We start from the raw sequence: 70,466 nt of genomic DNA, 5'->3' as shown, positions 1-70,466 counted from the left end.
ACACAAAGTTCTCACTGGTTCAAATGACATAAGGTACATAACATAAGATCAAATTCAAATGAGGGAGCTAGAACATCATGTGTTTCAAGGTACATAACATAAGGTACATAAATGATGAGGGTACATGTCATTATAGTCCAAATGACACTAGAACATCATGTGTTTCAACCCCCTCTATTCGTCCATCAACACGACATCTTTGTCGTACGGCCCCGGGTTGCAACAAATGACATCATTTCTTTCATGGACCCAAGCCCAACGAGAAGCCCGACTAGCTATCGGCGAAGATGGTTGCCTAACTAGCCAGTCAATGATCTGGCCGGGGTTTTTCAAGTCCATCTCATGCACTTCATCCCTTGTACCGCACAATGCAATTTGCCTTGCAAGAGCACGTCTATGAAATTTCTCTTCCTTCTTGAGCTTGCTTATGTTTTTCTGTTTAGCTTCATAGAACTTAACTTTGTCGTTGTCACACTCGGTCACATAGTACTTTGAAAAGTCACTACAAGCCGCATTCAACGCATTGACGGCCTCAACCCACAGCTTCATCTTTTCCTCAATGACTTCGCATTCACGCTTTGCCGCCGCCTCCGCGGAAGTCTCAAAGAAGATGATCGGTGCCATCCTACAAGTCGTGGGGTAACTATAACGGTCATCGTAAGCATAACCTTAACCACTAACCCCTATCACAGCCCCACCCCACATTTGGTCTTCTCACACCATAAAACCAAAGACATCATTATTATAGTCAACTTAAGTCATAAGCATAACCTTAACTACTAACCCTAGCACAGCCCCACCCCACATTTGGTATTCTCACACCAAAAAACCAAAGGCATCATTATTATAGTCAACTTAAGCACTAACCCTAAGCATAAGTCATAAGCACAACCCTAAGCACTAACCCTAACCACAACCCTAGTTTCTACTATAAAGTGTTAGATCCACTACTTGGCACTATAGTAAGCACATATATAACCTTATAAATCAACTTGATAGTTGATTTAACACAAAATGACTAAAACTAGGGTTTGCAAGAAAGTGAACAATGCAACCACATGAGATGAATCCAATGAACAATAATGAGAGGGGTGGTAGAGATACCTTCAAAGATGAAAATAGTCCGGATCCACCGGACAAATCTCAAAGAATGAAGATGGATTTGGGAGGGCTTCAATGGGGAGGGAGATGAAAGAGAGAATACCAACTCGGGGAAGAAAGATGTTGACTGGGTGGGTGTGGGGGTGAAGGGGTGGGGGTACCTTATCCTTTTCCAGTGGCTGAGGTGAGGGCAGGACCCTACCGCCATAGTCTTTGGTGCTAGGGTACGCATGCCTACCGCCAGAGACTATGGCGGTAGGGTCCTGCCCTCACCCTGATACGTCTCCAACGTATCTATAATTTTTTATTGTTCCATGCTATTATATTATCTGTTTTGGATGTTTAATGGCCTTTAATATGCTCTTTTATATTATTTTTTTGGGACTAACCTATTAACCAGAGGCCCAGTGCCAGTTTCTGTTTTTTTGCCTATTTTAGAGTTTTGCAGAAAAGGAATACCAAACGGAGTCCAAACGGAATGAAACCTTCGCGATGATCTTCTTTGGACCGAAAGCAAACCAGAAGACTTGGAGATGAAGTCGGGGACGCAACGAGGCGGCCACGAGGCAGGAGGGTGCGCCCCCCACCCTCGTGGGCCCCTCATAGCTCCACCGACGTACTTCTTTCACCTATATATACTCTTATACCCTAGAAACATCAGGGGGAGCCACGAAACCACTTTTCCACCGCCGCAACCTTCTGTACCCGTGAGATCCCATCTTGGGGCCTTTTCCGGCGATCTGCCGGAGGGGGAATCGATCACGAAGGGCTTCTACATCAACACCATAGCCTCTCCGATGAAGCATGAGTAGTTTACCACACACCTTCGGGTCCATAGTTATTATCTAGATGGCTTCTTCTCTCTCTTTCATTCTCAATACAAAGTTCTCCTCGATGTTCTTGGAGATCTATTCGATGTAATACTCTTTTGCGGTGTGTTTGCCGAGATCCGATGAATTGTGGATTTATGAACTTGATTATCTATGAATATTATTTGGTTCTTTTCTGAATTCTTATATGCATGATTTGATATCTTTGCAAGTCTCTTTGAATTATCGGTTTAGTTTGGCCTAGTAGATTGATCTTTCTTGCAATGGGAGAAGTGCTTAGCTTTGGGTTCAATCTTGTGGTGTCCTTTCCCAGTGACAGTAGGGGCAGCAAGGCACGTATTGTATTGTTGCCATCGAGGATAAAAAGATGGGGTTTATATCATATTGCTTGAGTTTATCCCTCTACATCATGTTATCTTGCTTAATGCGTTACTCTGTTCTTATGAACTTAATACTCTAGATGCATGCTGGATAGCGGTCGATGTGTGGAGTAATAGTAGTAGATGCAGAATCGTTTCGGTCTACTTGACACGGACGTGATGCCTATATTCATGACCATTGCCTTAGATATCTTCATAACTATGCACTTTCTTATTATATTGCATCTCTTTTATTTACATCGCATCTCGTTTATTATTTTGCAATCTTTACTTTCCAACCTATACAACAAAAATACCAAAAATATTTACTTTACTATCTTTATCAGATCTCACTTTTGCGAGTGACCGTGAAGGGATTGACAACCCCGTTATCGCGTTGGTTGCAAGGTTCTTGATTGTTTGTGCAGGTACTAGGTGACTTGTGCGTTGTCTCCTACTGGATTGATACCTTGGTTCTCAAAAGCTGAGGGAAATACTTACGCTACTTTGCTGCATCACCCTTTCCTCTTCATGGGAAAACCAATGCATGCTCAAGAGGTAGCACACCCCAGCTACAGAACACATCTGCAGCAGTTTTGACAGTTTTTCAGAGCAAACAATATCATATATGCACCAGTTTTCACAGCAGGATATAAAGTACATAATATGTAATAATTAGAGCACAAATAGAAGAAACAAGTCCAACATAACACTTCAAACATATGTCCTCAAGTCCAACATAACACTTGAAATACAACTCCAAAGCAAACTAAAATCTCATGATAGTTCAACATGGCCAGCCCTAGTTTAACATGCCCAAACACTAGTTGAGCATCACTTTCTTCCTCTCTTAGAGCACCCCTCATTCACGGTCTTCTTACGGCAACGAAGAAGCGGCTTTTGGAACGGTGATGGGCTGTATGGATCGTCATGAGGGTGAGCAAGCCTTTTTGCTTGGGAGCCCGGTGGTGCATCCATCATTTGTGACATATTCATCTCCTCCGGGCCTTCCTCATCCTGCAAGTCCACTTCTTCCTCCTCGGATTCATCGAAGTCGCTGCCATCACCGGCGTGGCTAGAAGAAGCACTGGTGTGGCTAGTAGTAGCACCAGCGTGGCTAGAAGAAGCGGCGGCTCCACTTGCCTGAACCATCGATGTGCTCGGAGCACGCACATCTACGGCAGCCGGGCTTGCGCATCCAAGAATGGTGACTAGCTTCCGGCAACGTTTCATGAAACGCTGCAGCAGCAGCAGCAACAACAACAACAACAACAATAAAGATACAAACATTTTTAATGCAACAGAATAAGGACTTGTGGAGTAAAAAGAGAGTAAGGACTTCGAGTGCTTACTTTCACTGTTTCCCTCAAGGTAGCATCCGACTCCGGAGTCCCGGGGTTATGGATTAGTGCATTCGAGCCTTCGATGATACTTCTATTGAGCTCAAAAGTCTGAAAATTCAACGAAAGCTCAAAAGTTTGCACAATCAAGATAATATGAATCCACTCTCCAAATAGGTTCACAAGACTTACCACTCTATCAGTCAAGGGCGCATACTCTCTGTGAGAACCTTGTGTACTTCTCACTATGGCGTCGTACTCATCGTCTGATTCATTGTTTGCATCATGATCTACGAGATCTGCGTCGGTCCACCTTGGCCTCAAACGCACCCAAAATCGCCTCCCATTGTCATACCACTTTAGATGAGTTTCTTTGTAATCCCTCATGTCCGCCAAAGTCATATCCGTCTCTCTAGAATTGAGCCTCTGAATCCACATCTCGACATACCTAGCATGGTGTTGTCCCCACTCAGGCACATTCTGATTATTCTTTCGGTTCTGACTGCAAAGAACGACAACAACAAAGCATAAGAAACAATTTGAAGCCTTGTTGGTTAACATAGCCTCGGTTAAGTAACTCACTTGTGAAGCTCAAGTCCACCCGTGCTTGTTGGCTCCCGTGGGGTGTGTTGCCTCATACCAAATTGCATGGCCACTCGATGTGGTAGATGCCACTCGACAGCATAAATGCATATGAGAGGGCACCTGATCCGTCAAAGATGGGAGTCCCTAGTGCACATCTAGTTCAATGTGAAACCCCTATTTGCCTCGTAAGGCCTCCAGTTAACCTGTGAAAGGAGCTATTAGTTCGTCCAATCCATTTGATGAAAGCTTAGAGAAAATATTGAATCGGTATACCTGACGATATGTGAGGTTGTCCATCTCGTTGATAAAGTTCTTGTACAAAGACTTGTTCTTGCTTCCAAAAATTCTAACCCGGTCCCAAGAGAATGCCACGGTGGGGAGTCGAAAAACACCATCTTCTTCATTAAGGCCTACCCACACGTGCGATGAAGGATGCTTTTCAGGACGCCCAACCGGCAAACGCTCCCACATCCAGACCGAGAGGCCCCAAATACATCCACCCATGCATGGATTCTGGGTGGTTTTCCTACATGTGACATCGAGCTGCAAACCAACAATCAAACTAGTTAAATGTACTAGCATATAATTCTGGACTTCATGTCTTGTATGATCCTAAAATGACATTTATAAGAGTTGGAGGAGTGCTCTTTGTAGGAATTCATGAAAACATACTACCATGCTTAATGGATATTTTCATAACCTGTTACCTGCCGGTATAAGTAGGAGATCCCAGCAGACCCCCAGCTGTACTTCTCGTCCCAGTCGGCCAAGAAGTCAAGAAACATCCAAGGAGCAACGTCTCCAGAGCAGTCTCCAAAGACCACCTGTGATAGGAGGTGCCACACGTACGCTCGAGCATACTGCTCCATGATCTCCTCATTGGCATCTGCAGGGCATCCCGACCTATGTTGCTGGAGCCAAGGGAATGGGATGTCGTTTGTCCTGTTGTCAGTCCTTCCCTGGGCACTAAGAGAGGCCGACCAGTCACCGATGAGAGCGGTAACCCTCGCACGCCAGTTCTTGTTGTCCATTCGTCCGGTGAGAGCCTTGCCGCCAATGGGAAGCCCGGTGATCCTGGCAAAGTCCTCCAACGTCACCGTCAGCTCACCACAAGGGAGATAGAAGTTGTGTGTCTCCGGCCGCCAACGATCAACGAGGGCAGTGAGAGCTGAATGGCACATCGACGGCGGCACGCACTTGAACTGAAGAACAAACGGTAGGAGCCCAGCACGCTCAAAGTACGGCCCGTAGCGCACGTCATATACCATCGGGTTTGCCGACGTTTGGCTCCTAAATCGCACCACAACAAGTTTTGTACAAAATAAAGAAATATGTCAGAAGCTTCCTTCATTTAAAAAAACAAAAACATGAAAAATGTCAAAAGCAAGTCTATCAAAAATGTTACCTCTCCACGCTCGATAGCACGGGCACGATGATCCTTTTCAAAAGCAAGGTCAAGCCCCGTATACAAACGCCCATTATCCTCATCCTCGGCCATCCTAACATATATAATTTTTTCACTTATTAGACAACATCATCTATACATATGAATAAAAAAAATATCCATACATCTTCAATTATAAACTGCAAGATCTGAAAATACCATACAATTAATATGCATTCTCCATCACAACATTTGCAACTATATGAAATACACAAATTTTCACACTATGCATGAACCACCTAGCAATTTTGCAACAAATTCATCCTCACAATTTTAAAATGCATTAACCATCTATGAATTTTGCAATGCCTTCATCCTCAAAATATTGCATTCACCATATAGGAAAATTTATCATACAATTCTTACATAACAAAAAAAATGGTCCAACATTTTTGCATTCACCAACATATCCTCACATATCTTGCAATGCTTTCACCCACACATTCTTATATAAGCCTACTACTAAATCATATGCTACTAAACAACTAAAACATCATTAAAAAAATCAACATCAAAACATAGGTTGAACCTAGTGCCAAAAAGAACTTCTAAAATACAAAATCATTGCGAAAAGTGATTGGAAGGAATGGAGGAGCTTACCGGCCTCTTCGATTTGCCCCAAAGATCCACCAAAATGGTGGAGGGAAGATGAAGATCGAGGGAGGGGATCGGGAGGAGGAGAGAGGCGCCGCTCCTCTGTTTGTGACGAGGAGAGGAGGAAGAAACGGGCTGGTGGGTGGGTGGGGCCCGCCCGCAGCCACACGCAAGGGAAAGCCTGTTCGGCACCCTACCGCCACCCGATCAGACGGTAGACGCGAACATCTTACCGCCAGAGCCTCTGGCGGTAGCCACTTATCCACGTCAGCGCGACAGACGGTGTCGTCTATGTTGACCCGGTTCCTACCGCCACAGGCTATGGCGGTAGCACGTTCTACCCTACCGTCAGCTCGGGTGGCGGTAGGAAAAGGATCAGATCCGAAAAAATCCGAAGGGGTCAGATGCAGCTAAACAATAGCAAAAGGGTTAAAACAGTGAATTTGGCCGCCAACCCGCCAGCACCGGTCTCTCAGCCGAGGTAATTTATTCCCTACCAACACCCTCAATTTCTGGATCTTTGGGAGCGGAAGCGGCGTGCGGTAGGTTTCGGCGGCCATCCGACGACAGTTGCGGGTGGATTCGAACGTGCGCGACGCGGGGGGTGGCCTCGTTGGCTGGCTGCAGCGACGAGGGGAGCAGCGTTTCGAGAGGCTTCCCGGCGTGTGGTAGCCACGTCGGCCGGTGGCCGTGCCACGACCCGCCTCCACCCTCCGCTCCCTTCGTCGCGCTGGCAATGGCCCGGACATGGTCGCACCGGGGCCAAAATCCATCGCACTTCCTTTTTGTCACGACCCCCTTCCTACCACCAGTGAAAGCAGACAGACCCGGCGTGCTCTAAGATCTATGGCATTCGCAGCAGCAACATTTATTCCACACCCGTACAAATTGGACGACGGACGAGGTTCCATGGCCTTCTTGACTTCTTGTCCTAGCTGCAACCAAGACATTCAGCTTTCTCTCTTTTTCCTCTTTCCTTTTGTCCCTCTGTATGTGTGTGCATGCCCGCGTTTGTGTTCTTATCTGAGCATCTTAGATCTTTCCAATAAGTTTATTCCCAATCAGGAATCAGCTTCAGTACCACAGTAGCATTTTTTTTTCTCATTCTGACTCTCAAACGTATTTTAGAAATCCCATAATCATTTAATTTATGACATAATTGGAGAATCATCAAACAAAAATTGTTGATTTGATGGTTGCAAACCTAGATGTTTCCATTTTTCAAATTCCATGTAATGTTTCTCGTAGGCTCGACATATACATGTTGGTCTAAATCTGCATTTCTGCTTGGCTGTCTTTTTTTTTTTGAAATGATAGGGGTCGCCCCCCTGCCCTAACTTTTTATTAAAAAAGCAAAGGCAACCACACCAGACTGTTAACAACTATCGGCTCCAGCCAGAAAGTAGCTGCAGCGGAATTATTACAAGGAGAGATTAGCTAAAGGTTTCATCATCCCCCTTAGATGAAAAACTTAAAGAAGTCTGAGGCCCAAGGGAAAAGAAGCAACAGAGCTACAAGAAGGATAACTCCATGTGACTAACAGCTCCGCTACCAAACTACCCCGGAGCCATCCACCCGCCAAGCGATTCTAAGCAGTTCCCCGTGATGATGGTCGAGCAGCCTCAAGCATCGGAGGAGTAGCGCAGCTTGGGAATCCACACACAGGATTTTCTGTTGGCGAATATGTTTCCCCACCAAGTCCAGCACACACCTGATACTTCGCCAACTTCGTCCCTGGAAAACAAATTCATTCCGAAGCAACCACAAGGTAGCAGCAGAAACTAAGTTGATCGCATCATAACATTTTATTTTTCTTCCAGAAGGGAATAAAAGAGTTGAAAGACTCAGGTATAGGCATCTCAATACACCCAGATATCACCAGCCAAACTTGTCGGGCAACCACACAGTCAAAGAGCAAATGATGTATACTTTCAAGTTCATTACAGAAAACACAAGTCAAGTCCTCCACATGTTGACATTTTGAAAAATTATCCCTTGTTAAACTCTTGTTGTGCACCATCAACCAGAGAAACACATGGATATTCGAGGGAACTTTTATTTTCTAGATGTAATCCTTCCAAATAGAAGCCACTCCCCCAAAATTGATCATTTTATAAAGAGATTTCACAGAGTATAAACCCCTACTTTCTAAGGTCCAAACAGGCTTATCAGCAGCATTAGAAGGGGAAAACCCTCTGACCAGATTTAGCATTTCTTCCCAACTACGTAAAGTATCTTCATCTACACATCTCCTAAAGGTCAACCGCAAGTTCACTCCATCCCAAACCTGGGCCACAGAAGCATCTTGTTGCTGACAAATAATGAACAGGTCCCAGAACCTGGTTTTAAGTGAAAGTCACCAATCCAGGTGTCATGCCAAAAGGACACACTCCCACCATCCCCAGGGATCCACTTGTAAAAAAAATTGGCAGTAGAGAATGCCCAAGTGATACTCTTCCAGAAAGGAGAGCCCACCCCAGTTCTGGACCAGAGGATGTTTGGTTTATCCACATTGTATTTAAACCTAAGAAGCTTTTTCCAATCACTATCTCTATCATCAAAAAACCGTTTACTCCACGCAGCTAGCAAAGACATATTCAATTCCCTAAGATTAGGTACACCCAAGCCGCCCCATTCCTTCTTTTGAGAAATCATCCTCCAATTGGCCAAATAGTATTTATGACTGTCCCCCATATTACCCCAAAAGAAGTGAGACATCTGGGATGTAATAGCATCAATTGCCCACTTAGGAAATTTCATCATGGACATTAAGTACGTAGGAATGCTAGCAATACATGTAGTAAGAAGAATAAGCTTCCCTCTATATGACAAGTTTCTTCCCAGCCACCCAGCAATGTTCCTGATTATCCTATCAATAATAGGTTGGATGTCCTCCCTTCTGAGTTTCATATAGTGTAATGGGACACCTAAATAATTAAAGGGGAACTCCCCAATTTGATAGCAGAAAATTTGAGCAAACTCCTTAGCGGTCTCCTCATCAATATTGATGGTCTACAGATCACTTTTATGAAAGTTAATGCACAAACTAGAGAGTTTTTCAAAGCAAGCCAAGATCCACTTTAGATTTCTAGCATGTTCAACAGAGGCTTCTAAGAAAAGCAAGGTGTCATCAGCATATTGCAGGCTGACCACACCACCTGGAATTACCTGGGGCAAAAGCCCCCTGATTAAATTATGACTAGCAGCTTTCTTAAGCATTTTGGAAAAAACATCAGCCACCAAATTAAAGAGCAAAGGGGAAGAAGGGTCACCTTGTTTAAGCCCTTTCCCACCCACAAAATGTGGGCTAATGGTATCATTAATCCTAATAGAAAAAGTCCCTTGATGCAGGCAACTACAAACCCACCCAATCCATTTATTACCAAACCCTCTTGATCTAAGCATTTCCACAAGGAAATCCCAATTCACCTTATCATAGGCTTTTTCATAGTCGAGCTTCAAAACCAAACCACTGGTCCCAGTTCTATGGATCTCATGTATTACCTCATGAGACATAACTACACTTTCTAGAATAAATCTCCCTTTTATAAAAGCAGTTTGGTTTTGGGAAATAATCTTGTCACAAATGGGAGAAGCCCTAGTATTCATGGCTTTGGAAAAAAAATAACAGAGCAGTTCCCAAGACTGATAGGTCTGAAATTCTTCATATCTTTAGCATTACTGACTTTAGGGATAAGGGTAATAATAGCAAAATTTAATCTAGAAACATCAAGAATACCATTTTCAATGTATTTAACCAACCACATAAAGTCACTCTTAATCAAATCCCAAAAAGTTTGATAGAAAATAAAGGAGAGGCCATCAGGCCCAGCCCCCCCCCCCCCCCCCCTCATATGAACAACTTGGTTGTCTATCTAAATTCAATTTCTTTCTTCATTTTTGTTGGTTTGATGATGCATTTTTATCAGAGTCTAGGTATATTGTTGTTAGCTGAATTTAATCATAGACTGATCTTCTTTCCATTTCATGCAAAAACAACAACCTTCTCTTCTTTATGTTGTGATTTACAAAATGTTACAGGTATACTGTTCGCTGAATTTAGTTGTTGACTGATCTGATTTCCATGCCATGCAAAACAGCAAACTTCTCTTGTTATATTGTGATTTAAAAAATTGTTATAGCTCTGTTTTGAGTGGAACCACTGAAATTTTTGGTGGCGGATGACCGGAAGCCCGTTTTCCCTTGCTTGCCATGATGCCATGATTCTTGGCCTCCATATGTTCAAATCATGAACCAGGGGCATCAATTAGACGTCCATGCACTTCATCTTTTGTGATGCTGCAGATGATGCTCATTTAATCATTTATAGATGTAGATATTGATTTTACTTACATGCTACTGATAAAACATTGTTCATTGCCTTATGCTCCCTTAGGCCTTGTACCCCCATCTTTTCAATGAAATGAAACGCAAAGGCCTTTTGCGTTTTCTCAAGAGAAAAAAAATATTAGGCTCTGCCAATTTTCATGCTCTGTTTTGCTGCGTACTTGTAGTCCAGACTTGAATTTGAATATGAGCGTGACCTTGAGCACCGTGCCAATGAACTGATCCGTGCAGCTAGATGCTAGATGAGCGTGAACTGGCTGTTGAGCCTGGCCATTGCAAGGTTGTCCGGTGACTTGTGCTAGAAGGTTGTGGCGTTCACTCGCAGCACGCCCAACAACCGAGCAATGCCCACAGTGCCGCCGGATTTATGGGATGGCGGCGACGGGGAGGGCGGCGAAAAAGACATAAGAGAAATATCTAACAGCTCCCGGGTGCTGAAAATCCTGTCTCCAAGACATAAGCCCAGGCGTTGTACTCCCATGGTGTCACTGGTCTGTGGCCTGCGGGCTAGGATAGAGGTCGATCGAGGGCCTCGGCCGGGCTGCGCAGTTGGTTGGTCTCTAATTTTTTTAACACGGATTTTTTTTAATCTAGACCATATATCTTCTAAAAAATTGTGAACTTTCCAAAGAGGGGCGTACTGATGCACAGCTAATAAAATAAATAAATTTAGTAGTATGTAATAGAATTATTTAGCATGCACTAGAAGCTGCATTTGCTTGATTAACCATGATCTAGGATCCTTTTTTAGATATATATAGCAGGCGTCTTTTCATAGGTACTGTGATTTATTACTATTATTTAATTATTGGCTCATCCCAGATCTTATTCTCTCAGTTTTTGAGTAAGAGAAAAATTACTTGGATCAAATATGATTCACATTGCATTATCTTTAGGATAAGATTTGATAATTCTACTAAGAATATAACACAAAGATACTAGAATAGTACAACTTGTCGTGTGATATATGTTGCTGGGTGCTGGACTGCTGGGAAAGAGAGGAATGGTGTAAGGGACTTGAAGATGCAGGGCAATTATCTTTGTTGTGGTTGTGCAAATAAAACATGGCACCGTGTTGGGATATACCTGTAGGTTTCCCCACGTCCATAGGTCTGTGTACGTCATACTCATGGGTAAAACACATTGACATAACTCACCATAAGCTGGATGAACAAATATATCATTTTAATTGGTTTTTGATTCTTGAACCATGCTCACATACGTCTAGCATATATAGTATTTTCATGATTGTGCATGTCACTAACGTTGCCATGTGGTCATGTGAGTATGCAACTGTCCTGGACTTAACTGAATCTAGTAATCAATGCACTGGTAGAAAAAAGGCCTTTAGTCCCGGCTGTGCAACCAGGACTAAATATGCGCGACTAAAGACCCCCCTCCCCCTTTAGTCGCGCCTCTTACGAACCGCGACTAAAGGCTTTAGTCCCGGTTCTCGTGGCTAACCGGGACTAAAGGCCCGTCCTTTAGTTCCGGTTCTCGTGGCTAACCGGGACTAAAGGCTTCCTCCGCAGGTTTAAACCTGGTTTTTTCCGAATTTTTTTAATTTTTTTTTATTTTCAAATTTCTAAATATTTTAACCTCTAATCTCTAATCACCACCCCTCATCACTCCTCAATTTATCCTCTAATCTCTAATCACCCCTCATCATTCCAAATCATCTAACTTCCCGGACGGTCACCCATCCTCTCACTACTCCAGCCTGAGCACGCTTAACTTCCGGGTTCTATTCTCCCTCGTTTCCAAGTCTGCACTTGTTGTTTTCCTGACAATAGTAGGATGTCAATTCTATTAACCCTCAGGAATTTAGCTTGAGCATGAAGTGACACATTTCACTGTTTGAGTTTGAAACTATTGTTTTAAAAAACAATAATTATTTAGTAACACTAATATTTCTGGAATAATTAGTTTGACCATTGTTTGACCACTGTTTGACCACAGTTTGACCAGATTTGACCAAAATTTAAAAAAAAGCTGAAATAATTATTTAGTAACACTAATATTCTAGAATAATTAGTTTGACCATTGTTTGACCACAATTTGAATTTTTTTGCCTCTCCAGATCTTAAAAGCCCCGTATCTTTTTTTCTGTTAGGTTTTTGAGGATTTTGAAAATGTTTAACGGGGTTGCCCCGGTTAAATTCGGATGTAACTTTTCGAGTAGATGATTTTTCATATAAAAAACTTTTTCATCCGAGTTCGTATGCAAAAGTTATGCCCATTTTAAGAAATTCCAGAGAGATTTTGCAAATAAAGTCGAAATTCATATTTGTTAATTTTCCCAACTAGATCACATATCACATGAGAAACTTATTTTATTTTATTTTTTTGACATTTCCATCATTTTCTTTTGGTTTTTCTAAAACTGAAAAGGCGGTCCGGGGGGGGGGGGGGGGGAGTTTGATGGGCCCTTTAGTACCGGTTGGTCTGGCCAACCGCGACTAAAGGACTAACCTTTAGTCCCGGTTGGTCTGGCCAACCGCGACTAAAGGCCTTCGGGCCAGCCTGAGGACCTGGCCAACCGGGACTAAAGCCCCTCCCGTCCGCCAGCTGTCGACCGAGCGCGCTGGGCCCAGATAGTTGGTCGCGGGTCTCCTCCCGAACCGCGACTAAAGACCCCTTTAGTCCCGGTTCAATTATTTTGAGGACTAATGGGGGCGTATGGAAGCCTCTTTTTCTACTAGTGATGGTTATGTGTGACACAATTGTTTTGTACAAGAAATCAAGAATGCAGTCCTGTGATCATATTTTCCTAGGCTGTATTCTTGACGGTCATGGCTGTATGTAGCTGGCAAGGCATGATTGCAACAAATATTTTTGAGAATATTGCATTGATGATTTTTATCATTACTCCAATGCCAAATAAAATTGTTTACTGTTTTCAGAATCAGAAATACTGACGCTGGTTCCCGTGCTCATCAGTGAAATCCTGACGCGGAGTCTATCTAACGTAAGTCAGGCGGCTCCAAAGAAGCACCGGATTTTTCTACTCTGGAAATTATGGTTTCCATTAAAGGGAAATTATGGTTTCCATTAAAGGTAATATACACAGGGGGTCCACAAGTGTTGCATGATTTCCAGATTAAAAAATAGTTGCATCCTGGCGCATGGATCAACCGAATTAAGTCGCCATGTAAATTAACTTCCACGCTGTAAAATTACCCCGCCTGTGTAAATTCACTATGGTCACATGTGCATCGTGAAGTCCAAGCCCGTAAGTTTACGTTTGATGTCATTAGGTGCCATAAGTTTACAGCCTATGAAACAAAAGTGTGGGCGCGTGTGTGATTTGCCTGGCTCGTGAGATGGGTGGGGTGAGGATTAAGAATTCCTTATTCCTCACCCAGGGTGACGAATACACAGAGAGAGAGCGCAAAGCCGGCCAACCACAATTCGTCAAGCATGGGTGCCACCTTCTCGTCACAGTTAACCTCGGTTAGTAGAGAGGACGGAGGTGGAGTTACACTATATAATAATAGTGTTAACAGGGGACATTAGCGCCGCCCCCCCCCCCTCCCCCGCACTTAACCGCGTTTGTATTTATTCAATGGATACTGAGTACTAGATGGTGTACTCCATAATCATGAACTAAGATACTCCATAATACAAACTAATTACGCTGGAGGACATAGCCGACGATGGCTCCCGGCGATCGGAAGGTCGCCCCCATGCCCTCTATGATCGATCTCTCCCTCTATTTATCTATCTATCTTGGTGCAGTGATGATTGGTGTGAACGCACCGACCACGGCACGGGGACGACAGGTAGAGGATGACAAACAGTCCACCCCCCACCCCCCGATTTAGAAGGGGAGGGATTCAGAGTTTGGTGGTCATCCTCACAACTCAACGGTGGTCGCTGGATTTCATTTGATGAAAGCTTAACTATTTTTAAAATGTTCAGCATATATTAGAATAATGTTTCTAATACAGAAAACTACAAAAAAGAAAAAAAGACGGGAAGAAAACCAAAAGAAATAAACCTGAAAGAGAAAAAGAAAAGGGAAAAAATACAAAATGTACTACTGCATACGTTTTTTTTCCTTGAACACAGTACTAAACATACATTATTTTAGGAAGTGCTACTGCATAAATTTTTTTGAGGGAGTACTACTGCATACATCAGGCTACTGAAGGTAGGGATCCCGTAGTCATACATTTAGCGAGCACGGAGGTGCGGTAAGCCTGGCCCATGCGAGCATGCTCTGGGTGGCCCTCTTTTAGTCATGCTGGGTGATTCTCAAAAAACAAAAATTAGGCTGGGCTGGACAACAACAAAAATTGAAAAACAACAAACAAATAAAAAGCAACAAACAAGTGCTAAAAAATTCAAATAAGATGATGTCACGTCAGATGTGCGGTAGACAGACCCTATTTCATTTTATTTCTTCTTCAAGGGTATTAGAGCATTGAACCCTTTTGGACTGTTCAGTGGTAAAACCAAGCAATGCTAAGCAGTGGCACCAAGGAAAAAAAAAAGACACCACTGAAATACGTTCACTCATTATTCAACTAACGAACGCTCGCTAGCGGCGGCGTGTGGTTGCAAGTATTTTGTGAAATGCATTCTTTTGGACACTGCATTCAAGTGTCTCCATGCTCGTGTGCGGGAGCTCGACCGATCCGTTCATCGATCCTCATCGCCATTCTTCCAAGGCAATGAACACTCCATCTCATCAAACGCAGCTTTTGTATCAAGTCCTCTTGTTCCTTCCTTGCTTCCTTCCTTGACCTCTTGTTGAGGAACGCATTGCTCCGACTCTATATATATACTGTATGTATGTATGTATGTATGTATGTACTTCCACCCACATCTCACGCAACACTATATCGAATATTATTTAACTTTCTCTTGGATGTGTGTGCATGTGGTAAAACGTACGGGTGCTGATCACAAGAGTTCGAAATACATAAATATATTGGTCCATAGTATCCAAAATTAAGCCATCACGAAAACTTATACTCCCTCCGTCCAAAAATACTTGTCATCAAAATGAATAAAAAGGGATGTATTAGGTCTAGATACATCCCCTTTTATTTATTTTGATGACAAGTATTTTCGGACGGAGGGAGTACATGATTACTTGTTTGGCACAATACGGTCACGTGAATACAGAAGCTTCAGCCAACAGTGATTGAAAATGTGTGCTTGAGAGCAGATATTGTCTTTGGAGGCCGAGCTCCATGGAGCTCGGTTTTGAAAATTTTGAATTTTGTTGAATTTCATATTTTCTATATTTTTAAAAAAAATCTGAAAAAAAAACACACATATACATGAAGGCATAACATACATGTGTGTAAGTTTTCAGGGAAAAATAAGTTGAAATGAGGGCTGTGCAAAAAAGACAAATCTGGGGGTCTTTAATACATGATACTATTCATCCTCCCAGGCCATGAATTTGTCTTTTTTGTACAAGTCACATTTCAACGTTTTTCATTCTGAAATTTTACACGCATAGACATAACATACTTGTTTACTTGCACAATTTTTTTCAGATTTTTGTGAAACCGAAAAATTTGAATTTTGATTTGTTTTCAAATAAAGGCCTCCATGGCTCCCGGGAGCCAAACGTCCGCTCTCACTTGAGAGCCTTTATAATGAGACACTTGTGGGTGTGTTACAGAGTTACTATAGAATCATGTTGTCTTTACATACCTTTCACTCCTTAATCTATGTTTTCATTGCTCAAAGAAAGAAAAGCTTTTCCGTGCATTACTAGCAAACAAGAGGAAAATCTCATCGACCGCAACTTCTTGTATCAAGTCCTCTTCTTCCTTCCTTCACCTGTTGTTGAGGAACACCGCGCCGCAGGCTATGATGACGATCACGCCGCGTACCCCCTGCATCCCCCATCGCCATTTCGTCAATCAGATTAGCAAGTCAAATCGATGCCAAACAGATAAAGAGGGAAGAGGTCAAACACTCGCCTGGTTGATCAGCCACCCATTTAGCGTTGGGAACCCATCGGATCGCCGCCGCTTAGAGCCCACCGCGTCGTCGTTGCTCGTGCCCTGCCCGCGAGTTCATGATATCAGTCAGTCAGGATGAAGCAAGCACCAACACTTTAACACCACTAACTAATTATCTGAGTGTTTCACACTTGTTCAGTGTCGTCTTCCCTTGCACTCTGCTCTGCATTCTTCATCGAATTCAGGTGCTCAAGCCCGACGAGGTCTTTCAGCTGCCTGCTTGCGGTGGTGATGCAGATGTGGGGGTGGCTGGCCCAGGCGATCCTAGATGTTGCGCCCGAATGCATTGGAGCGATGGAGCGACGATGATGATTTTGCTTTTCTGCACCCTCTCCCATGCTCGTCTTGGCTGCTTTGTCGCGCCTGCTGGAACTCCGTCTTCTGCTCTCCTGAGCATTCAACAAATCGGCCTGTCTAGACGCGCTTGGTTTCTTGTTGCTGATGATCGTCGTAGCGCGCCTTCCTGACCACCTCTTGGAATCTGAAGGATTGGTCGAAGCCAACATCATCCCTTCCAACGACCCTACCGACTTAATCCTTGGCACCAAAGGCGGACCCTGCAACCAATGATAGAATCAGTGTTTCATTTGCCACAATGTGGGAGCTGGAAATTATGCAACAGAGACCAATATTTTCACTGCATAAAGGTGGGTTCAGGTTCAGAAGAACCTGCGGAGAGCTGCTCTCGAAGGCGCTGATCATCTTCTTCACCGCGCTGCTCGACCTGCTCTCCAGTTCACCCTGCCCTCTTTTAGAGCCAATGTCACTTCTCGGCGGTAGACCCTTCATGTCAATGGGGCCTTCGGACGTCGAAGCTTGCAACGGGGGTTTCTTCGAAGCCGCCGTATTCGTACCAATGCTTATTTCGGAAAAAACAGCCATCCGTTTCAGATCATCCGTCGACATGCTCTTGCGGAGCGTGAGTCGGTCTTCTTTGTTTGGGATGTCGGAGATCTCTTCTGCCTGCTCTTTAGGTGGTATGCTCTCTTGTAGAATTCGAAAAACAAAGAAAAGTCCCACATGTTGGTCATTTCAACTGAATATTTCATCATTAACTGATTTCACAAAACAGCATTCAGAAAGCAGAGATAGAAATTTAAGAAATACTGATGCATGAATTTGTATGTTCTGAACCTTTTGTTTAGGGGGCAAACTGACACAGACACACACCCTAATGCTTACAGTTTGTTCCATGGAACTCCAAATGTGTGCTTGCAGTGAACACAAACTGAATATTATTACCTTGGAAATAAAGTTCATCGCCATTCCCAAACAGCTCTTGCTGCTTCCTTTTCATCGCAGAGTTCCTCTGAATAAAAGGAAATAGTATAAACATGAGTAGTATGCCGTAACTTAAGATGAACCTTTCAAGCAAGATGTTTTCTGAGTTTTCATGGAAACAGCATGAACCATCAAATTGGCATGTTACCATTTCTTGGATACGCTTGCGATCTTCATCACTAAGCAAGAACTGCAACTGGAGGATAATTTCCCCTCCACTATCAAGAGTAAACACAACATCCGTACTCCCCAGCTCGACAATCGACCGTGTCTTCACTTCTGTTGTGATTTACATGAAACCATGATGCACATCATCAGCTGGTACGTGTGCTGATGATAAATATAAGATAGGCTTATTATAACAAACTAACAGAAGAAACCTGTTTTGGATACCAATTCCTTATCTGCATCGTACAGCGACAACACCATGCTATCTCGAAGTGATGTAACTGGACTGCACATATGTAAATTTTTGGCGTGAGACAGCCTCAAAGTTTTCCTTGGGGGGAGCCTCGATGCACATTTTGTGGAAATGGAGAAGTGAACAGAGAATAAAGATCAGTGAAGGCGGTACGGAAATGGGCTTACAAAGAGAAGCCATCTTGTCCAATATATCCGCTGTACTCTTTTTTCCCCAGGTTAACTGCATAAAAAAAACGATGTTTACATACGAACGATAACATTAGCAAACATAAAAGGAGGAAACAGGAAAAGTACACTGGAATCAGAAGGCAGCAGCCAACCTTGCAAGAAGAGTGGAGCGGCGACGGGTGGCTGAATGTCTGCACAGCAAAAGATACAACAGTGTGATCTCTTTTTCTTTTTGACGAGACGCAGCAGCGACGCTGCTTTTCATTCATTAAGGGGAGAGCATTAATTATGTTTTGTTCGTATCTTTTTACAGGAAGAAGAATAAATAAATATTTGCAGATGATAAGAGAGGGATAATAAACTTGCCTGAAACTCGGATGCTGCCCGGCATGGTTCGGTGGTGCGTACAAGCCCTCCAATTCTGATCTTGGAGACTGGGGAAGGAGGAGGAGGAGCAGCAGCTAAGCTAGTGGATGTTGTTGAAGGCAGCCTGGATGTGTGGCTGTCTGTAACAGCCACCACTAGCAAGGCCTCCTGGGAGGGACCACTGGAAGAGCTAAATTTTGTCCCCTGCTGTTGCTAGCGGTTGCTATCACAAAAATGTACGCTCACACTCCTCATACAGACACTGCCAAATCTCCTTGGCAAAAGAGCAGGTAGCAAGCAAATGTGCGGCGCATTCAGGCTCCTTAACCAATAGACTTAACTGACGAAACTGAAACTAGTGAAGATTCTGACGAAACTGAAGCATCATACTACTTGGTTCATTACATCCAGCCTTTGCCAATCTACGGCACCACACTACACCATCGATCGATAGTCGGCAGATTCAAATAACTGACATTTAATCTCCTTCACCAATGTAGCGTCGTAGATAGAGCGATCTAAAGCTTCGCTTTGTAACTTTCTCACTGCCTCCGTGCAGTCCAGCTCCAGCAGTCCACCTGGTGCGCAAGAATCACAGCTTCCGTTTGCTGCACTGCAACAAAGCTGGGGTTCATAAATGCTCTTGTCCATGAAAACGATGAGCCAACATCGAGAACCCATCACCTGGCCCTGGATTTGGGTCCTGTTTCTTGAGTTAAACTCAGCCAATTGTCCAACTACTACTCTTCAGAGTTATCAGGAATGGGGCCTCACACATGCACTTATGATGCCTCATGCTTCTGCTGGTTTATGGATGGAAGCAATAAACATAACCTTGACATAACAGAGAACTATGTTACATACAAAACCTCATAAACAAGTCCTCTGTGGCATTGTTTTCAGACATGCAGAGACTTATCACATGATTATCTTGGTTACCACGACAAGCTACTTCGTTCCTCACGTAAATATGGTAGGGCGGCCCTTTGTTTACCCAAGTTTTGTAAAAGAAAGCTTGTGGAATAACGAAGAGAAAGCAAAACTCACAAACCTAAACATAAAACTCATTGCGGAGGTGCGACACATTGTAGGTTTGGGGGAGTGAGATTGCAACTCCAACAAGAATGAATCCACTAACAGGAACACACTGACTGGCTCGATTGTTGAGCTGGCAGCGAATCAGCTACCATCTGAATAACAGCAGCAGCATCCATTCTTCTTCCACATAACACCACCACCAGCAGCAGCAGCGTTCCTCAGCCATCCATCCGCAATCCAACGGTCGCCATCAACAATTACCATTTCACACCAAGAAGACGATGCTGTTGACATTGATCTGCGATCGGACGGCCAAGACTAGTCCGCTTGTCGCTGTTTAAATTCCCTTTACAGCTTGTACCCTTCTTTATGCTTTACTGATTTAGTGACTATAAGAGCCAAGAGCCCGGGCCTTGAGAGGCATCCATTCCTGTACTGGGTCGAAATCCTAGCCACCGTGCTCCGGCTGGCCTCTATATGGGCATCTGCAAGTCGCTCAAACCCCAGCAATTTGCCCTCTTTGAGCGCTACTTTTCGTCTCTGAATTCAGAGTTAGTTGTTCGATCCTTCACATAAACCTCAACCTGACAAGGCACCGAGGTATATAGCTTATGTTGATTCCCAGGCTGAGGTGTTGCTGAAATCGACGCTTTATTACCATGGCCATGTTGCGTCAAATTTTTGTCAGGAACTTGTTTCTTAGAAGCCCTACGAACAGCACTGGTTGGAAAGGCGCCGGTTGCAGGAGCCTGAGGTGTCACCATGTTTCCAGGTCCTAAATTAACTCTTCATAAGCCTAGCTCTGCTGACTAGCTTGATTCCTCTGTTGTTGGTTTTGTCTAGGCTGCTGTTGACCCTGGTGTTTCTTCTGCTTTGGTTCAGTAGCATTGGCAGATTGATTGGCAAGTGCACAGCTATCTGGTGGACTTTGCGCAGACTGCTGCTTCTGATGCAGTGGTCGCGAAGAAGGGGTTCAAGCGACCGGAGATGCATGGTTCTGCTGCTGAATCTGCGGTCCGTTCTGCACACCGGGTATCACACCTGCTACAAGAAGATTGTTGTGATCTTGAGACACCAAACAGTGTTGAAATTGTCTGTCCTTAGCCAGGTGCATAGGCATACCATATGGCTGCTGCTGTGTGCTTGGGTAGCTGGTTCCTTCGGGTTTGCTCAAGAGGTGAAGAAGCTGCAGCCTTGGAGAATGATGGATCCATACTGCTGAAATGGGCAGCTTGACTGTTGCCCTGTGAAACCTGCAGGTCGTGCTCCGGCTTCAACATTTGCTACTGACCAGGCTAAAAGAAAGCAAGTATCCCATCAGCACTCTGCGCATCACATTAATCCAGATTGAGGCTGACGAAATTAAGTTAATTTTCCACAACTGTCAAGTTTAATAGTTTAAGCTTTAGTGAAGATTGGACAACAGAGTCACTTTATTAACCATGTAATGTCAAAGTTGCATGACTACTAACTAGACCCTGTTTGGCAGTCGACAGTCGTGCAGTCCAAAAAAAACTTATGCCACTAAGACAGACAGCTGTTTCAAAAAGGTGCACGAAAATGATATATGAGCAGATTTTTCATAAAAGGAACTTCCATTTACTTTTTAACCAAGGTAATATTTCCTAAAGCAGGCAACTACTAACTCAAAAAGTAGCAATAAACATAACCTTGACATAACAAAGAAGTAACACAAAAAACTGGAGCAACCAATTGGTAGAGAACACGCAAAGCTCATAAACGGAAACTTCGGTGGGGCCACCTTTGTTTACAATCTTTTTGTAAAAGAAAGCTTGTGCAATACCAAACAGCAAGCAACAGTCGTGAACCTGAACATAAAAAACATGCATAGCTTGAAGGATGGAATGCTTTGTGTACACACAATAATATTAGAAAATGAAAAAGTGCAGGAAGAAAAAGCAAAATGCGGTAAAATCAGAGAATGCCAACCTTGCAAGAGTTGTGGAGTGGTTACCGGTGGTTGAATGTCTGCGTAGCAAAAGCAAAAGGCGAACACCATCAGTTGTTGCTTCAAGTAGAACTGATATCTTGTTATAAATTTATGCAAGAAAGTAGTATAAATCAATCATGAGAGAGGGATGACTCGCCTGCGACTCGGATGCTGCCTGGCATCCATTGAGTGCCTGCTCGGCGGTGCACTGAAGCCCTCCAGTTCTGATCTTAGAGCATGGAGAAGGAACAGCAGCTAAGCTAGTGGGTGTTATTCAAGCAGCTTGGATGTGTGGCCACTAGCAAGGAGCTCAATTTTGGCTCCTGCTGTTGCCATCACAGGCCTGCATTCACCCTCACAATGACACTTACACCGGACCGGACTGCAGGGTTTTAACTGAATGAATGAAAATATTTCAGTAACTCTCTCTGTCTCTCTTTTGTGTACTGAAAGTTTCAGCAATGCTGCATTGGACTTAAAATTTTGGTGACATGGGAATAGATAGGCTGGGCTGGCACATCACTGTAAGAACACTGAACAGAGAAAACTAAAGGAAAAAAATGTGTGATGCTGAATCATATGAACCCCACAGGAAACAACTCAAGCTTCAGAGAACTACTAGTGTCAAAAACGCTCTTATATTATGGGACGGAGGGAGTACTTAGTAGTTTGCATCCAGAGACAACAACAAAAGACTTGTAACACATGAATGAATGAATCAATGAATCAGTTGACTATCTTGTTTGAGACAAACCAAATCCTTCTGTTGAAGAAGCATAGAGCAACACAAGCAAGAAATCCACATAAATAAAACAGCTCGAGATGGGCCTCTCGGCATCGCACTAACTTATAAGAGCATAATAACAGTAGCACACGTACGACACAATCAACTAACGAAAGAGTCCAATCAAGCCATTCTCTTAGCAGAGAGGAACCAAACCAACAATCAGGCAGTGACAACTTCATTATTCTACAGCAGTCCAGTCTGGTGGTGAGCCTCCCTCATTTCAGAGCTCCCCGTCTTTTGCACCAACCGAGGCGACTCGGGACCATCCGGCCTGACCACAAAGTCCAAACACCGGGCAGACATCCCAAAGCATGGCGTACAGCCAAAGGGACGCGGTGGCAGAAGGCCGCGCTAGAACCTGACAGTTCATCTTCATCCCAGTATGATTTACATATTTACTCCACACTCATCCCATCGCAACTTCTGACATGAACTGCGAGTCATCATGGTGGAGTATGAAGCAACAGCAAGTCCTCAACACAAACAAATTGCACTGCATCTCAATGCCTCATCGGTCGCAGCTTCTGATATTAGTTACTCCCTCCGTAAAGAAATATAAGAGCGTTCTTATTCACCTGTTGTTGAAAAACACAGCCCCGCAGGCTATGATCACTATCACACCACGCACACCCTGCATTGCCATTTCATTACCAGGTTACATCACTGGTAAACTCTCAATAAACGAGCCTCGGCGAGAGGAGAGATCAATGCAGTAAGTATATACATACTTACCTGGTTAATCAACCACCCATTCAGCACCGGGAAACCATCAGGCCACCGCGCCGCGCCGTCACCTGCGCGCTGCTCCACAAGTTCATGACGGTGCATATCAGGACGAATCAAGCAGCAAGGAGAAGCTACAAGCAGTAAAGCACCAACATGCATGTAGCTAGTATCACAACGGTTTAGTTCATACCTGCCCGATCTCTCCCCTTGCAGTCTGTCCTAAGTTCTCCATCGAATTCAGGTGCTCGACGTCAACAATGTCTTTCAGCTGCCTGCTCGCAGTGGTGATGCAGACGTGCGGATGGTTGATCCACGCGACAACAGACGTCGCACCACAAGGGTTCACCTGCTGCTCCGATGAGTAGGTGCAGATGGAGCGACGCCGGCGCTTTTCCGCTGACCGCTTCTCCGAGCGAATCATGTCGCTCACTCCTGCGCTCTGCCTGGAGCTCCGTCTTCGGCTTTCTTGTGTGTTTAACGGGCCGGTCTTTCCAAAAGATGTGCTCGGTTTCTTGTTGCCGATGATCATGGCTTGCTTCCCTGGCCCGGGCCCTGTCTGGGTGTGGCCTGGAGCGTCCACTGATGCACCGGGAGTAGGAGGCTTGCGTGAAGGGTTGGTGGAAGTCTCTGAAGAAGAAACCGACGGCATCTCTTCCAACGAGCTCTCTGATCTGATCCTTGGCACCAAAGGCAGACCCTGCAGGCCAGGCAAACTTGAGAAGTCGGTGTAATATTATCTGCACTTTCTTCAGTGTGTGACAACAGAATTTAAGCAACAAGGCGATCGTTTCTCTGTATAGGGATGGATTCTGAACCTGTGGGGAGCTGCTTTCGAAGGCACTTATCATCTTCTTCACCGCGCTGCTTGATCTACTCTTTGGTTTACCCTGTCCTTTCTCGGAATCGATGTCGATGGGACCTTCGAGCATCGAAGTATTGCCACCAATTTGCAGTGGTATGTCCTTAGAAGCCACCATGTCAGAATCTACACTTGTTTCGGAGAAGAAGACCCTATTTTTCAGATCATCCAACGACATGCTCTTCTGAAGCGTCAATTGGTCATCTTTGCTTGGGATGCCGGGGATATCTTCTGCATGCTCTTTAGGCAGTGGGCTATCTTCTGATAAAATTTGAAAGCCATTTGTAAGAAACAGAACTCTTGCAGGGTGTTCGTATCAACTGCATTTTAACTGGTGACTAATTTTCTGAACCTTTCATTCAGGGAGCACACACACACACACACACACACACACACCTAATGCTCAATTTGTTCCATGGAATTCCAAATGTGCGTTTTAAAAAAAACTGTAATTTATAGCAAATTACCTTGGAAATAAAATTCATCGCCATTCCCAAGTAGCTCTTGCTGCTTTCTTTTCATCACAGAGTTCCTCTGAATAAAAAGAAACAGTAAAAACACATATACTGTATACTTTAACTTAAACTGAACCTTTCAAGAAAAATAATTTTTCAAGCTTTCATGGAAATAGCATAAATCATAAAAGAAGCATCTCACCATCTCTTGGATGCGCTTGCGATCTTCATCACTGAGAAGAAACTGCAACTGGAGAATAATTGTCCCTCCACTATCAAGAGTAAAAATAACATCCATTGTTCCCAACTCAACAATCAACTTTGTCTTCACCTCTGTGATGATTTACAGAAAATAGTGAGGCATGTTAACTGACAGGTGTGCAGATGATAAACAGAAGAAAAGCTTAATGAACCAACAAATAAACCTGTTTTGGATACCAATTCCTTGTCTGCATTGTACAGCGTCATCACCATGCTATCACGAATCGATGTAACAGGACTGCACATATATCATCTTGGTGTGAGATACATTCTCGATGCGCATTTTGTGGAATTAGAAAGGTAAAACGCAAGTAAAAACAAGTGAAAGGTGGTACGGGAATGGGATTACAGGGAGAATCCATCTTGCCCTATGTCTCCGATGTACTCTTTTTTCCCTACATTAACTGCATCCAAAATGATACGACATTCGCAAACAGCAACCGATGTAACGGGAAAAGTAGAGTGAAATCAGAAGACACCAACAAACCTTGCAAGAAGAGTGGAGCTGTGACCGGTGGTCGAATGTCTGCACAGCAAAATCAAAAAACGAACACCGTCAGTTCTCGCCTCCAGAACAACAGTATGTTATTCGATTCATATTGAAGTTTTGGATAAAAATATTGCAAACCAGAAGAGAGGGGGGGGGGGGGGGGGATGACTTGCCTGAGATTCGGATGCTGCCCGGCATTGAGCGCGGCGCTGCACCAGAAGCCCTCCAATTCTGATATTGGAGAATGGGGAAGGAGGAGCAGCAGCCGAGCTAGTGGATGTTATTCAGGGCAGCTTGGATGTGTGGCTATCTGTAACCACCAGCCAGGCCTCCTGGGGCCACTGGAGGAGCTCAATTTTGGCTCCTGATGTTGCTATCACAGACCTACTACATTCACACTCGTATAGACACTGACACTTACACCGGGCTGCAAGTATTTAACTGAATGGACGAAATTGTGCCCCGGGCCAGCTGCAGTTTCTTAGTTTTTGTACTGAAAGTTTCAGCATGAGTGCATTGTATTTTAATTTTGCTGGCAAGGAAATATATAGGCTGGGCCGAGGCATCAATGTAAGAAGACAGAAGAGAGAAAAGTAAAGGAAGGGTAAACCCACAGGAAACACCGCAAGCTCGCTGCAAAGAATCAGTTTGCATCCACAACCACAGAAAACAAAAACTTGTGACACATGAATCAGTCAGTTGAATATCTTGTTCGAGACGAACCAAATCCTTATCTTGAAGAAGCATAGAGCAACACAAGCAAGAAATCCACATAAATAAAGCAGCTCGAGATGGGCATCTCGGCGTCGAACTAACTTATAAGATGATAATAATAACAGTACCACACGACACAATCAACTAACTAAAGAGTCCAACCAAACCATTCTCTTTAGCAGAGAAGAGACATGAGGCAAAGCAATGACAGACGCAAACAGCAACATCGATCAATCTGGTGGTGAGCTTCAGCCATTCATCCGGTCTCAGAGCACCGGGAGGGTGTCGGCGCGGATGATCTGCTTGAGCAGGGCCTTGTCGTCGTCGAGCCTCTTCTTCTCGGCGGCGTCGCGTGGCTTCACCTTGCGCTTCTCCTCCAGCATCCACTTGTAGACCCGGCGCTGCTCGTCCTCGGGGATCGGCGGCAGCACCTTGGCAGGCGTTGCCACCGGCGGCTCAGGGGACTCGGCGGTGGCAGACGGGGTCGACGCCGTTGCAGTGGCAGCGGCAGAGTCGGCGGTCTTGGCCGGGGAATCCTTGTAGTAGGTCCTGACGAGCATGTAGGCTGTAGGTTGCCAAGCAGGGGATGTGAGATGGTGAAGAGGGATTAATAACAAACCAAAGAAAGAAGCAAACCCCATGGGGGAAATGGATGGATTGCAACAGTGGGAGGCCGCCATGGCCGGCGTCTTGGATCCCATCCACTCCAGAGAAGAGGATCGAATCCAGTGGCACTGACGCACGCGGAGTAGCAGTATAGCAGGAGGGGAGTGAGATCGGGATGGGGTGCTGACCGCCGACGAAGGCGTTGACGGCGAGGAGGAAGGGGAACATCCGGCGCATGAAGCCCTTCTTCGCCTCTGCCGCCGTCGGCGGTGGTGGGGGCGGCGGTGGCGCGGGGGCGCCGGGCGGCTTGGGCTTGGGCTTGCCGTGGGCGGCCATGGCGACAAGAAACAATCAGAGAGATGGTGGATGTGGAACTTGGTGGGGGTTCGGGGATGAGACTAGATATCGCTTTCCTTTCCTTGATTTGGGACTTTCACCGCTGCGCGTCTGCCAAGCTATCCAGCTCCCCTATCTAACTGTACTGTACAGATATCGCTTTCATTCGGTTCATCTTCACCGCTGGCTGAGCATCTAGACTCAACTGGATGGCATATCTGTAGTGGAAAATAGTAGTGCATGGAACAGCCAGCCGCTGAGCTCAGCCGTTTGCCGGGACGGGTGAGGTACAAGTAGATTACAGTAGCACTGCTGAATAGACGATAGATGGATGGATCCAATGCAAACGGGGCACTCTTTCAACTTTATGTTGACATATAATCAACTTCCTTGTTGTACCACTGTTATAAGTTAAAACGACAACAAGTTTATACAGTCACTACTCAGAGACACAGACTCTACCACCAACCAAGAAGCAGCAGCATGTACAGCCTTCCGGCTATCATCCATCCGACAGAGACACGGAAAACAAAACACAAGTTAGCTGTCGCACGCAACAAGCACCTCCTCCTCCACCAGCTACCATCATCATATCAAACTATCTCGCTTATCTAGACTGACTGCAGCCGACCAACCTCAAAAAGGAGGGGTGGCAATGCATTGCCAAATCATCTTCTTATCTACCACCTAACAACAAAACAGCAAAAGTCGGTTTGTTCAGGACCACTGTCAGCGGCGGCTTCCATTCCATCCCATACATTGGCCCGACACCTGACAAACACACGAAACGTCAAAACATCAGGTTGCGAGATAATATGCAGAACCTATGCCGGCGAGTCGGTAGGGAAACAAGTGCGTACCTGTACAGTAACTTTGGATTTCAGAGACAAGGGATGCTCCATGCATACGACCAGCCGGTGTCGAGATTCCGTCAGCCCGGCCCTGGATTTGGGGGAGCATACATGCTGCCCGCAGCACCTGACCCTGGGTTTGGGGGAGCATACATGCTGCCTGGACCAACTGGTCTCTGCTGGAGCTGCTGATGGTGCGGAGGAGGCAGCTGCGGCCTAGACAGCTGCTGGTGGTGCCACGAGCCACCCACCTCTTGTCCATGCACAGGCAGCAACCCGCCTGAAATCTGCCTCTGCAGCATGCCTTGGCTGGATGATGATCCACCTGAAATCTGCCTCTGCAGCATGCCTTGGCTGGATGATGTTCCACCTGAAATCTGCCTCTGCAGCATGCCTTGGCTAGACGAAGGCGGCACTGAAGTTTCGTTCCCGGCATAATTGTCCTTTGGGGAGTTGAGCGGCTTAGATGTCGATGTGACTGCAGCTGGGTCATGCGCTGAAAGCCCAGGGCTGCCTGCCTCTGAACTGTGAGATGTAGGTGTAGCTGGAATCGCCTGACTGTGCTGGACTTGGTCCATCTGTGCGTCCATCCTAGAGTCGGGCTTCATTTGGAGGCTTTGTTGCATCATCATTCTCTGAATGTTGTTCTGTGCTGGATTCATCGGCCGCTGCTGCGTGGTCACCGGGTACCTGGAATGGAGTGGGGGCGGTTGTGCACCGAAGACGGTGTGACTAGGAGGACCCTGCACCAAGCCTTGGTTACCGATATTTGGAGGCTGCTGCACTGAGGCATATAGCTTATGTTGATTCCCAGGCTGAGGTGTAACTGCTGTTGACGCTTTATTACCGGCGGAGGACCCTTGCCCATGTTGCATCAGATTTCTGTCAGCAACTTGTTTCTTGGAAGCTGTAGGAACAGCACTGGGTGGAGTTGCGTCGGCTGCAGGAGTCTGAGGTGTCACCGTGCTGTTTCCTCGTCCTAGACTCTTCATAAGCTTAGCTTGTTGACTAGCTTGGTTCCTCTGTTGTTGATTCTGCCTAGGCTGCTGTTGACCCTGCTGTTTCTTCTGCTTAGGTTCTGTAGCATTGGCAGGTCGATTGGCAAGTGCAGAGCTATCTGTTGGGCTTTGTGCAGACTGCTGCTTCTGATGCAGTGGTTGCGAAGAAGGGGTTGAAGTGACCGGAGATGCATGGTTCTGCTGCTGAATCTGCGGTCCGTTCTGCACACCAGGTACCACGCCTGCTACAGGAAGGCTGTTGTGCTGCTGAGACACCAAACGGTGTTGAAATTGCCTTTCCTTAGCCAGCTGCATAGGCATAGTAGAATATGGCTGCTGCTGTGGGCTTGGATGGCTGGTTCCTTGGGTCTGAGAAAGATGCGGGTTACCCAACATGTTCAGTGGTTGTGACATCTGATGTGGCCTTTGGGTTTGCTGAAGAGGTGAAGGAGCTGCAGCCTTGGAGAATGATGGATTCATGCTGCTGAAATGGGCAGCTTGACTATTTCCCTGTGAAACCTGCATGTGGTGTTCCGGCCTCGCCATATGCTGCTGACCAGGCTGAAAGAAAGGAAGTATCCCATCAGCACTCTGAATCACGTTAATATTTCACAACTGACAAGTTTAGTACTCCTAGTTTAAGCTTCATAGTTCGTTTAGTGAATATTGGACAACAGTCACCTTATTATTACCATCTAATGTCAAAGTTGCATGACTAGTAAATAAACCTTGTTTTAGTAGTTGACAGTCATGCAGTGTAAACAAAGGGCAGTCCTACCACTAAGACATACAAGTGTTTCAAATAGGTGTCTGAAAATGATATGAGCAAATATTTCATAACAAAAGGTACTTTCATTTACTTAACCAAGGGAATATTTTCTAAGCAGGCAACTAGTAACTCAAAACGTAGCAATAAACATGACCTTGACATAGCAGAGACTATGCAGGTTTCAAACATGTAGAGACTTGTCACATAATTAATTATGTTGGTTACAACAAGAAGCTACTATGTTCCACAGAAAACTTTTAAAAATGGCAGGACTGTCCTTTGTTTACAAAGTTTTGTAAACGAAAGCTTGTGCAAGAACAAACAGCAAGCAACACTCGTGAATCTGAAGACATAAACAGCTTGAAGGATGGAATTTTTTTACCACAGATAAAAAACAAGCGCTTTTAGGCAATTGTTTATGCATGAAAGTAAACAATTTAGATGTTTCAATAATATGAAAGAGAAAAGGAAACTCACACGAAGCATCTGCATAGGATCGCGTGGCCTCATCATAGAATTTCCAGCGGGAGACATGGCATTTGGCACTCCTTGCACACTTTTGAGTGGCATGTTTCCTGTCGATGCCATATTCAGCATTCCTGGGGAACCAGCTCTTGGAAAGCCTGCCCTGACTGCAGGCATACCTCGATTTACCCCTGTCATCATTCCAACACCATGAGCACCAGGCATCATACGAGCACCAGGACTTGTTGCAGGAACAGCTCCAGGTTGCTGAAGATTTCTACCACTGAGCATTTGATTATACTGAATCTTCTGTTGCTCATCACCCTGTATAGAGGCTGGTCTAGGAACACCATATTTCTGAGAATCCCTGTAGCAGAAATTGCATGAAACAAGAAAAAACATTGTAAATTAAATTTATCGTGCACTCCATATAATATCTGCAATTACTAGGAAGGATACTTGAAACATTTACCTAGAAGGAGCACTCAGTGTTGAAGGTGGCGAAAAGTTGCTGCCCAGAACCATACCAGGAGACCCTGGTAACCTCGAATTTGGATTGGGAGTAGGAGGAGTGGTAGTAGGACCAGCAGAACCATGTTGATTCGACAGTGTCATCCCGTTTGCATGAGAAATCTGGTTTCCACTGCCAGGTGTGACTGCATCGAGGCTCAGATTTACATCACACAGATCAAGTGGCCTGTAACAGATAGACAAGACCACAAAGATAAATGACAGAAATTAAATAGCATATAAGAAAGAAAAAATCTTGGCAATTTCCTGGAAGTGAGATCCAAAGAAGAGTTCAAAGCAACAATCACATACATCAAAATGCCCCCAGATAAGTTGTTCGGGCATGCTTGTGTAAGTGCAACAACATGAGAACTATGTGGTAGTACGATCGGCTTCAGCTCCCGGCTATTAACCTAAGGAACAAGAAAAGCATGAAGATAAGCAACACTGAAAAATACCAGTATACGTAAGAGCAGCAAAACAAAGGTACGTGAATTGTATTTCACAGAACATAAAGATTATTCTAACTATTGTTAAAAATACTAGTGCGCCGAGAAAATCCACTAACGTGTCATATTATAGCTGTTGTTATGCACGTAAAACAAAGACAAGCATGATTCTAAAACTAATACAATATGACGCAATAACTACCCGACTTCACAAAGAACAAGAAATACCAAGATTTACTCGACCTCCACTATAAATATAACTTAAAAGTTACAAAGATAGTTACATTATACCGCTGAAGTATGAGGCCTTGAAGAAAGATAGAAGGCGAACCTGTCTACGCCTGGATAGCACTTTTGGCATGAGGAGCATAATTTTTTCAAAATGTGACTTCAGATTCTCTTCCTCAAATGGTCCTTGAAGTCGCTGGAACAACTGCCTGGCACTACCCTGATGGGCATAAGAAGATCAATGTTAGATAATTGAAGTCTGTTGTGCTTCCTCAAAAAGAAGAATATTTACCATAGCCCATAGATTGAAAAGGTAAGTATCAAAGAGAGAACATTGAAGGTTTAACAGCATATCTGTGTACTCTATATATGTGCTCCCTGTCAAGCAGTAAATGCTATTAAAAGAAATTATTAACATGCCTGTGGAATGCCAGGTATGGTGAAATGATACTGTTGAGATGAACCAGAGTCTTCTGCACTGTCAGCACCATCACCAGAACTTTTATCCACAAGAACCCTATGACGCTCTTTGCATTCTTTAGGTTGTCTATGTATAGACTGCATAAATAGGATACAATTGAACTCATAAATTTTACTACTACTTACATAAAAAAGGGGAGCTCAGAAAATATATTTATGGAAGAACAACAGTGTCTAAAATTATTATGATAAAATTTAAGACCACAGAATATAATCTTTAGAGTAAAGAAAAGATACAGTTACTGCAAAGAGTGACAATACAATTGAAGCCTAACTTGCTTTGAATGGTACCAACCAATAAAAATACTCAGAAACCAGGGAATGGAAAGAAATCAAAGTTCATACTACATGTTTGAACAATATGATTAAAAATATACGACATAGAAAAAGGTTTTATCCCAGTCATGAAACTACCTTGAACTGCACAATGTTATTGATTGCATCGCTTACTAATTCCCAATTTTGACCCAAGTCATGGACAAGGACAACAAGAGCCTGCAATATTTAAGATATTTGGGTCATTACCACAAACTGAAGTGGAAAGAGGAAAAGTTACTAATTCAAACAAACAAGAACCTGATCCTCGAAGTTTGACCATCCACCACCAGATGACATCTGCCAAAAGCATACAACATTTCAGTAAGCAACATAGAAAATTAACCGTGTGCAGGATGTGCTACCCATACACTATGATGCTTAATCACAAAAGAGACTTTCAACTATCATCTCGTCCTAAATATATAGACCACAAGAATGTCCAACAAACTAAAGTATTTCATCTACCAATCAATATATCTCAATGAAGTTTTCTAATTTATATCTTGTTATTCTACGACACAACTGAAACAACTACAGCTTAATACAGCTTGCTTATCTAACCTGAGCTGGACCTATCCTGACTAGTCAGTAACATATCTACGAGTAGCATGTTTCTCTACTGCTGGTAGCAAAAGGACTGCCAAGCATATCAAATGAAACCTTATTCTTGCACGACTCCAGCAGAGTAGGGTATATAAAGAAAAATAAATGGAAGCACAACCAATCAAACCTCCCTTCCATTATAAATGACAAGGTTTCATCGACGGTGACCATATAGTGTATACGCAAACAAAGAGAAAGGAATGTGACTGTAATGTAGAGAGATGATATACCTTTAGCACTTTCACTTTTCTCCCACGGTCCTTGTTAGTGATGATCTTTATAATTTTATTAGCAGGCGCCATATTGCTCATCTGTGATGGAACTTGAGAAGGTTCTTGTTTAATATATATCCCTTGCTTCATCGTTTTAAGCTTCTTAGAAGCATGTTGACCACCATTTGCAACTATCATAAAAACATGACATTCATCCACATGTTAGGAGCTATTTAAGTTTTCTCTCAAAATACATGAAGAGCAGATAGTTAATTCTTGTATGACATAGGCCGCAAGTGCGCCATGTATATAAAGAGAGCATGGAAGTACCAATTGTTCCATTTGAATAAAATTGTTGGGTCTCTGGTCTCTTCTTCAGATAATCCTTCTGCACAGGAAGTGTTTTTTAGTGTTGAGTCTAACCAAACTAAACTAAAACTAAAAAAGAATAAACGAATATCTCAGCAACTGATATCAACAACTGGGAAAAAAAGGACCTGCTCATATTGATTAACTTGCGATCTCTGATCGTAGATCCGTCCCTGAAACATCAGAAGAAGAAGAAAATATTACTCGGATAAAACATCCCAAGCAGCAATAATAAATGGGGAGCATGCTTAAGGAATTAACCTTTACAGCAGCGGCACGTGAATTGGCTGTATTTTGAGCAGTCTTGTATCCTGGGTTCTTTTGTTTCTTCTTCTTGTTAGCTTTAGTCCATGCTTCGCTACCATCATGTCTGTCAAAATCACCTGTTGATTCATATTCCATATTTTTCCATGCGGAGGACCCACCATGTAATGGACTTTGATCATCTTGGTAGGAGTTTGTGTCTCCACTTGAAACATCTGTTTTACTTGTGACTTGGGGAGTCCCACCAGCACTAGCAGGAAATGGGCTTACAACTCGTTGTCTGGCGGCTGTGCGGATGCGCTTTGTAGGAATTCCAACAAAAGATGAAGGTCTTTTGCCATTTGAAACAAACTGCCGGTTTCCTGCCTTGCTTTCCAAGCGCGGATCATAAGACACATCAGTTTCATATGGTCTTGAACCATTAATCCTCTGCTGCATACTGTGTTTCTTCTTGTGACCCTTTTGTGACAAATAAGTAGAAGCCTCGCCTTCATCCTCATAGACATTATCCTGAGCCCACCCTGAAACAAAATATAAAAGGCTAAAGCATTAGTAAGAGCATGAGATACATACAAATACGATAGGAAAAAACTTGAGGTACTGATAAATAATACCTGCAGCAGAATCACATGCAGATGCCTCATAATCAAGTCCAGTGTTGCCAATTTTCTGCAATTATTAACTCTGTTAAACATATTTCCACAAATAAAGTGCTGCAGACAAAAATTAAAGAACTCTGGAGCGCTGGGTAATGTCTAAAAAATAAAAACGGCTAGAAAACTTCTCTTGGCATCCAGGCAGTACAGAACTTCAAAGCATGAACTAAATGTAACCAGATAACAAGAAATTCAGAGGGGTTTTTCATACAGTGATGGAAACAGAAGACCTCCACAGGCAGCAATTTGGGCCATGGAAGTGCTAAAATGTCTTGTTTTGATAATTGCTTAAATATATGTGTCTGTCCATGGTGTGGTTCATACAGTACTCCAGTAAGGTAAAACAAGACGGAAGAAACAAATTATGTTATTGCTTACACTGATACTGTCAGTCCATATAGGTGACAAACATAAGGAAGAAACTAAAAGGAAAAAAAAGCAGAGTATATTCATTATGTGTCTTGAGAAGCATGCATAAAGCTTATATTCACCTTATGATACATGAAAAGAGATTCCATGGACTCCCTGTATGCCAGCATTGCACCAGGTGGTACTGTGTAGAAGAGACTTCCCTACAGAGGAAAAAAACAGAAAACAACGCTGCTGAGGTAAATGCATACATGTTGCTAGTTGGAGAGACAGGGGTAACTGTGCCTACGGGTATTTATTAGGACACTTAGCATGAGATGTCTTGCAAAAAGGAAGTACTGAAACTTAATCACCAACACTACAGAAAGTTGTGGCAAGTAACCTGTGAAAGTTGATCAGACACTTTCAAGATGCCGAAGTCATTCGGCCTGTCAGGTGTAGGTGGTGCTTCAGTCAACACAGCAGAATCAGAAGCCTGACTGCTATATTCAAGAAATCGAACTGCATAATCCTGAATATGAGATCGAAGAGGATGTATAGACTGTTCCGCTTCCAAGCTTTCATTGCCCTATACAAATTGACAGATAATGTCAACATCACAGATCTTAGACACATCAGGATCAGGTGATGCCTGATGTGATCTACATTCCAATAGAGTACTCAAGACATGATTTTATGAGGATGAAACTGTTAACGAATTATATTTTACTCAGTTGCCAGAAAGATCCATCAATATGCTGGTACTAAGAAGGAACATGTGCCATATCATGAAAACATATAAACACAAACCGCGACAAAATGTTGCTTGGAACTAGTTTTACATACCTGTTGTTTCTCAGCTTTGGTTCCAGTAGGCTTTGTCTCTCCTAGCATATTTGAATTATTTTTTTGCATCACTTTAGCTGTACCAACAGTAGTTAGGACAGCCTCAGCTGAACGCCAAAAACTCATGACACCCTTTGCAAGAATTCTACTGACAGTTTTCTGCTTTCTAAGAATGCTTGCTTGGTCAAACTTGGCCAGACCATCGGAGGCAATCCAATGGCACACTTGAGATGCAGCCGTAATTCTCCATAGGCGTTCCTGTTAATCAGACCGTCAGATTGCACTAGGACAACATGACTAACTCTAAAAAAATGAGTAAACTAGATCAGAGGTCCTAAACTAGAACTGAAGTATCACTAAGATCCCCGAATCTGAAAATTAATTCGGCAGGCCCCTAAATTTGTAGTACACACAAAACAAGCTAATTGTGTCAATTTAGATCATTAGAACTATTATAAGTTAGCTAAAACTGTTGAACATACGAGTAAAATAGAGGTGCAATACTGATACAGTTCAATCAAATCAAAGATCCATATGGCATTTTGCAGGTACAATGAATTTTTCTTATCTAAAAGTGGTGGCATGTCAACTGGACAAATGTACCAAGCTAACACCAATCTACGCAGACACAGATTGTTTAAGTTGGTCTGTGAACAATCGATGCAGTAAACTGAAGTCACATAGGGTCTGTTTCGATGCTGCCCAGGCTAGCCCCACCTACGATGGCACGCCAATATATTGGCAAACGATTTGGCTGCCGCTGTCTCGCCAACAATTTGGCGTGGAGATGAACTGGAGAGGTGCAAGAGCCTTAGCAAGTGAAATAGTTGGTGCCCATCCAAACGTGTGTCCGGCGCTCGGGTCAACGCCAATTATTTGGCTGGGCTGTTCTAGGCTCCAACCCAAACGTACCCATAACTATCAACTTCATTGCCAAATATTTGCTTCTGCATAACCACTGCACTTTAGCTAAGTTACTAAAGTGTAAACGACCCAAGTTACACAGTTTTGCAAGTTCAGGGAGCTGACCAAAGCGGCAATTCAATATAAGTTTGGGGCCCATTGTTACATAAGACAAAAATGTACAAGTACTTTAGAAATAATAGCGACCAGATTCAGTGTGCCTCCATGCAAGTTTGAGAAAGAAATAGAAAGAACAGTTAGAAAATACCTGCATGAAATCATTGGCCATCCAAGCCATCTCCTCGAGGACAAAATCCCAGTGACCCTTTCTCCTCCTTTCTAAAGATATATTACATGGAGATCGTTCACAAGCTCTCTTGAGACTCACCTATTGTACAAAATTATCTTCACTCTTGTAAGAACAAGACTAATATTACAGGATTAAAAAAACGCTAACACCTAACAGTACCTCTATAAGACGAGCTTCTCGAAGGATAGAATCTTCGTGTTCCTTGTCTGTCATCTTATTGACGCTCTCCCCATTTTTTTGAATCTCACTCTCCGCCTTCGACCCATCAGTTTTTAATGATGGTGTAGAATCAACCAAAGTAGCAGAGCCTATAACGATAGGATGGGCGGAGTTAGAATCCCCATGACAACTGTCAATCCTCTCCAAACCTGGACCTCCATTATTGTTCACAATTTGTCCTGGATATGAGCAGCTTGTGTCCTTCTGTACAACCATTGCATCATCAAAAGTTTCCATTTCAACTTTGACACGGGCACGAGTACTAACTTCAGGTGGTACAGGACTAGAATTTCCAGTCACAGAAGTAGGCCTGCTAGAACGTTCCGGTTGTCCACCAGCCTTGCTAGAAATACCACTGATGTCCGGGTCTTCATGCGATTTTCCATCAATATTCATTGGAACTGGATTATTATCATCAGCTCCATTGTCAATAGTACTGGCAATGTCTTCACAACATGGATCTGTCACATTTTTGTGCAAAGTGGCAGCTTGGACAGCAGAGACAGGAATCATACTGCTGTTATCCAGTTCACCTACATGGACTTGGGCCATACCTTCATCCAGGTGATTATTGCCAACCTTCTCAGCAGCAGCACATGTTTCTGTCTTATCATGTGTGCATGCGCTAGAATAAGATGACCTTAGAACGGCTTTTGAAGTAGCATCAGGGGGTTCTATTGATGCACCTTCTTCAGCTATCTTCCCGCGTTCATCAGGCTGCTGATTGCGATTCACATAATTGGGCACCATTTCGTCATATTCCACCGGTTCGATCTTTACTATGCGGTGGCCTTTGCGGACGGCTTGAATCCCATTCAACTCAATTGTAACATGTTTGTCAGAAGCTTTATTCGGCCCATTGTCGCACTTTGGTCCTGCCTGGTTTAAATTTGAACCATAGGATACACCAAGATCATCTGCTCGTTTTTCCTTGACCACACCCCTTGCATCTTTTGGTTCCGAAGCTGTAGCAGGAATCACAGGAGATGTAACAGAAGTCACGTTAGCACTCTCCCTAGATTGCTTTGACCTGTTGCGTCGAACATATGCCTGGCTCTTCACTCCAAGGCGTGACAAACCAGAATCATCAGCTCTTTTTACATTGTTGTGGCCCTCAGCAGACTGTCTGGGTTGAGCTACATTAGCTCTTCTGGATCCTCTCTTTACAACTTTCTCCTTCACAACGCCATTGTTATTACCACCAAAAAGCATAAGATTATCTGCTGTGTTGGTTTCGCGACACAGTGAGCTTCCTGGTTTGCCACTACTCTCAACTGAATCCCCACGAGGTGATGCAGCAAACGTAAAGCTGCCTTTAGCTTCGCTGCAATGCAATTGACAGCACAAAAGAGGCTTCTAAATCAACTCATGGCAATGTGATCAAATGCTACATCGGGATCAGGAAGCAATCATTACCTTATCACATTTTGTTCCGCTGTGAGAGAAGTGGACTGCACACTGATTGATTGTACACGGTCAACCTTGAAATCTAATGGGTTGCCACCCTGTAAAAAAATAGGAGTAATTAGAGAAAGTGAACAGCAATATCCAATCTGGAAGATAACCTGCAAACTTACTTTCTCCAGAAATTCCAGCTCCCTCCTCCGTTCTTCACGGACATCATACTCCTGCCTGAAATTCATAATCGCACTGTTAAGTCATACACCTGCCATACTCAACCATCCAGAGAAAAATGCAGGGAGATCTTATATCAGTAGCCCACCTGAGCTCCTCCTGAGCTTTTTCAATGGCCACACTGCGTGGTGAAGACTTGGTACTGACACTAACGCCGTATTCAATCATTCCACCCATAGAACGCGGCTCAGGCTGAGTCTTCACAGTAGCGCAGAAGCCAAAGAATTCATCGCTCACACACCGCTAGATTCGCCGGCGAAATTACGCAGACAGGGCGTCTACGACGAGACGGTTATCTTCCCGCAAACCGCCACAGGCAATAGCTGCAACAGAAGAGAGAAACAGACAGAACGTAAATGTAAATAAACAGAAAAGGCAAAGCATTGAGCAGCAATAACGACAACGGTTGGGCTGGTCGACAACAGGTAGTACATTTTGGGTATGTATCTATATCCAAGGGGGGGGAAACAGGACAGGACAGATCATCATGCAAAGTGTGCCGCGACGACATTGCAATTAAACAGTGAGTAACGCTTTGGCTCTACGGTAACATTTGGACACGTTCCGGTTATCTATCTATCTATATCAAATGGAAAAACAGCCCAATTCTGCCTGCAAAGCGTGCCAGGAAGGAATCACAATTAAACAGCGTGTGACGCTTGGACGCTACGGTAATATTTGGACGTTCCGGGCATCTGTCTATATCCAAGGAGAAAACCGCCAAATCAGCCTGCAAAGCATGCCACGACGGCATCGCAATTAAACAGCAAGTAACGCTTGGGCGCTACGGTAACATCTGGACACGTTTCAGGTATCTATCTATACCCAAGGGGAGAACGGCACAGCCCAATTCTGTCTGCAAAGGGTGCCATGACAGGCAGCGTCGCAGTTAAACAGCGAGTGATGCTTCGGCGGTACGGTAACATTGGGACAGGTTTCGGGTATCTATCTATATATCCAAGGGGAAAACAGCACAGCCCAATTCTGTCTGCAAAGCGTGCCACGACAGGCAGCGTCGCAGTTAAACAGCGAGTGATGCTTCGGCGTAACGGCAACACTCGGACAGCCCAGTTCTGCCCGCACGCCATGCCGCGACTGCACAGCGCAATTAAGAACCGGGTAGCGGTCAGGCGCCTCATCAAACGACATATGTGCACGTGTGCCGGACATCAATCTACCCACCCAGGGAAACCGCCCCGATTCCGCCTGCGGCCTGCTAGGGTATATGCCGCAATTAAAACTAACTACACGGCGCTGAAGGCGCAAAGCGGGCATTATTTAGGGCACGGCAGCGACGTTCCAGCCGCGCCCTCTCCGTCAGAGGGTGGGAAACACGGGCGCGTCGGCAACGGGAGCAGGGTGAAATGCGGCCGGGGCCTGATCACGGCCCTGGCCGGCGGCCCTCGGCCCGGCGGGCATTTCACGGCGCGGCGGGCGCGGCCGGGGCAGCGGCGCGGGGCCGGAGGAAGGAGGAATGGGGCGTGAGACGTACCTCGGGGGCCGCGGCCCGCGGAGCTAGGGTTAGGGTTTGGGGCGGAGGCGCGCGGGGCGGGGCGCGGCGCGGCGCGGGTCGAAGTGGTCCTCCGGGCGCCGCGGGGGAGCGCGGGGCGGCGGGCGGCGGCGAGGTGGGCGGCGCGGGGGCGCGGAGGGTCGCCGGAGACGCGCGCGCGCGGGGTTGGAAAGCGGGCGGGGGACGGGCGGGGGCCAGGCGAGAGGAGAGAGACAAGGAGGGAGGCAGCGCGTGTATTTTATTTCGATCGCTGTCAGAGTCGGGCCCCACCTCCCGGCCTCTCCCTCGTGGGTCGTGGCCGGCTGCGGTGTGCGGTCTGGTCTCCAGTCCGGGTCCGGGTCCGGCCGCATTTCTCTTTGGATTCCTGGCTCGACGGGACCGACCGGTCGGGCAGGGGTTTCCTGGCTCGACACGGCTTCGTTCGAACTTTGTTCTCTTTGGATTCTTTTGAGTGGTTTTGAGATGGAGTGGCTTTGGTCTATTATTAGGAGATGTTTTGAATTTGGCATGAGCAATGGTGAGATGTGGCTCCCGCGGGCCTAATGAGGTTTCTTCGACGAGCCTGGATTTTGATGCGAGCGAGCGTGAGATGAAGCTTCGAGATGGGTTTTGGAGGCAGTGAAAAGTATTACCCCCGTCTCAAATTAGTTGTCTTACATCTGTCTATATACGGATGTATCTAACACTAGAACGTGTCTAGATACATTCATATCTAGACATGTCTAAAGAACTAATATGGGGCGGAGGGGGTCTATTCTAGCGCGAGTGATTGTGAGATGCAACTTGGGATATGGAAGATTCTAAATGTTTAATCTTGGCGCGGAAGAGGGTGGCACCCATCTTCGAGGGAATCTCAAGCAGTTTAAAAGGTTTGAACTTTGGGGGCCAGGCGGGCTTTTGTCGGTTTTCGGTTAAACGTGTTTGGACTCAAGCATGATTTAGTTGTGTTGGAGCTGTGTTTTTGGTTTGATTGTGCAATTTTGTTAGCACGGCAATTTAATTTAAATTGGCATCAGTTTATTATTATAAATAGTTATGGATGCTTATTAAAAGGTGATATCTCAGAAGGGGACGCGATGGAAGCATAACTACGTGAAAATGGGTCTGAGGTGTAGATTTTTTTAATATATAAATGGTCCTTTGTTTCCCGCGGGGAAATGTGCATATGGGATAACTACAACATTACTGCTTTGTAATATTATTACATTATCTAACCTTGTTCGATCTTAATTGCGTAATTTTACAGCTCCTCTTCTTTCCACCGGCTTGGATACCTTGTAGTGTTCAGCTCATACCATCGGTCAGAAGCTCGATCATCCCCGGGCACCTCTCGATCTAACAACACAATCGCCTTCTGCGTGGATAGTTAAGATGGTTGTGGCTTTAATTGAATATCCAAATGCCATTTGGGACTAGCTCCCAAGTCGTTCCAATGTTTTCTTCAATATATCCATAGCTACTAGTGCACGCTCGGTTCTGATTATTAAATCAGCTTTAGACATGCTTCACATGTCCTTAATAGTTGTGTGCCGAAGAATTTCAAGGTAGCTAGCATGGGAGAAGAGAATTTATTGGTCTGCATATAGTGGTTAGAAACTCAGATGAGTTAACTCGAAGACAACGAAACCATTTTTTCTTTCAGAAAGGTTAAAACGTCCTTAAACCAGTTCAATTAGAGAATACCGTGCAGAACTCGGTAACACACCAACATTGTTATCTCATATAGTCAACTTAGGGCATCTCTAACCGATGCCTCAGAAGAGCTAAACTCCTCAAAAGATTCCCTTTTGAGGTGTTAAGCTACACCTCGCCAAACTATTATTTGTTTTAGATGCTCAAGATTTTGAGGAGAAGCCTCTGCCACTCTCACTTTTGGGCAGCTGAAAGGAGTTCTCATGAAAGTACTGCCTTTCTCCTAGCTCGACTGCATTCATGCCGGCACCGAGTGCTTTGCCTCTCACCTACACCCCACAGCCTCCGCCGACCTCCGGCCCCACTTTGATTCCCTTGCTGACAACAGTTGTTGCCAAAATTGACACATCTAGCCCCCGTTGTCGCTTGAACTCGTCAACGAGAAGGGCCACCACGGAGACGCATTTCGTCAGGAAAGGAACTGACCGAGCGCCTGCGCAGCCCCTGGAGCTCCTTCCAGCATGCCCTCCTCCTCTCTGCGCTCGCCTCACGATGCTCCTCCTTCGGCGCTCGGTCGGGGTCAACCACCGCCCAACAGTTCGCCGGCTTGCCTTTGGCGCTGATAAAATGAGGCAACATCTGGCGGAAGGTGTTGCGTTGGGTCTCCACGACAGATAAACATAATGGGTCTTCTTTAAATGTGAAAAGGACAGAGTAGGTGCTCACATGGTTGTTGATGCTTGCATTCAAACAATGTGATGAGCTCAATGTTGGCTTAATATTGTTTTTATATTGGAAAGGAGAATACATTGATCTATTATTCAGAGAAGTCTAATGAATGATGCCGAACAAGTTGCTAGAGATTATGTGCCAAAGGACGCAATATGCAAGTTTATTCATGTGGAGGCAGAGACGAAGCAAGCGTGCAGACCAAAAAGAAGTCAACAGAGAAGGACAAAAGTGTTTAGGAAGATGGCAATGAACACAATAAGATGAAGAAAGTATCACTAGTAGAAAAAGGGCCTATTTGTCCCGGTTCGTAAGGGCCATTTGTCCCAGTTTTTGAACCGGGACTAAAGTGTTGGTATTAATGCCCTAGACCTTTAGTCCCGGTTCTTACACAAACCGGGACAGATGGGCCTCCACGTGGCCGGTGCGGCGAGCCTAGGCAGGAGGCCCTTTGGTCTCGGTTGGTGGCACCAACCGGGACCAATAGGCATCCACGCGTCAACATTTCAGGGGCTGGGTTTTTTTTGAAAGGGGGGTTTTGGGGGGTTAATTTAGGTGTTTCATATATTGTGTTAGCTAGCTAATTAATAGAGAGAAGTGTCCTCTCTTATCTCCGTGCTTGGTCGACGCTACGTACTATACGTATAGAGAGGACTAGACATGTTAGCTAGTAAGCAAATGAAGGAAACAGAAGATCGTCACGAACATATGCATACAGAGAGAAGTGATATCGACCACCTCTCCTTCTCTGAGAGATTGGTCGAACAACAAGTTCTCGTATATCTATCCGACGCTACTGGCTACATATATACAATATAATTATCTCTTACAATATAATCTCCTAATTCCAAATGAACTCAGGGTCCACATGTGTAACACCCCGGTTGTAACTTTCCATATTTGTAACTCCAACTCTTGCTATTTTCGGCTATGTGTTATGATTTCCCTTCGTGGTCGGGTTTTGTTTTTCGTTTTGCATTTTGTTCATGTCATGCATCCCATATCATGTCATCATGTGCATCTCATTTGCATACGTGTTCGTCTCATGCATCCGAGCATTTTTCCCGTTGTCCGTTTTGCAATACGGCACTCCCACATGCACCGGCGCACCCCCTCTTGTTTCTTTTCATGAGCGGGTGTTGAACGTTCTCGGAATGGACCGAGTCTTGCCAAGTGGCCTTGGTATAACACTGGTAGACCACCTGTCAAGTTTCGTTCCATTTGAAGGTCGTTTGATGCTGCAACGGTTAACCGGGTAACCGCAAAGTCCTTTTGTGTGTTGCAGTAAAACCCCCCTTCAAACAGCCCAAAAACCCACCTAAGTCCCCTCCTGCTCTCGGTCGTTCGATCACGATCGTGTGGGCGAAAACCGCACTCCATTTGGAGTCTCCTAGCTCCCTCTACCTATAAAAACACCTCCCCCTCCGAAATCCCGGGTCCAAACCCTAGCCAATCGCCCCCGCCGCCACCGGACGCATCCCTGCCACCGCGCCCGGCCAACCAGGGGCCGCCACGTCACCCTGCCGGCTCTCTCTCTCTCCTCCCGCGTCGCGGCCCGCAGGGCCCGTGCCTGGCCCTCCCGGCCCGCTCCTCCCACGCCGCCCAGTACTGGGGCGGGAGTTCGGGAGTATTGCCATAACTCGTATAACAGATGCTTTTCGAAGGTTGAGGTACACGATTTCCGAAGGTTTCTTGGTTATGTGTTGACGGATGGATACAGCTGGATCTAGGGATTGCTAGTTTGGGTGATATATTTTTGTGTCCCCTGTATCCCCAACACCAGATTGCATAACCAGAAAGTTTCGGGAGTTTATAAGTGGGAATTCAAGTAGTTCCTAGGATATCTTTCCGACAGACGCATGATATGAGATTGGGGTTCGACGTCTAGTGGTCCGCCTTTCCACGGTTGGTTTTATAGTGGTCTCGTAGTGTCTTAAAGATTCCTTGGCTATGCCGACTCGGGGACGCTTCGTATGTCATGTGCACTGCCTTGTACATGATGGTGATGTACGATCGAGCCCGTGTGGGCCCCACCACGAAAACTTCGGACGAAATCTCTATCATATGTTTGTTCCGGCTTACTCTGCGAGCCAATCCTTTGTTTTGTTTTAAGTTGTGGTATTCGAGTTGCTTCATTGTCAGGTGTTGATTCCCTACCTTTCCTATGCGGTGTTCTCATACTTCTATGTGAATACCAATCCCTCTTGATCATCGAGATTGTCATCCCAATTCTTTCCAACCGGCGTGCTTCTCTTCAAGTGCATCCAGTCATCCCAACATTCGCAAGATCAATTCTAAGTTTTCTCAACGGTATCCATTCCATCTGCCCAAGTTGCCTTTGTTTTCCCGCCCTCCCACCCTTTTTCTTCAAGGACTCAGATTTCTTAATCAAGTATCCATCTTATAGATGGGAAGTCTTTCCATTCTTTTTCGTCAATGTTCTTATCCGGTGATTTCCCATGAAGATACTAACGGAGCTTCAAGTTTATCATTCTTTGTTCTTTTATCTTCCTCGGTGGTTTCAATGCAAGCTTTCGGTGTTGATCGTATCCTTTCATCGTTACAAATGTTTTCTCATGCCGATGCACCTCTTAATCATCCACCTCTTGCTATTCATGTTTATCTGGAGTGCTGAAGGTATCCCAGAGGATTCATGTTTTCTATTCTTAATCCTTTCTAGCTATTTCGAGGTCTTACCTTATTCAAGCCATTTAATTGAACCGACGCAATCTCTCTTTTAAATCATTCAACAGTGTATCTTTTGAGTGGGCCCTAACCCACAGGTCTTTTCCCAGGATCTTACCTGACTCTTCTAATTTTCCCGAAGCTATTCTCAAATTCATTTAAAAGTTTGACGTAAGAATGAATTTCATCAGTCATATGCCTTTGTCCAAGATCTTCCAAATTCTTTCATCGTTGATTCAACTTTTCCATTCTAAATTGTTCCGAAGTGCCTCAATAATTCATGGTGGTTCTCATCATCATTCTCAACATTTGAAGACCGAAGAAGGATTTCTTCTAAATCTTGTCCATTCTCTTGAAGATTCATGGCTCTAACTTGTTGCCGTCCTCTCATAATTGTTTTGAGTGTGAGAATTCTTTTCACCCATCCGAAGCAATTCAGGAGTCTTTTCAGTTTGATTCTTTGGAACTCATCATCTCAGAATTATTCATTCTCAGCTTTCAGCTCTCGTTCTCGAATTCTTCCAGTGCATCATTCAAGTATTATCTAGTCAGCTCGGGATCTCTGCGTTCACTTGTATCTAAATTCTCTCAAGTATCTTCGTTCATTTTCTAATTTTTCCCGATGTTTCTTTATCTTTTCTTCGTTCATTTTCAATTCTTACAGTGGTTCGTTCAAGATTTCTATTCCTTCGTTATCATATCAATTCATTCGTTGTTTCCAAATCCTACCGGTGGTTCCATCAAGACCTTCCCAAGTTTGCGCCATCTATCTTAATCCTTTCTACGAGAGTAAGTACTATGACAAATCCATTGCTTGTCATCAATTAATTGGTGAAGGATGAGCATAATGTAATTCTTATTCTTGCTTCATCGAGTAAATTCAATTCCTTATTCCGGAGGTTCATCAAAATTCTTGATTTCATTTGTTCATCTTTCTTTCCGGAGTTCCAAGTTGAAAGATCGAGGATGTCGCCTATAGGGGGGGGTGAATAGGCGCTTTAAAATAATTACGGTTTAGGCTTGAACAAATGCGGAATAAACCTAGCGGTTAATTTGTCAAGCACAAAACCTACAACAACTAGGCTCACCTATGTGCACCAACAACTTATGCTAAGCAAGATAAACAACTAGGTGATAGCAAGATATATAACAAGAAACAATATGGCTATCACAAAGTAAAGTGCATAAGTAAAGGGCTCGGGTAAGAGATAACCGAAGCACGCGGAGACGATGATGTATCCCGAAGTTCACACCCTTGCGGATGCTAATCTCCGTTTGGAGCGGTGTGGAGGCACAATGCTCCCCAAGAAGCCACTAGGGCCACTGTAATCTCCTCACGCCCTCGCACAATGCAAGATGCCGTGATTCCACTAAGGGACCCTTGAGGGCGGTCACCGAACCCGTACAAATGGCAACCCTTGGGGGCGGTCACCAAACCCGTACACTTTGGCAACCCTTGGGGGCGGTCACCGGAACCCGTCAAATTGCTCGGGGCGATCTCCACAACCTAATTGGAGACCCCGACGCTTGCCCGGAGCTTTACACCACAATGATTGAGCTCCGAACACCACCAACCGTCTAGGGCGCCCAAGCACCCAAGAGGAACAAGCTCAAGGGTACCAAGCACCCAAGAGTAATAAGCTTCTCAACTTGTAACTTCCACGTATCACCGTGGAGAACTCAAACTGATGCACCAAATGCAATGGCAAGGGCACACGGAGTGCCCAAGTCCTTCTCTCTCAAATCCCACCGAAGCAACTAATGCTAGGGAGGAAAATGAGAGGAAGAACAAGAAGGAGAACACCAAGAACTCCAAGATCTAGATCCAATGGGTTCCCCTCACATAGAGGAGAAAGTGATTGGTGGAAATATGGATCTAGATCTCCTCTCTCTTTTCCCTCAAAAACTAGCAAGAATCCATGGAGGGATTGAAAGTTAGCAAGCTCGAAGAAGGTCAACAATGGGGGAAGAACACAAGCTAAAGAGATGAGGTTCATTGGGGAAGAAGACCTCCTTATATAGTGGGGGGAACAATCCAACCGTTACCCCCACTTCAGCCCTGCAGAGAGCGGTACTACCGCTTGTCCAGCGGTACTACCACTTGCCCTTATAAGCGGTACTACCGCTCCCCCTCGCGGTACTGCCGCTGGGCCCAGAGCGGTACTACCGCGGTGGCAGGGCGGTACTACCGCATACGAGCGGTACAACGGCCCCCACTGCCGTGGCCAGTACCGTAAAGCCCGACACGAAAAAGACCCCTCGAATCGAGGCGGTACTAGCACGAGACCGCAACGGTACTACGGCTGGGGGCTACCAGCGGTACTACCGCTTGTAGCACCCAAGCGGTACTACCGCTCCGGCCCGCGGTACTACCGCTAGGAAACCAAAACTGCCATAACTTCTGCATATGAGCTCCGAATTGAGCAAACTCAAGCTTGTTGGATAGAGGAAGACGAGTAGCATCAAAACAGCATAGTAAGAAGAACCGGCGGGGTTATAGTAAGAAGAGGCAGGGGAGGTATGCCAACAAATAGAGGAGTGAAACCTCCAACCGAGAAGAACCGGCATAACCTCCAACATCGAAAACATCATAGAAGAAGCGAGTGAACTCCGTTTTCGATGAACTCGAGCTTGTCATCAAGATGACCATAAGCTCCAAAACTCACAAAGAGAAGAACCAAACAAGAACCAATAAAGATGATGCAAGGATGCAATGGTTTGAGCTCTCTATGAACGATACGATCAAGCTACTCATCGAGAGCCCCCCTTGATAGTACGACAATCGATCCTATAACCCGGTCTCCCACCTACCATCATGAGACCGGTAAAATAGAAAACCTATCAAGAGCAAACCTTTGCCTTGCACATGGTCCACTTGAGCTAGATGATGACGATCTTGACTCCCTCAAGTTGGACCACCTTTCTTGGTTGCGTTGGCTCGATGAAGACTAGTTGATTGCTCCCCCATGCTCCACTATGGGTGAGCCACTCTTCCGCGCATCTTCACAAGTCCATTGTCACCACAATGGACGACAAGCTTCAAGCATTTGATCTCTTCTTGATGCTTCACTTGAACTTGCACACCACAACATCTTCACAAGTCCATTGTCACCACAATGGACGGCAAGCTTCAAGCATTTGATCTCTTCATGATGCTTCACTTGAACTTGCACACCGCAACCTAACCCCACAAAGAACTCTCACGAAGATCATGGGTTAGTACACAAAGCGTAATTTACAATGCTCACCACACCATGGGATCGCTTGATCCCTCTCGGTACATCTTCTACGCTTTGTGAGTTGATCAAGTTGATTCACTCTTGACTTAGTCTTGATCAACCATGAATCTTTTCAACTCTCTTCATTTGGATGATGTCTTGAAGATATACATGAATGATCACACAATATTCTTCTCCAAGACATGCTTGCAATAAGCTCAACTCTCACATGACCAATCTTTGGATAATTCCTTAATAACACCTTGGTCACCACATAAACTCCTTGAAACCAACACATGAACTTCAAGAAATGCCTATGGACAAATCCTTCAAATATAACTCAAGGCAACCATTAGTCCATAGAGATTGTCATCAATTACAAAAACCAAACATGGGGGCACCGCATGTTCTTTCATCGGGCAAGTGGGATTCCAAGGACCCTCTCATGGCGGCTTATCGCCACGAAGTTGATGCCATTGCGGGACACTTTCAGGGTTACCAAGTAGAGCACATCGATCGCAGGAAGAACGAGGCGGCTGATGCATTAAGCCGGCTGGGCTCTCAGCGAAAGCCGGTGCCGCCTAATACTTTCTTGGACATCTTGCATAACCCTTCTGTTAAGTTGCCTACAGAGGAAGACTTGGCTGTCCCTGACCCGGAGGCGCAGTTGGTGGCGGCTCTCCACATTACCCTAGACTGGACAGTACCATACTTGGCTTACATGACCCGGGGAGAATTGCCTGAGGATGAAACTTTGGCCAGACAAATAACCCGGCGGTCTAAGTCAATGATAATTATCAATGGTGAGCTGCATCGTCGCAGTGTCACTGGAACTTTCCAGCGTTGTGTTTCCCCTGAGGAAGGTCAAGAAATTCTACGTGAGATTCACGAGGGGGATTGTGGCCATCATGCCGGCTCAAAATCCCTTGTGGCCAAGGCTTTTCGTCATGGTTTTTATTGGTTGACGGCTCATGCTGATGCGCAGGACTTGGTCAGTAAATGTGACGGTTGTCAGAGGTTCTCGCGACGGGCTCATGTGCCGGCTCAGGAGCCGAGGATGATTCCAATTACTTGGCCATTTGCGGTCTGGGGGCTTGGTATGGTTGGGCCTTTTAAAAGGTCCAAGGATAAGAAGATCCACCTCTTGGTGGCGGTCGACAAGTTCACAAAGTGGGTTGAAGCAGAGCCAGTTAATAAGTGTGACGTAGCCACAGCGGTTCAGTTCATGAAAAGGGTGATATTTCGCTTTGGTTTTCCACACAGCATTATAACTGACAATGGTACCAATCTGTCTAAGGGCGCCATGGAGGAGTTTTGTCAACGAGAGCATATTCGACTTGATGTTTCATCAGTGGCTCACCCTCAATCCAATGGTCAAGCTGAGAAAGCTAATCAGGAGATCTTGAAGGGCATCAAGCCCCGGCTTTTGGTCCCTTTGTAACGGACGCCGGGTTGTTGGGTGGAGGAGTTACCCTCCGTGTTATGGAGCATCAATACTACTAACAGATCTACGGGTTACACGCCTTTCTTCATGGTTTATGAAGCGGAAGCAGTCCTCCCTAGCGACATCTGTCATGACTCACCTCGAGTGGCGGCTTATGTTGAGGCGGATAATGAGCGGGCGCGCCAAGATGCTCTGGACTTGTTGGACGAACAACGTGATGTGGCAGCAGCTCGCTCGGCGATTTACCAACAAGACTTGCGCCGTTATCACAGCCGCCGGGTTAAGTCCCGGGTCTTCCAGGAAGGTGATCTGGTGCTCCGGCTCATTCAAGATCAAACAGATGCACATAAGTTATCCCCGCCTTGGGAAGGGCCCTTTGTGGTCAGCAAGAACTTGCACAACGGGTCATACTACCTTATCGATGTTCGGGAGCACAAAGATTCACGCAAGTCGGAGGAAGAGACCCGTCGGCCGTGGAACATAGCTCAGCTTCGGCCTTATTACACTTGAGCCACCGGCTCTCATAATGTACATATTTCTATAGCGATGTATATATTATGATAAATAATAAAGCAGGACCTCTGTCCTTTTTTCCTCCAAAGGTAAACATGTTATTTCCATTACAACACCACATGGTCACTTGGAGGTGGATCCGGCTTACGATCGTATTCGAATCTAGCCGTTAACAATATAGTCACCTGGGGGCTTCCTGTTCAAACATAGGTCTTATTCGAACCTAAGAGAATATAGCTGTCGATACCCACTTGATTGGCAAATTGCCGAGCTCATTGGGGAGTTTTTCTTGATCATATTTGAATCATGGCTCAACCCCCTTTGGGAACCGACGTGGATCGTATTCGAATTAGCGTCGTTAAACAACTCTCAAGGTCATTTGGGGGCTTCCTGTTCACACATGGGTCGTATTCGAACCAAAGAGAACATAGCTGTCGGTACCCTCTTGATCGGCAACGCCAAACCCACTGGGGGCTATATGATCGCATTCGAATCTTAGCTTAACCCCTTTGGGACGGTTCTCTGGTCGTATTCGAATCAGAAGCCCTTAAGTTTTGATCTTTTGGTTTGCAACAAGTTATTTTGATCATATCAACAGTGTGCAAGGGCGGTTCTTGCTCCGCCGGCTTAACTTTGATTCACAATGTTAGTAACACGCAATAAGCATTATCAATGCTGGTGAACCGGAGTTGAGATCTCAACCTCATTATTCGGGTTACATAAACTGGAAGTATACTTGAAGGCTTGTAAGTATGCTGTTATGGTTACATCGAGGATATAATTAAGGGCCAGTCTTTGGCGACTTTGGTTCATATTCCGGGTTATATATAAAGTCTATGATTCTCAGTGCGGTAAGCCGCCCAGAGACTTGTGATTTGTTTTCTATGCAGGATGGTTAAAGACGGTTCTTCAAGCTTAAGGAAAATAAATAATTAATTATAACCCGGAGGAATATGACGAAGCAGCTTAAATGGAGTTAAGCATTCAACACGTGCACGATGGCACGACAAAATTAAGTGTTTGTCCTACTCTATTACAAGACTCCCCGAGTCCAAAAGGTGAGGCATTGTTTTAAGATGTAACCATGAGCCGCCTAAAAGTCAAGGTGCTTGTTGAGTCGAAGCTTCCGGCTCATCCCTCTCCGCTCCTCCGGCTGATTCCATGACCTGGAAGGTTGATGATTTCCAGTCAATGCCGCTCAAGGCTTCAAATTGAGCCTCGTCATCAATTAACCCGGCCGAGTCAACTTCTGGGGCGAAGGTATGCTTACGAGTCGGAGGGATCAAGCTGATTGCTTCATAGCGTGGAGTGGGGATCCTCTAATTCTCCGCGTCATAGCCGGCTGATACTTGGTAAGGTCGGTGTCGTTCCCAATCAGGGTGGCCACCGGGCGCACGCTCTTCACACAGGCAGCGAAATCTTTCTGGTCAAAGGGGGTGTCGTCTTCCTTCAGGCTGGGGTATCCAAGAGCGATGTCGGCCGGGTCTAGCTCTGGGAGAAAAGCCTTGGCCCGGCTCAAAGCAGCTATAGCTCCGGCTCTTGCAGAGGCCCGCCTTAGCTCTTGGAAGCGCTGAGGAAGAACGGCAAGCCGCCTGAGTACGTCCACCAGGTGAGTCGGAACCTCGTTGGACAGAGCCACAACGGCTAACGCACGCTGTGACCCGGTGTAGAGTTGCTCCACCAAGGTGTACATGGCCTTCAACTTGGTCAGAACATTCTGATTAAGGTTGGAGCTTCTGGGACCTGCATAACAAAGTTAGGTGAGCTGATGGCAATTGTGGGACTTCTAAGACATAAAGAATGTAAGCTTGTTAAAGGCTTGCAGACTGACTAACCGAAGATTGCGGCGACCATCTGTGACACATGGCGCTTTAAGCCGGAGAGTTCGGCGGTTCTCTCGGTCAGAGCAGCCTCCGCTTGTTCGGCCCGGCTGAGCAAAGCAGTTTTCTCCTCGGCCCAAGTCTTTCTTTCTGTTTCAAATTTCTTCTTCAGCTTTTCTTGTGCAACAACACTGAACTCAAATTTGGCGTTGGCCTTCCGGGTCTCAGTTTCCTGAGTCTTCAGGCGGTTCTTCAGCTCAGAGATTTCAGCTTCAAATTTCTTGCAGGCAGCCTGTACAAATTCCGGGTTACAGTGTGAGTGATTATTATGCAACATTAAAGTCCCAAGCACTTTGCAAGCAAAGACACTTGGCACTTGGGGGCTAATGTAGGCTGAAAGATTCTATTTACAATTGACGGTTCATGAAGGTAAGCCGGAAGTTAAGTCTACAACATATTCTATCATACGTAATAGACTTGGGGGCTAGCATGGTAAGACTGACTATGGAGTAAGCAAGAGAGTTGTACCTCAGATTTTTGCTGTATCTGCTTCACCATATCAATCTCCAGGTCCCGGCTGTTGTGCACTTGACCAATGTAACCAGAAACAATGTCTCCAATGCTCAAGTTAGCATAGTCAGTGATCTCCAGTCTAGCCCTGCGGCGCTCTAGCAGCTCTTCCTTGGCAGAGCATCTGGCCAGCACAGTGGGTCTTCCCGGCTCAACATATTCAGTCCGGGTAATCACCACATCCGGGTCATCGGCCGGTTGAGCTGAGCTGGGAATCTCCGGGTTGTCGGAACCTGTCGGGGATATACCCCGCGGTATGACCCGGCCGGACTTGGCGCTTCACCGTGACCCTCCGGAGGACTGGCGACTCACGGGTCTGGCGGCTCGCTGTCAAACGATTCACGAGCCTGACGACTCACGGATGACCCCGACGGCGGGTCAGATAGAAGACTAGGCCCAAGGCCCAGAAGGCCGGCTCATGTGATGGTGGGCCAGCTTAAAAGGAAAGGGAGGACGAATATTTCCTTTACGAGGAAGCAAGACCCGGACTTGTAATTAACTTGTAAGAGAAGATAGACTAGTCCTAGTCCTACTAGGACTCCACATGTAACCCGCCCCTCTAACTTATATAAGGAGGGGCAGGGCTCCCCAAGGAGAGACGAGGAACAAGAAACAATCTCTAGGGCTAGACACAAAGAGCCGGCTTACCGGCGACTCTCTCATGAGCATAATGAGACCTAGCCACAAACAGCATGTAGGGTTGTTACCGGATGATGTTTCCCGGGGCCCGAAGCTGTCTAAATCCTTGTCTTGTGTGTCGCGTCTCTCGATTCCGCCCAACCCCTCTCAAGCTACCACATAGATGCGCTGGCCTCGCGACTAAGTCCTGATACTAAGGACATCTGCCGTGACAATTCCACGACAGTTGGCGCCCACCGTGGGGCTTGCGCACGGTGGTGTTGAGTTCTCGAAGGGATCTCTCTCAGGGATCGAGAAACTCGCGATTGATCGGATGAAAAAAGAGACGACACAGAGCAATTGCGTGAGCCACCGGACAACCACAAGCAGAGCCGGCGAGTTTGTCAGAATTATGGCTAAATTTGGAACTGACAAATACGAGATTGATCAGAGACGAAAAGCTTTTAGGGTTTGTGTGGGCCGCCCCGCGCGTCGCTTGGCGACTCGACCGAATCCAAAGACCGATCAATATCAGTTGCAGCAGCCGCCGCTCCGAAAGTCACCAAGACAGACAGGAGTACGGTCTGTCCAAGCCGCCTAGTCGCAAGTTTCGCCGAAACTGACAGAATCAGATTCGATCACGGCAACCGAAGACAGCCATTAACCACAGCACACACATCAAATACATTGAGTTGTCGGTCGCGCTGGAGAGGAACGATTATACTTGCTACTCTTCACGTGAGGCAAAGTCCAGTTTTGCTTTTTTCACCGCTCAAGAACCAGTACTAGATTACCAGTTGCTAGTACTAATTTTGAAAGAATAGAATTGGAGGGGACACTAGACGAATCATTGGTGCAAATAAACAATAAGTGGGTTGCTGCGTGTACCCAGGTACATCACCGTGATTTACCAAGAGGAGATAGTTTTATATGAGACTGGGAGGGAACACTTTTCTGTGACATTGTTCGTTTGGCACCTGCTGCAGTCAATGTCTAGGAAAAATAGTGCCACGTCAATAGAACATGTCCAAAGTTTGAAGAAGAGCCACGCCAGCACAGCAATCTTCGGCCAAAACCAACGCATCAGACTTGGAGACGGACATGCTGTGAGTCAATCGATCCGGCCATGACCTGGAAGCAGACGTCTCCGCGGATTCGAGCTCCATCGCAGACTTTCCGCGAGCCGCTGTGCCATGTTGACCCTGCCGCAAGTCGGCCCTGCCTCGCTGCCCTGAGCCACCCACTGTCGCCATGGCCCAGAGCCATTCTAAGCCGCCGCCGAGACTCATCTCGGGCCAGGCCGTTTCCATCACGGGCCTCCGCTTCAAGCCGCTGTTGGGACTCGCTTCCACCCTGGCCCGCGGGCTCGCTTTTGCCACCTTGGACGTGAGCCGCCGGCGGTCTCCGCCTTCACCGGCTTGCGCCAACCACTGTCCGAGCTGCTGCCCTGCCCTGTGCCATGGTGAGAATCGCTACTCGCAGCAGCCGCCGCCAGCGCTGCCGGGTCAATAGCCATGCCATTCATCTCTGCGGCCAAGCCGCCGTCGCCATGGCGCTGATCTGAGCTGCCAAGTCGATCTCGCCCTCGGGCCCGCGGGTCTCCTCCGATGAGCTGCCGTTGTTGGCCCGCCAACTCCTTTGGCAAATCAGCCCGTCCGGGTTCTTCCGAGCTCGACCAGGGCCTTGTCCACCGATGTGATTCGCTGTGAGTGAGCCGCCCCGCCTTGGAGCTGCTCCGTTGACCTGCCGGCGAAGCCCTGAGCCACCCCACGCCGTGGTGAGAGCCGCCAGCTGCGAGCCGCCTGCGCATCACTGGACTCGCCTTTACCGCGAGCCGACCATGCTTCACCGGCCTCGTCTCCACCTCGAGCCGCCCGCTTCTACCGTCGCCTAGCCGTCTTAAGCACTTGGTTATGGAGTTCTTGCCCGATTTGAATCAACCTGCTCTTTTGGACTCGAGCTGCTGGATACAAGCCTGTTGTGTTACATCCAAGAGACATTCCGGTGGACGTACTCACGGGTCATCTTTTGCCCGAGTAAAACAGGACAAGGGCTCACTAATTATGGAAACAAGCAAAAATCATCACACGCTCAGATGCATCAGGTGATATCCATCTAAGTTTATGTTATTAAACATATTGTTTTCATCAAAAAACAATTACTTTGGTCTGTACATTTTTATGTGCAGCAAAGGTGGTGTCATGTTGTGCCTATGAAGTGTATGTCAGTACCATCACGCACCGGCGTCTGCGCCCGCTTACTGATGGAACAGGTGTGCGCAAGTCGCCGCCCGTGCAGCTTAATTTACATCAACCCGCCGGAGCCGCGTTGAGCCGCCCTTGCCGTTTTGAGCCACCGGGGTTATATTAAGTCGCCGGTCTGCCTGAGCCGCCAGAACTATATTGAGTCGCTGGTCTGCCTGAGCCACCTCTGTCGCGATAAATGGATCATCCGTCGTCCAAACAAATCAGGTGATATCCATCCAAGTTTGATTTATTAGCACATGTTGTTTTTGTCAAAGAACAAGTTTATCTTTGCCTTGGTCTGCAATATTGTTTATGCAGGGCAACTATTTATGACAAGAAATGATATTATACCGCGGAGATGGAGGCACGCCAACATCTTTTGGCCCAGGGTGGTTGTCGTTACTCAACGGACTCCCGCACCGGCTTACAACGCCGTGGCCGTCTCTCGCGGCCGCGCCGGCTTACAACGCCGTGGCCGTCTCTTGCGACCACGCCGGCTTACAACAAGGAGGACAACTCACACGTCTGCGACCGGCTTACAATGTGACGGACAACTTACCCGTCCGCCCCCGCGGCCGACTCGGCGTCCGCGTCGCTTACCGCTCCTGCGATTGACTCGCCCGACCGCACCGACTTACAACGCCGCGGCCGGCTCATCTGTCTGCTCCCGCGGCCGACTCGGCCGTGATTGGTTTCAGCTTCACCGTGATGATCATCAACTCCGCGGTGGATAATTTCTGGCCTGACATATCAGGTGAAATCAATCCAGTAAATTTTTATATATTATATATTGTTTTCTTTAAAAAGAGCAATTACTCTGGCTTGCGAGGTTTTTGATACAGGACAATTGTTCACTACATCAACACAACGTGGTTGACTCGCCCATCCGCGCGGCTTACCGCGCCGGCGATCGATTCGCCCGTCCGGACCGGCTTACAACACCACGGCTGGCTCATCTGTCTGTGCCGCCTCTGATGCAACGGTCATCTTTACCATCCGTCCCTCGCGGGTTGGTCTATATATACACACTGGGCCGCACCTGTATGCATGAGATGTTTATTGAATATGAGCGAGTCACTGCTTGGGAAGCCCGGTTTTCTTCCAACAAATTGGAGGCGAATTATCATGTATTATCAGCCGCCGTCTGCACTGGATGGTTCAATGGGCAGGCGCACAAATCGATGCCACTATAGTTTGGTTAACTTCAAAACATCCAGTTGGAAGGAACCATTGGCCGAGTTGCTGACACGGCTCATACGGGATCATTCATAACCCGCCGCAGTCACTTCAACCTTCTGTGGATTCACATTGCGCTATCAATACCAATGATATACACCTTATGCTATGGTCAATATGGAGAATCTCAAAGCCAACTCCTCGAGTCGTCTTGAGACTCGGGGCTACAATGATATGACTCGGCATCATTGGTTGATTTCAATGCATTCAAGAACTCCGGGTCATTGGAGGGAAAAATGACCCGGTCCCGGAGGCTGCCGCCATATTGGTGAAAGGTTTAAAGGCCGTCAGAAAATTTCCGGCTTAAAAAGAAGGATTCCGGTTTAGATCCGGCTCAAGAGACTTGACATCTCCCACAAAGCACTAAAGCTCTTAAATATCCGGTTTAAAATCCGGTTCAAGGGAAATTAATCTGCCACAAAGTTTTGAAGCTCTCAAATCCGGTTCAAAATCCGGTTTAAGGTAAATTTGTTTATCACAAAGCTTTGAAACTTTCAATATCCGGTTTTTTCCGGTTCAAAAAGAATTTATCTCTCGCAAAAGTTCGAGTTCTCAGGAAAAATTAAAGGGACCAAAAGAGTCTATTACAAAGCACAACCCAAGCATAGGTACCCTGCTTTAATGACCATTGGGAGCTGATCGTATTCGAATTTAGCTTAACCCTTTTGGTGTGACCCTGATCGTATTCGAATCAGAGTCGTTAAATATTCTCATGATCACTAGGGGGCTTCCTGTTCAAACATAGGTCGTATTCGAACCAAAGAGAACATAGCTGTCGATACCCTTTTGATCGGCACACTGACGAGCTCATTAGGGGGCTTCTTGGTCGTATTCGAATCATAGCTCAACCCCTTTTAAGAACCGACGTGGATCGTATTCGAATCAGCGTCGTTAAGCAACTCTCAAGGTCATTTGGGGGCTTCCTGTTCAAACATAGGTCGTATTCGAACCAAAGAGAACATAGCTGTTGGTACCCTCTTGATCGGCAACGCCAAAGCCACTGGGGGCTATATGATCGTATTCGAATCTTAGCTTAACCCCTTTGGGACGGTTTTCTGATCGTATTCGAATCAGAAGCCTCAAAGTTTTTGAACTCTCTTTTTGCAAACAATTTTTGGATTTTATTTGAAGCTCTTTTTCATATCTAAAGTGTATATGAGTGGTTGTTATTTAACCCGGCTTGATTTTCAATGATAAATCGCCAGCTTATGACAATCATCATCTATGTGGAAGCATTGGCTTCTAAGGATTGGGTTATCACCCTTACTGCACAGGTCATGTAAACCGGCAGTACAAATTCAATATCACAGTGGTTATATGTGAGATATTATGACCCGCCCTGCGGTAAACCGCCAAGGGATCTTGTGATCTACTTGTGTGCAGGATAAGACTACATTTGGGTGGTTACCCGCCCTGGCTTTTAACGTTAAGTCGCCAGGGCATATGTTGTTTAAACTCTGTGCAGGATTTACAGGGCTATGACTTACATAAATGATTCAGTTCAAGCCCATCATCGAAAGATTGACATTGGTGTCTCAAAGGGGTTATCAATTCTTGATTTTTTCAAAGGTTATAATAGCCGGGTTATAAAAATTCCGGCTTACAATGGAGGCGTAATAAATCGCCATCGGCCAAGAGCTGCCGGGTATTTAAACTCCGGATTTACTTGTCAACAGATAAGGTATTTGAAATCTTTAAATAGCCAAACTTGGCTGGATTTTCATTATGATTTGAATGATTGAGGTTTTCAAACCGGGTTAGTCAAATCTTTAATAGCCAACATGGCTGGATTTTTATTATGGTTATCAGAAACTAATATTATGATTGAGGTTTTCAAAGTCGCTTCAGCGCAATGGCTATTATTTTATCAATGGATATGATTTATTCTACAATGATAGGAATAGTCCCGAGTCGCTGCAGGCTTACAACCCGGCACTTGCGGGCTACATTATTCAAGTTGAGATTACATCAAATATGCAAGTCCCATGTCACTGCCAGCATGCACCATGGCACTTGGGGGCTAATGCAAAGTCATTTTTTGCTCACTTCATTGAAGATCCGACTCATCACATTGTAATGAGCCGGCCCTTGGGGGCTACCAATTGCTCCTGGCAACAATTCAAGACAATTCTAGGATGACCCGGCTACACTACTATGACTATAGCCGACTCATGGGGGCTACACAACTGGATTTTATTTAAAGCCATGGTGATAAGTCCCGGCTTATTCATGCTGATTAAACCGGCCCTTGGGGGCTACAGGTAATATGGATATAAGGGAGAAATATCTTTAAATTCTCAGTTTTGAGTAAATCAGATTGACCTGGTCTCTACAAAAATCATAAACCGGCGTCGGCGACAATTATGACTTGGCATCATCTATTTATAACCCGGCAATTTTGGTACTCATAAACCGGCAAGTTTTATATCTTTAAGCCGGATGAATATAAGTTGAATATTTGAAGACCAATATTTTTGTCAAGTCAGAGCATTGAAGGCCGACTCAAGTGGATTATCTCTTACAATATTTCTCAACAAGAGACCAATGTCAGCAAATTGACTCTGAAGCTGGCCTGTTGACCCGGATTTTTCAAAGGAAGTATCTGGATTTTTTGCATTGGCAAAATTTGAACATTTTTGCTAAAGAAATTTGCTATGAGATTATGGATACATATCAAGAAGGAAGATGACAAGGACTTAAGGATGATCAAGTGCCGGCTTACAAAGAATATTTAACCCGGAACACAACCTGTCAAATTTGTTCTTGTGTTTATATTGCAGATTAGTTTAACATGGATAAATCCAAATTAAACTGGGGGCTAATGTCGGGGATATACCCCGCGGTATGACCCGGCCGGAAGTATGACCTGGCCGGACTTGGCGCTTCACCGTGACCCGCCGGAGGACTGGCGACTCACGGGTCTGGCGGCTCGCTGTCAGACGATTCACGAGCCTGACGACTCACGGATGACCCCAACGGCGGGTCAGATAGAAGACTAGGCCCAAGGCCCAGAAGGCCGGCTCATGTGATGGTGGGCCGGCTTAAAAGGAAAGGGAGGACGAATATTTCCTTTACGAGGAAGCAAGACCCGGACTTGTAATTAACTTGTAAGAGAAGATAGACTAGTCCTAGTCCTACTAGGACTCCACATGTAACCCGCCCCTTTAACTTATATAAGGAGGGGCAGGGCTCCCCAAGGAGAGACGTGGAACAAGAAACAATCTCTAGGGCTAGACACAAAGAGCCGGCTTACCGGCGACTCTCTCATGAGCATAATGAGACCTAGCCACAAACAGCATGTAGGGTTGTTACCGGATGATGTTTCCCGGGGCCCGAAGCTGTCTAAATCCTTGTCTTGTGTGTCGCGTCTCTCGATTCCGCCCAACCCCTCTCAAGCTACCACATAGATGCGCTGGCCTCGCGACTAAGTCCTGATACTAAGGACATCTGCCGTGACAATTCCACGACAGAACCCGCCATGGTTTGTTCTTCAGTTGAGGCGGCGGTGTCCGGAGCTGGCGCAGATGGCGGCTCAGAGGCAGAGGCATTGGGTTCAGTTAAGTCCGGCTCTTCGACCGGTTTATTTTTCTTGGCCCTCTTGCTGAGCTTGGCTTGGGCACTGAAAGTTAAAAGGTTAGTACAAAAAACATAAGTAAGATAAGCACAAAATGAGATGATTATCATTACCCGGGTGCGGTCTTGAAAGCCGGCAAGTTAGATTGCATGGAGTCACCGGAGGAAGGTGAAGTTTCCTGATAGTTTGAATTAGACGAATTGAGTGGTTGACGAGTGACGCCCGCTAAAGGATGAAAAGGGTATAAGTTGGAGATAACCTCAGTCCGGCGCTTTCTGGATGCTTCGGGTAAGCCGGAGGAGAGGTCTGCATCCTTGTTGGCCCTGGTTTGCCTCCGGCTCTCATGAATCTGTCGCTTCAAAAGAAATTGAGGATCTTGAAAAGCTAAAGGATGCGAAAATCTTACTTTCCGGGTTACTCTTCGGACTTTCAGCCTTGGCAAGGGGTCCGAGTCGGAGGAAAGTATAGTTACCTCTTCAGTCACCGGGTTACTCGCTCCGGTATCATCCTGCGGATAAACAAGTCAAATAAGGTGGTTAAAAAACAGACAAAAAACAAAAGAAGAGCCTAACGAATCAAGGGCTACCTTTGACTCGGAGCTATCATCCAACTGAAGTAGCTCTGAGGCGCTAGGCTTACTTCCCTTTTTGCGGGGACCGGCTCTCTTGGCGGCTTTCTTAGCCTTCCTGGCTTTTTTAGTAGCCTCATGGTCATACTTGACCTTCCAGAACTTGTCATTAGCCTGGAAAAATACAACAAAGGTTTCCTTGAGGTTAAAACAAAAACTATTAAAATGGAAAGTAAAGTGCTCAGATTGGTAGCTTACCGCCAGAGCCGGGTTAGCTTGGCAGAAGGGGCTTAAGCCGGTCCTCCCGCAGTCTGCTAAGCTCTCGTTCAAGAGGGACTTGGTCATGTCGTCCACGACATCCTCAGGTAGATCGTTGGGGCTGTGCCGCAGAGGGTCATCCTTCCGGCCCGTGTAATCACACATTAAGCCGGGGAGGCGGCTCAAGGGAATCACCCGCCAAGAAATCCAGACCCGGACCAGATCGACGCCGTTAAGGCCATTTCCCAGAAGAGCCTTAATCTTGTTGATGGTGGGGATCAGTGGTTGACATTCAGATTGAGATAGTTTGTCTGGCAGGGGGTGAGTTGGCTCCAGACGCAGGGCACGAAAGCCGGGCAGAGGGTTCTCATCAGCCGGAGAAGTATCCTGGCAGTAGAACCATGTCTGGTTCCAGTCCTTTGGGTGGCTTGGTGGTTCAGCATAAGGAAAGAGGCAATCTCTCCGTCGTTGAATGGAGATTCCACCAAGTTCCAAGCTAGGCCCGTTGGCACACTCGTTCTGGCGGTTCAGATAAAACAGCTCCCTAAAGAGCAGCAGGCTGGGCTCTTCTCCAAGATATACTTCGCAGAATACTTGAAAGTTGCAAATATTTGACACGGAATTGGGTCCTATGTCTTGCGGCCGCAGATCGAAGAAGTTCAGAACATCTCTAAAGAATTTTGAGCCGGGAGGTGCGAAGCCCCGGCTCATGTGATCAGCAAATATCACCACCTCGCCATCTCTTGGTTGAGGTCTTTCTTCCGACGGGTTAGGGGCACGATAAGACATGACCTCCTTCTTGGGCAGGTAACCCGTCTTCACGAAATCAGCTAAAGTGTCGTCAGTAACATTGGATCTCATCCAGTTGCACGTAATGGGTGCCTTGGGAGCCTTGGGCGGCATTGTGAAAGACGAAAGCCTATGACAAAAGGAAATGTCCGGTTCAACTATAAGCCGGAGGAAGTTTACAGTTCAGTATTCAAGATGGCGGCTTATGAAGGGGCCTAATGATATATAGCTAATTGTGTCGGGTTATTTAAGCCGTTGTGGGCATCGTGAGCAATTCAAGTTGTTCAAAACTCTATCATAAAGGAGCCGGAAAGTTCACGGTGCATGGCCTCTTTTAAGCCGGAGATATGAGCCGCCATAGCTAACAGATGCAATTTTTGACTAAGTGTAGCACAAAAAAGTTTCACAGATCGCAGTAATTATTTTGGATCAAGCGATCGACTAGAAAGAAAAAATTTCTAGACCTAGAAGCTGATACAGAGAAGTTCATGAGCTCTAAGGAGATCTCTTTGCAAGTAAAGGGGACATGCTACTATTAAAAATGGGTGCGAAACCACAGCCGCACAAGCTCTATATGGTTTTTGGATCCAAGGGGGCCGTGTAGGAAGAACTGTGAAGAAATGGCGACGAACTGCGACGAACAGGGAGGAACGGCAAGAACCCTAATGCGGATCTACTCTATGGAGTGGCAAGGACTTACGGGTGTTGATGAGTCACGGAGGTCGCCGCTGTTTCTCTGGACCAGGTCAGGGTGATGCAGCGGCCAAGGTTGGAGAAGACCAGGGGCGCGGCGGCGGCGGCGGAGCTCGAGCTCTGGAGCGACAGAGGATGAAGACGACGGAGGAGATAAGTGAATGAAGGCTTATGGGCCGGGCCTATTTATAAGGTGCGGCTAATAAGTGGGCGCGAGAAACGAGGAGGCCAAGGCGTGATTATCTCGCCACAGAAGCACCTCGATTTTCGGGATGGCCATTAAAGATAAGATCCGTTGGGATATGACAGAATAAAAAATGAACTTAATGGAATATGATGTCATGGCGGGTTATCAGGAATCCAGAAGATGACGTCACGGCGGGTTATAACCTTCGCACAAATATAAGCCGAAAGATTTTCTCTCAAAGGGATTGAAGATTGACATGAACCGGTTCAAATCAATCTGGGGCCTAATGTTGAGGATATAACCATCAGAGTCACCCGCCAAGGAGGGGCTGGGTTACGTCATAATGGTCATCACGCGAAGCCCAGTACCAAACTTGAAGACGGTGGGTCAATAATGGGCTTAAGACCCGGCGATGGCTTAAGGCCCGTAGTGATAACCGCCGTTATGGTGAGACTTGTAGTGTAAGGCAAGAATAGTTAAGAGTCCGAGCCGGACACTGTTATGAGCCGGTCGGGACTCTGAGAGCCGCTGGGCGTCAACCTCTCTATATAAAGGGACGACCCGGCGGCGGTTAAGGGACAAGTAAGACCAAATCGATAACCAGGCAGGACGGTTTAGCTCCTGGTCGTCGAAACCCTAATCAATACCACCTCAACTGGACGTAGGCTTTTACCTTCACCGTAAGGGGCCGAACCAGTATGACCCTCGTGTTCCTTGTCCCGTTTAACCCCTTTAAGCTTCCTAGCTGCGATGACTCCACGACTAAGTCCTTGCACGAGGACATCTGCCGTGACAATTCCACGACAGTAACTATACTTTCCTCCGACTCGGACCCCTTGCCAAGGCTGAAAGTCCGAAGAGTAACCCGGAAAGTAAGATTTTCCCATCCTTTAGCTTATCAAGATCCTCAATTTCTTTTGAAGCAACAGATTCATGAGAGCCGCAGGCAAACCCGGGCCAACAAGGATGCAGACCTCTCCTCCGGCTTACCTGAAGCATTAAGGAAGCGCCGGACCGAGGTTATCTCCAACTTATATCCTTTTCATCCTTTGGCGGGCATCACTCGTCAACCACTCAACTCTTCTGATTCAAACTATCAGGAAACTTCACCTTCCTCCGGTGACTCCATGCAATCTAACTTGCCGGCTTTCAAGACTGCACCCGGGTAATGATGATCATCTTATTCTGTGCTTATCTTACTCATATTTTTGCACTAACCTTTTGACTTTCAGCGCACAAGCAAAGCTCAGCAAGAGGGCAAAGAAAAATCACCCGGTCGAAGAACCGATCTTGACTGAACCCAATGCCTATGCTTCTGAGCCGCCGTCTGCACCAGCTCCAGAAACCACCTCTCCAACTGAACAACAAGCCATGGAGAGTTCTGACAACCCGGAGATCCCCAGCCCAGCTCAACCGGCCGATGACCCGGATGTGGTGATTACCTGGACCGAATATGTTGAGCCGGGAAGACCCACTGTGCTGGCCAGATGCTCTGCTAAAGAAGAACTGCTGGAGCGCCGCAGGGCCAGACTGGATATCACTGACTATGCTAACTTGAGCATTGGAGACATTGTTTCTGGTTATATTGGTCAAGTGCACAACAGCCGGGACCTGGAGATTGACATGGTGAAGCAGATACAGCAAAAATCTGAGGTACAACTCTCTTGCTTACTCCATAGTCATCCTTACCATGCTAGCCCCCAAGTCTATTACTTATGATAGAATATGTTGTAGACTTAACTTCCGGCTTTCCTTCATGAACCGGCACTTGTAAATAGAATCGTTCAGCATACATTAGCCCCCAAGTGCCAAGTGTCTTTGCTTGCAAAGTGCTTGGGACTTTAATGTTGCATGATAATCACTCAAACTGTAACCCGGAATTTGTACAGGCTGCCTGCAAGAATTTTGAATCGGAAATCTCTGAGCTGAAGAACCGCCTGAAGACTCAGGAAACTGAGACCCGGAAGGCCAATGCTAAGTTTGAGTTCAGTGTTGCTGCACAAGAAAAACTGAAGAAAAAATTTGAAACAGAAAGAAAAACTTGGGCCGACGAGAAGACTGCTTTGCTCAGCCGGGCCGAACAAGCGGAGGCTGCCCTTACTGAAAGAACCGCCGAACTCTCCGCCTTAAAACACCATGTGTCACAGATGGTCTCCGCAATCTTCGGTAAGTTATTCTGTAAGCTCTTAACAAGTTTACATTCTTCATGTCTCATAAATCCCATCGTTGCCATCAGCTCACCTGACGTTATTATGCAGGTCCCAGAAGCTCCAACCTAAATCAGAACGTGCTGACCAAGCTGAAGGCGGTTTACACCTTGGTGGAGCAACTCTACACCGGGTCACAACGTGCTTTAGCCGTTGTGGCTCTGTCCAATGAGGTTCCGACTCACCTGGCAGACGTACTCAGGCGGCTTGCCGTTCTTCCTCAACGCTTCCAAGAGCTGAGACGGGCTTCTGCTAGAGCCGGAGCTATAGCTGCTCTGAGCCGGGCCAAGGCTTTTCTCCCGGAGCTAGACCCGGCCGACATCGCTCTTGGATACCCCAGCCTGAAGGAAGACGGTACCCCCTTTGACCAGAAAGACTTCGCCGCCTGTGTGAAGAGCGTGCGCCCGGTGGCTACCTTGATTGGAAATGACACAGATCTTACCAAGTATCAGCCGGGCTATGACGCGGAGAATCAGAGGATCCCAACTCCACGCTATGAAGCAGTCAGCCTGATCCCGCCGACTCGTAAGCATACCTTCGCCCCAGAAGTTGACCCGGCCGGGTTAATTGATGATGAGGCTCAATTTGAAGCTTTGAGCGGCATTGACTGGAAATCATCAACCTTCCAGGTCATGGGAACAGCCGGAGGAGCGGAGAGGGATGAGCCGGGAGCTTCAACCCAACAAGCACCTTGATTTCTTAGGCGGCTCATGGTTACACCTTAAAACAATGCCTCACCTTTTGGACTCGGGGAGTCCTGTAATAGAGTAGGACAAACACTTAATTTTGTCGTGCCATCGTGCACGTGTAGAGTGCTTAACGCCGTTGAAGCTGCTCCTTTATATTCCTCCGGGTTATGTTCGATCATCTATTTTCCTTAAGTTAAAGAGCTGTCCTTAATTGTCCTGCATAGAAAACAAATCGCAAGTCTCTGGGCGGCTTACCGCACTGAGAGGCATATATTTTACATATAACCCGGAATATGAACCAAAGTCATCAAAGGCCGGCTCTCAATTATATCCTCGAAGGTAACCATAATAGCATACTTGCAAGCCTTCAAGTACACTTCCGGTTTATGTAACCCAAATAATGAGGTTGAGAACTCAACTCCGGTTCACCAGCATCGATAATGCTTATTGTGTGCTATCAACATTGTTAATCAAAGTTAAGCCAGCGGAATAAGAACCGCCCTTGCACACTGTTGATATGATCAAAACAACTTGTTGCAAACCAAAAGATCAAAACTTAGGGGCTTCTGATTCGAATACGACCAGAGAACCGTCCCAAAGGGGTTAAGCTAAGATTCGAATGCGATCATATAGCCCCCAGTGGCTTTGGCGTTGCCGATCAAGAGGGTACCGACAGCTATGTTCTCTTTGGTTCGAATACGACCTATGTTTGAACAGGAAGCCCCCAAATGACCTTAAGAGTTGTTTAACGACGCTGATTCGAATACGATCCACGTCGGTTCCCAAAGCGGGTTGAGCCATGATTCAAATATGATCAAGAAAAACTCCCCAATGAGCTCGGCAATATGCCAATCAAGTGGGTATCGACAGCTATGTTCTCTCTGGTTCGAATACGACCTATGTTTGAACAGGAAGCCCCCAGGTGATCATATTGTTAACGGCTAGATTCGAATACGATCGTAAGCCGGCTCCGCCTCCAAGTGACCATGTAATGTTGTAATGAAAATACACATTTACCTTTGGAGGAGAAAAGGACAGAGGTCCTGCTTTATTATTTATCATAATATATACATGGCTATAGAAATATGTACATTATGAGAGCCGGTGGCTCAAGTGTAATAAGGCCGAAGCTGAGCTATGTTCCACGGCCGACGGGTCTCTTCCTCCGACTTACGTGAATCTTTGTGCTCCCGAACATCGATAAGGTAATATGACCCGTTGTGCAAGTTCTTGCTAACCACAAAGGGCCCTTCCCAAGGCGGGGATAACTTGTGTGCATCTGTTTGATCTTGGATGAGCCGGAGCACCAGATCACCTTCCTGGAAGACTCTGGACTTAACCCGGCGGCTGCGATAGCGGCGCAGGTCTTGTTGGTAAATCGCCGAGCGAGCCGCTGCCACATCACGCTGTTCATCCAACAAGTCAAGAGCATCTTGGCGCGCCCGCTCATTATCCGCCTCAACATAAGCCGCCACTCGAGGCGAGTCATGACGAATGTCGCTAGGGAGGACCGCCTCCGCTCCATAAACCATGAAGAAAGGCGTGTAACCCGTAGACCTGTTAGGAGTAGTATTGATGCTCCATAACACGGAGGGTAACTCCTCCACCCAACAACCCGGCGTCCGTTGCAAAAGGACCAAAAGCCGGGGCTTGATGCCCTTCAAAATCTCCTGATTAGCTCTCTCAGCTTGACCATTGGATTGAGGGTGAGCCACTGATGAAACATCAAGTCGAATATGCTCTCGTTGACAAAACTCCTCCATGGCGCCCTTAGACAGATTGGTACCATTGTCAGTTATAATGCTGTGTGGAAAACCAAAACGAAATATCACCCTTTTCATGAACTGAACCGCTGTGGCCGTGTCACACTTGCTAACTGGCTCTGCCTCAACCCACTTTGTGAACTTGTCAACCGCCACCAAGAGGTGGGTCTTCTTATCCTTGGACCTTTTAAAAGGCCCAACCATATCAAGCCCCCAGACCGCAAATGGACAAGCAATTGGAATCATCCTCAGCTCCTGAGCCGGCACATGAGCCCGTCACGAGAACCTCTGACAACTGTCACATTTACTGACCAAGTCCTCCGCATCAGCATGAGCCGTCAGCCAATAAAAACCATGACGAAAAGCCTTGGCCACAAGGGATTTTGAGCCGGCATGATGGCCACAATCCCCCTCACGAATTTCACGTAAAATCTCTTGACCTTCCTCAGGGGAAACACAACGCTGGAAAGTTCCAGTGACACTGCGACGATGTAGCTCGCCATTGATAATTATCATTGACTTAGACCGCCGGGTTATTTGTCTGGCCAAAGTTTCATCCTCAGGCAATTCTCCCCGGGTCATGTAAGCCAAGTATGGTACTGTCCAGTCTGGGGTAATGTGGAGAGCCGCCACCAACTGTGCCTCCGGGTCAGGGACATCCAAGTCTTCCTCTGTAGGCAACTTAACAGAAGGGTTATGCAAAATGTCCAAGAAAGTATTAGGCGGCACCGGCTTTCGCTGAGAGCCCAGTTGGCTTAACGCATCAGCCGCCTCGTTCTTCCTGCGATCGATGTGCTCTACTTGGTAACCCTGAAAGTGTCCAGCAATGGCATCAACTTCGCGGCGATAAGCCGCCATGAGAGGGTCCTTGGAATCCCACTTGCCTGACACTTGTTGAGCCACTAAATCTGAGTCGCCGAAGCACCTTACCCGGCTCAAGCTCATCTCCTTAGCCATCCGAAGACCATGGAGCAAGGCCTCGTACTCAGCCGCATTGTTAGTACAGGGAAACATCAACCGTAGCACATAGCAAAACTTGTCACCTCGAGGGGAAGTTAATACAACTCCAGCCCCCGAGCCCTCCAATTGCCTAGACCCGTCGAAGTGGATAGTCCAGTATGTATTATCTGGTTTCTCTTCAGGCACCTGCAGCTCTGTCCAATCGTTGATGAAATCCACCAATGCTTGAGATTTGATAGCCATGCGTGGCACGAATTTCAGACCATGAGGCCCAAGTTCTATAGCCCACTTAGCCACTCTTCCTGTGCCCTCTCTGTTTTGAATGATATCTCCTAGGGGAGCAGAACTAACCACAGTGATAAGGTGACCCTGGAAATAGTGCTTAAGCTTCCGGCTTGCCATGAATACCCCATAAACAAGCTTCTGCCAATGTGGATACCGTTGTTTGGACTCAATGAGCACTTCACTGACGTAGTAAACCGGCCGCTGAACCGGATACTCCTTACCCTCTTCCTTGCGCTCCACCACCACAGCCACTTCACAACGTGTTAGCGGCTACATACAGCAATAAGGGCTCCTTGTCAACAGGAGCAGCAAGGACTAGGGGCTCAGCCAGCTGTCTCTTCAAATCCTCAAAAGCAGCATTAGCAGCATCATTCCAGATAAAGTCATCTGCTTTCTTCATCAACTGGTACAGTGGCATGGCCTTTTCACCCAACCGGCTTATAAACCGGCTCAAAGCAGCGATGCAGCCCGCCAGACGCTGGACGTCGTTTATGCACGCCGGCTTAGCCAGAGAGGTGATTGCCTTGATCTTTTCCGGGTTAGCTTCAATGCCTCTGTGAGAAACCAGAAAACCCAAGAGCTTGCCTGCGGGAACACCAAAAACACACTTGGCCGGGTTAAGCATCATCTTGTAAACCCGGAGATTATCAAAGGTTTCTCTAAGATCATCTACCAGGGTCTCCTTCTCCCTGGATTTAACCACGATATCATCCACATAGGCGTGAACATTGCGCCCAATCTGGTTATGAAGACAATTCTGCACACAACGCTGGTAAGTCGCCTGCGCACTCTTGAGCCCAAAAGGCATGGACACATAACAGAAGGCTCCAAAGGGAGTGATGAACGCCGTCTTCTCCTGGTCCTTAACTGCCATCTTAATCTGATGGTATCCAGAATAAGCGTCCAAAAAACTTAAGCGCTCACAACCCGCCGTAGCATCAATAATTTGATCAATACGGGGGAGAGCAAAAGGGTCAGCCGGACAAGCTTTGTTTAAGTCCGTGTAATCCACACACATCCGCCAGGTGTCGTTCTTCTTGAGAACGAGCACCGGGTTAGCTAACCATTCTGGATGAAAAACTTCAACAATAAACCCGGCCGCCAAGAGCCGGGCCACCTCCTCACCAATGGCTTTCCGCCTCTCCTCATTAAACCGCCGAAGGAATTGCCTGACCGGCTTAAATTTCGGATCAATATTGAGAGTGTGCTCAGCGAGTTCTCTAGGTACACCAGGCATGTCAGAAGGTTTCCATGCAAAAATGTCCCTGTTCTCACAGATGAACTCGATGAGCGCGCCTTCCTATTTCGGATCCAGATTGGCACTGATGCTGAACTGATGAGATGAGTCACCTGGAACAAAGTCAACAAGTTTAGTCTCATCAGCTGACTTAAACTTCATTGCCGGCTCATGCTCCGTGGTTGGCTTTTTCAAAGACGTCATATCTGCCGGGTCAACCTTGTCCTTGTAAAATTTCAACTCTTCTGTTGCACAAACAGATTCAGCGTAAGCCGCGTCACCTTCCTCACACTCCAAGGCTATCTTTCGGCTGCCATGAACCGTAATGGTCCCATTGTGACCCGGCATCTTGAGCTGCAAATACACATAACACGGCTGTGCCATGAACTTGGCGTAAGCCGGCCGCCCAAATAAAGCATGATACGGACTTCTTATCTTAACCACCTCAAAGGTTAATTTTTGCGCCCTGTAGTTGTACTCATCTCCAAAGGCCACTTCCAGCTCGATCTTACCAACTGGATATGCCGACTTACCAGGCACCACACCATGGAAAA

At 46.1% G+C, this 70,466-nt stretch overlaps 4 protein-coding genes across 13 annotated transcripts; all 4 read right to left on the bottom strand.

The window, feature by feature from the left end:
- Window positions 1-16,159: 16,159 nt before the first annotated feature.
- LOC123183398 (uncharacterized) lies at window positions 16,160-21,855 on the bottom strand. Of its 8 annotated transcripts, none has more exons than XM_044596199.1 (12): window positions 21,814-21,855; window positions 20,986-21,158; window positions 18,826-20,904; window positions 18,612-18,713; window positions 18,457-18,511; window positions 18,249-18,322; window positions 18,017-18,147; window positions 17,830-17,896; window positions 17,257-17,573; window positions 16,719-17,144; window positions 16,546-16,629; window positions 16,160-16,458 (listed from the first exon to the last, which is right to left on the bottom strand). In XM_044596199.1, exons 3-12 carry the CDS (start codon window positions 18,848-18,850, stop codon window positions 16,399-16,401), a joined length of 1,341 nt encoding a protein of 446 aa, XP_044452134.1. In that variant the 5' UTR covers window positions 18,851-20,904; window positions 20,986-21,158; window positions 21,814-21,855; the 3' UTR covers window positions 16,160-16,398. The 8 variants fall into 8 exon arrangements, with proteins under 8 accessions (XP_044452134.1, XP_044452135.1, XP_044452133.1 ...); XM_044596200.1 differs by having other exon boundaries at window positions 18,826-20,907; window positions 21,814-21,847; XM_044596198.1 differs by having other exon boundaries at window positions 18,826-21,158; window positions 21,814-21,845.
- Window positions 21,856-22,526: 671 nt separating this feature from the next.
- On the bottom strand, window positions 22,527-25,915 carry LOC123183400 (uncharacterized). 3 transcript variants are annotated; one of them, XM_044596203.1, is made up of 10 exons: window positions 25,566-25,915; window positions 25,390-25,428; window positions 25,252-25,306; window positions 25,067-25,140; window positions 24,844-24,974; window positions 24,654-24,720; window positions 24,143-24,447; window positions 23,518-24,024; window positions 23,334-23,402; window positions 22,527-23,232 (listed from the first exon to the last, which is right to left on the bottom strand). In XM_044596203.1, the coding sequence occupies exons 1-10, from the start codon at window positions 25,588-25,590 to the stop codon at window positions 23,173-23,175; spliced, it is 1,332 nt and encodes a 443-aa protein (XP_044452138.1). In that variant the 5' UTR covers window positions 25,591-25,915; the 3' UTR covers window positions 22,527-23,172. The 3 variants fall into 3 exon arrangements, with proteins under 3 accessions (XP_044452138.1, XP_044452139.1, XP_044452140.1); XM_044596204.1 differs by lacking the exon at window positions 25,252-25,306 and having other exon boundaries at window positions 25,566-25,649; XM_044596205.1 differs by lacking the exons at window positions 25,390-25,428; window positions 25,566-25,915 and having other exon boundaries at window positions 25,238-25,274.
- Window positions 25,916-26,087: 172 nt separating this feature from the next.
- LOC123183401 (WW domain-binding protein 11) lies at window positions 26,088-27,245 on the bottom strand. The gene is made up of 2 exons (XM_044596207.1): window positions 26,901-27,245; window positions 26,088-26,671 (listed from the first exon to the last, which is right to left on the bottom strand). The coding sequence occupies exons 1-2, from the start codon at window positions 27,046-27,048 to the stop codon at window positions 26,373-26,375; spliced, it is 447 nt and encodes a 148-aa protein (XP_044452142.1). The 5' UTR covers window positions 27,049-27,245; the 3' UTR covers window positions 26,088-26,372.
- Window positions 27,246-27,374: 129 nt separating this feature from the next.
- On the bottom strand, window positions 27,375-40,116 carry LOC123183397 (chromatin modification-related protein EAF1 B). Its single transcript, XM_044596194.1, has 23 exons — window positions 39,974-40,116; window positions 38,570-38,804; window positions 38,424-38,478; window positions 38,263-38,351; window positions 36,787-38,170; window positions 36,586-36,705; window positions 35,415-35,672; window positions 34,972-35,157; window positions 34,712-34,792; window positions 34,179-34,233; window positions 33,562-34,085; window positions 33,429-33,473; window positions 33,262-33,319; window positions 32,950-33,122; window positions 32,375-32,413; window positions 32,213-32,293; window positions 31,739-31,876; window positions 31,422-31,538; window positions 30,954-31,054; window positions 30,604-30,828; window positions 30,144-30,498; window positions 27,909-29,458; window positions 27,375-27,819 (listed from the first exon to the last, which is right to left on the bottom strand). Exons 2-22 carry the CDS (start codon window positions 38,656-38,658, stop codon window positions 27,980-27,982), a joined length of 5,652 nt encoding a protein of 1,883 aa, XP_044452129.1. The 5' UTR covers window positions 38,659-38,804; window positions 39,974-40,116; the 3' UTR covers window positions 27,375-27,819; window positions 27,909-27,979.
- Between the last annotated feature and the right edge of the window lie 30,350 nt (window positions 40,117-70,466).

The sequence above is a fragment of the Triticum aestivum genome, chromosome 1D, assembly GCF_018294505.1.
Source record: "Triticum aestivum cultivar Chinese Spring chromosome 1D, IWGSC CS RefSeq v2.1, whole genome shotgun sequence".
NCBI lineage: Eukaryota > Viridiplantae > Streptophyta > Magnoliopsida > Poales > Poaceae > Triticum > Triticum aestivum.
This window is presented reverse-complemented; position numbering and strand designations above follow the sequence as displayed.

What these genes read in the sequence shown, in the direction of transcription:
- LOC123183398 (XM_044596199.1), bottom strand. Translation starts at nt 18,850, where the DNA reads ATGCCGGGCAGCATCCGAGTTTCAG. An exon ending in GGACAAGATGGCTTCTCTTT is followed by an intron (nt 18,323 to 18,456) that starts GTAAGCCCATTT and finishes ACATATGTGCAG; the next exon opens with TCCAGTTACATCACTTCGAG. An exon ending in GGAATTGGTATCCAAAACAG is followed by an intron (nt 18,148 to 18,248) that starts GTTTCTTCTGTT and finishes AAATCACAACAG; the next exon opens with AAGTGAAGACACGGTCGATT.
- LOC123183400 (XM_044596203.1), bottom strand. Translation starts at nt 25,590, where the DNA reads ATGCCGGGCAGCATCCGAATCTCAG. An exon ending in GCAAGCGCATCCAAGAGATG is followed by an intron (nt 24,721 to 24,843) that starts GTGAGATGCTTC and finishes CTTTTTATTCAG; the next exon opens with AGGAACTCTGTGATGAAAAG. An exon ending in CGATGAATTTTATTTCCAAG is followed by an intron (nt 24,448 to 24,653) that starts GTAATTTGCTAT and finishes AAATTTTATCAG; the next exon opens with AAGATAGCCCACTGCCTAAA.
- LOC123183401 (XM_044596207.1), bottom strand. Translation starts at nt 27,048, where the DNA reads ATGGCCGCCCACGGCAAGCCCAAGCCCAAGCCGCCCGGCGCCCCCGCG. An exon ending in CGTCAACGCCTTCGTCGGCG is followed by an intron (nt 26,672 to 26,900) that starts GTCAGCACCCCA and finishes GGCAACCTACAG; the next exon opens with CCTACATGCTCGTCAGGACC.
- LOC123183397 (XM_044596194.1), bottom strand. Translation starts at nt 38,658, where the DNA reads ATGGGTGGAATGATTGAATACGGCGTTAGTGTCAGTACCAAGTCTTCA. An exon ending in TGTCTGATCAACTTTCACAG is followed by an intron (nt 34,793 to 34,971) that starts GTTACTTGCCAC and finishes TTTCCTCTGTAG; the next exon opens with GGAAGTCTCTTCTACACAGT. An exon ending in TTATCTGGGGGCATTTTGAT is followed by an intron (nt 30,829 to 30,953) that starts GTATGTGATTGT and finishes TATCTGTTACAG; the next exon opens with GCCACTTGATCTGTGTGATG.